The 71592-nt window shown below is 37.2% G+C and overlaps 5 protein-coding genes across 7 annotated transcripts; 3 read left to right on the top strand and 2 right to left on the bottom strand.

Moving 5' to 3' along the window:
• Positions 1-24109: 24109 nt before the first annotated feature.
• LOC145617196 (serine/threonine-protein kinase OXI1-like) lies at positions 24110-26484 on the bottom strand. The gene is made up of 2 exons (XM_081671886.1): positions 25524-26484; positions 24110-25322 (listed from the first exon to the last, which is right to left on the bottom strand). Exons 1-2 carry the CDS (start codon positions 25901-25903, stop codon positions 24353-24355), a joined length of 1350 nt encoding a protein of 449 aa, XP_081528012.1. The 5' UTR covers positions 25904-26484; the 3' UTR covers positions 24110-24352.
• A 6840-nt stretch (positions 26485-33324) lies between these two features.
• On the top strand, positions 33325-42187 carry LOC145624237 (adenylylsulfatase HINT3-like). 3 transcript variants are annotated; one of them, XM_081677242.1, is made up of 7 exons: positions 33325-33382; positions 36559-36616; positions 39298-39395; positions 39799-39865; positions 41442-41497; positions 41699-41752; positions 41832-42187. In XM_081677242.1, the coding sequence occupies exons 4-7, from the start codon at positions 39811-39813 to the stop codon at positions 41970-41972; spliced, it is 306 nt and encodes a 101-aa protein (XP_081533368.1). In that variant the 5' UTR covers positions 33325-33382; positions 36559-36616; positions 39298-39395; positions 39799-39810; the 3' UTR covers positions 41973-42187. The 3 variants fall into 3 exon arrangements, with proteins under 3 accessions (XP_081533368.1, XP_081533369.1, XP_081533370.1); XM_081677243.1 differs by lacking the exon at positions 39298-39395 and adding an exon at positions 37993-38032 and having other exon boundaries at positions 33351-33382; XM_081677244.1 differs by lacking the exons at positions 33325-33382; positions 36559-36616; positions 39298-39395 and adding an exon at positions 39417-39616.
• A 1419-nt stretch (positions 42188-43606) lies between these two features.
• LOC145624236 (E3 ubiquitin-protein ligase CHIP-like) lies at positions 43607-52033 on the top strand. The gene is made up of 8 exons (XM_081677241.1): positions 43607-43915; positions 44080-44147; positions 44247-44310; positions 48177-48248; positions 50800-50933; positions 51045-51198; positions 51384-51494; positions 51586-52033. The coding sequence occupies exons 1-8, from the start codon at positions 43799-43801 to the stop codon at positions 51709-51711; spliced, it is 846 nt and encodes a 281-aa protein (XP_081533367.1). The 5' UTR covers positions 43607-43798; the 3' UTR covers positions 51712-52033.
• Positions 52034-61100: 9067 nt separating this feature from the next.
• LOC145617187 (uncharacterized) lies at positions 61101-63245 on the top strand. The gene is made up of 3 exons (XM_081671874.1): positions 61101-61758; positions 61826-62182; positions 62261-63245. Exons 1-3 carry the CDS (start codon positions 61654-61656, stop codon positions 62927-62929), a joined length of 1131 nt encoding a protein of 376 aa, XP_081528000.1. The 5' UTR covers positions 61101-61653; the 3' UTR covers positions 62930-63245.
• A 165-nt stretch (positions 63246-63410) lies between these two features.
• LOC145625387 (uncharacterized) lies at positions 63411-69122 on the bottom strand. Its single transcript, XM_081678441.1, has one exon. The coding sequence runs from the start codon at positions 69120-69122 to the stop codon at positions 63411-63413; it is 5712 nt and encodes a 1903-aa protein (XP_081534567.1).
• Positions 69123-71592: the final 2470 nt, after the last annotated feature.

Genomic DNA, 71592 nt, shown 5'->3' with positions numbered 1-71592 from the left:
AAGCCAAAATGAAAAAGCTGCTTTGAGTAGCTTTTTTATTGGCTTTTGGCTTGTTGGCCCACAAACTATCTAATAAACAGCCAACTACCAACAATTAATTACCAAACACTTTTATAAATAGCCAACTTTAACAGCCAATTTCAAAAACCATTATAAACAGCCAAACATACCCGCTGGTCAAACAAACCAAGTGAACCAGCCAACTGCCAACAGCCACTTGCCAAATAAGGTCGTAATCATCATAATGAAATGGAGGTTGTATGAGTATAAGAATGAACTTTCTTAGTGTAATAATAGTGTTATAGGTACCCCCGCCCTTGTAGCTCTCTAAAAAAAAAAAAAAAAAAAAAAAAAAAAAAAAAAAAAAAAAACTACAATATACAATATGGGCTTGTTTGGCAATTGGCTTTTTTTTTTATGGTTTTTGGCTTTTGATTTGGTCAAACAGCAAAAAAATATGTTTAAGTTATTTGTTGTTGGCTAAAAAGCTAGCTAAACATTCCCCCAAAAGCTAGTAAGATTAGATTTTTTGTGTTGGTTGTTAGCCTTTATACTTACTCTTACATTTTTTTTTTTTTCCTAATTAACTACCAACTTTGACAAACATATTTAAGAGTCGACAATCAAACCAGAGGGGGACCTTCTACCGGAGCCATTCGGGGTCAGGCCCCCCGTAAATTATTGTAATTAATTAGTCAATAAACTTAAATAACCTATATTTACTTATAAAATATTAGGGTACAGAGATTAGTTTTGAGCAAGAGGTAAACTTTTTAAATTCCAGCTACTACTAGAAAACAGTCAAATAGCGACGGACTTATTGCGACGGGCGCATTATTCCGTCGGAAAAGTTGAAATTTCCGACGGATTTTCATTCCGTCGGATATTTCCGACGAATTTAACAATTCCGTCGAAAACCCGTCGGAATATATGTGCTTTCAGACGGAAAATTCCGTCGGAAAATGTAATTTCCGACGGATTTATAGTCCGTCGGAAATTTCCGTCGAAAATTTTTTTTTTTTTTTTTTTGAATCACACCCTCCTACAAAACCCTACACATTGTGCCGCCTCCTCTCCCTCATTCTGTCTTTCCCCTGCTTCTCTCTCCTGCGTTCTTCCTCCTCTCCTCCCTCTTCTATCTCCTCTCGTTCTCTCTCTCCTCTTCTCCCTCCTCGCGTTCTCCTTTCCTCTTCTATCTCTCTCCTCGCGTTCTCCTTCCTCTTCTCCCTTCTTCTCTTTCTGTCCTCTACTTTCCCCTATCTTTCACCAACACTAACCACCACCAACACCGGCAACATTAACCAGCACTAACACCGACATCAACAACAACACCATCATCGGCATCAACAACAATTTCCGACTGTTTTCGCCCTTTCTCTCTCTTCTCACGTTAAAAACAAAGGTTTTTAGGTCAAATTCGACCATAAAAACTCTAGATCTAGAGCTTTCATGGTCGAATTTGACCTAAAAAACCCAATTTCGAGGTTATGTGAGGTCGTATTAAGGTATGTATCCTTTTTTTTTTCAATTTCGATTTTATTTTGTTGTTATCGGATTTTTTTTTTAACAATTTTATTGATAATTTTTGGTGGTGACGGTGGTTATTGGTGGCCACAGTGGTGATTTTAGGTGGTTGGTGGGGGTGTTTTGCTTAGGTTGGGGGTTCGGACGAATTGGGCTTGGGTTAGGGTTGTAGATCTAGGTTTGGTTTGGGTGGGTTTGGTTTAGGTGGTCTGGTGTTGTGCGATGGTGGTTGGTGGTGGGGGTAGTGGGTGGTGGGTGGTGGTGCGGGTTAGGTGGGCTGGTGCTGTGCGGTGGTGGCTAGTGGTGGGGGTAGTGGGTGGTGGTATGGGTTAGGTTGGCTTGTGCTGGGGTTGGTGATGTGCGGTGGTGGCTGGTGGTGGGGTGGCTTTTTTTTGTTTTTTTTAAAGCATTTTCCGACGGATTTTCCATCGGAAGTTTCCGGCGGGAATAGAGTCCGTCGGAAATTTCCGACGGACTATCCCAGGCCCGAAAATCCCTTCAGACGGACTGATTTTCGTCGGAAAATCCGTCGGAAAAGTGGTTCCGACGGAATTTCCGTCGGAAAAGTGCGTTTTTCCGACTAACTGTATTCCGACAACCAGTTCCGACGGAATTCCGTCGAAAACGGGTTTTCCAACAGAAAACGGGGTTTTTCCGACGGAAAATTTTGATAGGTTGTCGTACACCTGTCAAAAATAAATTCCTAACAAATCCAACTAACAATGCAGTAGGGTAAGTAGGGTCGAATCCACAGAGAGATGGTATTCAATCTAACCTCTAAGAAATTGGAGAAACTAATCTATGTCACGAAATTGGGAAAGAGAAGTAGTCTAAATAAAAATAGGAATAAAACAAATAATAAAAAGACCTAGGGTTATGGTTCACCATGTTTATAGTTCTAAATCTATCAAATATCAATAAGAATTCAATCAATCAATTATCTAGAGCAATTGCTAAGCCTACGGTCGGGTCTTAACACTCTCAATTCAACACATGTAGTTCGGTCGCTAACATAATCAGAATTGCTAATTGTAGGTAAGCCTCTAAAAGTAAGATCTTTCGATTCAAACTCTTATTAACATGAATTAATCATACAATTGATCAGGTTGCAAGATTAACAATAAAACACTATCAATTAGAGAAATCAATAATCAAAATATTAGAATTATCAATCAAAATTCATAATATAAACATGGATTCCCAAACCCTAGAAATAAAACTACTCAAGCATGAAATAAATAAATAAAACTAGATCTAAGGAATAAAACATAATTAAAAGCAAGAAAATAGAAATAAAATACCTCAATGAATTAAAATCATAAACCCAAGAATCATCCATGGAAGAATCCATGGAGATGCCATGAGAAACTAGGGTTCTAGAGAGAAAACTAAAAAGAACGTAAAATAAAAAAGATGTAAAAAGGGCATAAAAAGGCATAAGGGAAAAATAATAATCCCTTGAGTATTTATATTATCCTAAAACTAATCTAAAAATAAATAAAGAAAAGAAATAAGAAAATAAAGATTACATAAGTTGAATTACTATTGGATTATAATTGATGACGTGGCACGATACTCGACTTGATTACATCAAACGACCAAGAAAAGATGGAGCAGCACCGAGCTATCGCTCTCTAACGAGCGAGCTATCGCTCCTCGTCGAATGTAGCTACTGCCTTGACGAGCTAGCTGGCGAGCTATAGCTCGCATAGGACTTTGCGTATGGCAGTGATGAGCTAATAGGCGAGCTAGCTTGCGAGCGATAGCTCGGAGCTTCCTTGACTTGCTGCCTCACTGAGCTAGTACTCGAGCTATAGCTCGAGCTTAGCTCGATGCAAGAATGCTTAGCAACTCAAATTGTAAATGCACCAAAGGCCTAAAACGATCTCATACTTGCAACAAGAGCTACGAAACAACTCCGATTTGCTTCAAAGAATCTACATACATATATAAGCACAAGGTCAATGAATCATCGGCCTCAAATCAACATCCCTCCATCCAACGACAAATGCTAAATTCTTCCGAGAGCGTCCAAATAGCTATGAGAACTACCTGGAACATTAAGAAAACACAAACGGAGCATAATAGAGCACAAAATGGACAACTTATGCAATTGCGACCTAAAAAGCAACAAAAGACTCAAAAATCAACTATAAAACTAGCATAAATGTGCCTATAAACTCTATATAAATGTGATTCATCAAATTCCCCCAAGCTAAACCGTTGCTTGTCCCCAAGCAACACTAAACTCAAGACGGAGAAACAAGATTAATAAGACTTCCAGGTAACCAGAATAAGACCGACCTAACTCTCGAGCAAACAATCAAACCAAAGTTATTAAGACCAAAATTTAGCTCGGATACAAATAGAACCACTCAACATCATGATCCACAATTGAAACCAAACTTGGCCACAAACGATTTCCCAATCAAGCTAGTCGTCACCGCACACCTTGTAGAATATAAATATTTGATGCAACAAAAGGTAACATGACGATAGCAAGAAATAACGTTCAGTCAATCACAAAACACACATGCCGATCAAAAGGACTTTTTAAAGCTTGTAATGGGGCAAAGGTGAAGGGGTAGGATAATATTTAGGAAAATGTGAGCGAAAAAGCCAACTTGGGGAGCAATAACATAAACACGAACAAATAATGATTTAAAATTCATTCTCCATTTGACATCACCAACTTTCTCTAAAACATTATATAGAACCAAGATTGAAATCTACTATACATCGTCATGGATAATCTTTTTCTTTTTTTTTTTCCTTTTTCTTTGCCTTTTTTTTTTCCTTTCAATTCTTCGGCTTTTTAAATGAGTACATATGAACAAGCTTTTTTATTTTATTTATTTTTTTTCTTTTTTTTTTTTTTATCTTCACATCTTCAAGTAACACTTCTCAACTGTAAATATAAACTTTTTTCAATCTTTATTCCACCATGTTTTGCATAAATTGAAGCTTGACACACAAACAACACCGCATCAATAAGCTCCCCAAGCTAGCTAGACTTGGGAATAGTAACCAATGGGGCTAAAGTGGCTTGTAATGTAGCTACATATCAATGAATGGGCAAGGCAACAACATGGGTGAGCAAAATGGGAACAAATGTATCTAAATATCATCTGAAGGCTACCTAAAGAACATGGCCTTTATCATATGCGGCATGCGTGAATCATAGTCAAATTACTAATAAATCTCAAGCCAAAGTCATTGAAATAACAAATTGCATCAATCACACAAACACAGAGTAAGGTGACCTAACAAGAGAATTGGCTAGCTATACTTGATATGGGACAACCAATCTTTCCACAAACCATTCAATTGGTTCACACAATGTCAAGCAGTTAGCAATGTATAGCGCAAACCGACTGAATTTTAGAATTATAACTAAGATCAAAAGAAGCTCAAGAGAGTCAAACCAAATCCGCACACGGTTCGAAGTCAAATATATGAAAAATGGACACAAGTATGCACTATCAAAACAACTAGAAAAAAAAAATAAAAAAATAAGAAAGCAATACATTGTTTTTCGTTGTATGTAAACTCCCACTCCTAATGAATGGTACAAACCATACAACACCTACTAAGCAAAAGAACTAAACTAAACACAACTAACATGCACAAAGTGATGATAACAATCTTTCTCCCCCAAGCTAAACATCACATTGTCCTCAATGTGAACAAAGAGGAACTAAAGCATAAATAAAGGAGAGACACAACTCACAAAGGGGTGGGTAAGCGAAGGGAGCGTCAAAGGTATAGACACCTCCACCACGATTGGTAGTTGTAATTGGGTAGCCGACGTAGCCAAGGAACTTAGCTATGTTTGTACCTAGCAAAAGACGTCATCACTAGAACACACATTAGCATTATTATTTAAATAACGAAAAAGATAGGAAGTAGCAAAAAAACAAAAAGAAAATTGGGTTGCCTCCCAATTAGCGCTGGTTTTTAAGGTCCCGCACGACCCTACTCAATTCGTCAATCGGAAGAATCCAATGCCTTGAGTAACTTATCGTACGCCCCTGCAAACATATCATTGAGCACCACATATGGCTTGACTGCAAGCACACAAATCTTGAAATACAAGGGGTTAGAAAAAATAAAAGAAAAATAATCGGAAAAAGAAAAGTTAAAATAAAAAGAAAAAGAATGTATACACCTTACCCCTGCTTGCCCCTTAGGCCATGTAGACCTTTTTGAGCAATCATCAAGGTCCACATGACCAAGTGTATCATGAAATGGAGATATTTTGAGAAAGTATGGAAGATTTGACATAGTGAATGAAGGAACTAGATCAAGCCTGTAGGAAAACGGGATATGAAGGGGAGATGGGTTAGGCTTAACACAAATGTTTTTACCTATGCTTTTACCTTCAACTTCACCCTCATGAATAAGCTTGTCAACAAGATCTTCAACTACCAAAAGATCCAAAACCAATGGTTTCTCAACCAAGGACTTCACGATAATTGGTTGTTCTTCCTTCTCCACTACTTCTATATCGTCATTCCAAAAATTTTCACCATCTGAATCATAAATAGATGGGAAATTATTTTCCTCTATTGTACTTTCATTTGACGGGGAGTAAATATCATGAGTCAAATTAGCGCTTTCCTCCACTGAAATACAATCCTCAAAACCAATATCATTATCATCATGTATCACCTGTTGGTTAGCATATTGTTGCACAGCAAGTAATTCAATAGATTTTGAAATACGTTGACAATCATGCATCAATTCATTAAGTTCTTCATGTTGATTAACAATAAACTCATTCATCATATTAAAAAGTTCCCTACACTCCGATGAATTGGGTTGAGTATAATTATCAACTAAGGGTTGGTAAGAGGAATTAAAATCATGCATATAAGACTCACTAGGGTAATAAAAATTTTCACAGGAATTCATGCATATATTTTGTGAATTTTGATAATCATATGATGCATCAAACACAGAAACATTAGCATTACAATGCCCGGAATTATAATCATATTGCCCCTGATCATTAAGAACATTCATCCCATACGAATTATAATCATACCACTCCATGAAAACACAATATGAGTAAAACAAAAAGTAAGTATATACACAATAAAAATAAGAAAAAATATATATATACAGATTAGTCTCACCAAATAAGAAGCTAAATAAAATTAAGCCGTCTCCCCGGCAACGGCGCCAAAATTTGATAGGTTGTCGTACACCTGTCAAAAATAAATTCCTAACAAATCCAACTAACAATGCAGTAGGGTAAGTAGGGTCGAATCCACAGAGAGATGGTATTCAATCTAACCTCTAAGAAATTGGAGAAACTAACCTATGTCACGAAATTGGGAAAGAGAAGTAGTCTAAATAAAAATAGGAATAAAACAAATAATAAAAAGACCTAGGGTTATGGTTCACCATGTTTATAGTTCTAAATCTATCAAATATCAATAAGAATTCAATCAATCAATTATCTAGAGCAATTGCTAAGCCTACGGTCGGGTCTTAACACTCTCAATTCAACACATGTAGTTCGGTCGCTAACATAATCAGAATTGCTAATTGTAGGTAAGCCTCTAAAAGTAAGATCTTTCGATTCAAACTCTTATTAACATGAATTAATCATACAATTGATCAGGTTGCAAGATTAACAATAAAACACTATCAATTAGAGAAATCAATAATCAAAATATTAGAATTATCAATCAAAATTCATAATATAAACATGGATTCCCAAACCCTAGAAATAAAACTACTCAAGCATGAAATAAATAAATAAAACTAGATCTAAGGAATAAAACATAATTAAAAGCAAGAAAATAGAAATAAAATACCTCAATGAATTAAAATCATAAACCCAAGAATCATCCATGGAAGAATCCATGGAGATGCCATGAGAAACTAGGGTTCTAGAGAGAAAACTAAAAAGAACGTAAAATAAAAAAGATGTAAAAAGGGCATAAAAAGGCATAAGGGAAAAATAATAATCCCTTGAGTATTTATATTATCCTAAAACTAATCTAAAAATAAATAAAGAAAAGAAATAATAAAATAAAGATTACATAAGTTGAATTACTATTGGATTATAATTGATGACGTGGCACGATACTCGACTTGATTACATCAAACGACCAAGAAAAGATGGAGCAGCACCGAGCTATCGCTCTCTAACGAGCGAGCTATCGCTCCTCGTCGAATGTAGCTACTGCCTTGACGAGCTAGCTGGCGAGCTATAGCTCGCATAGGACTTTGCGTATGGCAGTGATGAGCTAATAGGCGAGCTAGCTTGCGAGCGATAGCTCGGAGCTTCCTTGACTTGCTGCCTCACTGAGCTAGTACTCGAGCTATAGCTCGAGCTTAGCTCGATGCAAGAATGCTTAGCAACTCAAATTGTAAATGCACCAAAGGCCTAAAACGATCTCATACTTGCAACAAGAGCTACGAAACAACTCCGATTTGCTTCAAAGAATCTACATACATATATAAGCACAAGGTCAATGAATCATCGGCCTCAAATCAACATCCCTCCATCCAACGACAAATGCTAAATTCTTCCGAGAGCGTCCAAATAGCTATGAGAACTACCTGGAACATTAAGAAAACACAAACGGAGCATAATAGAGCACAAAATGGACAACTTATGCAATTGCGACCTAAAAAGCAACAAAAGACTCAAAAATCAACTATAAAACTAGCATAAATGTGCCTATAAACTCTATATAAATGTGATTCATCAAATTCCCCCAAGCTAAACCGTTGCTTGTCCCCAAGCAACACTAAACTCAAGACGGAGAAACAAGATTAATAAGACTTCCAGGTAACCAGAATAAGACCGACCTAACTCTCGAGCAAACAATCAAACCAAAGTTATTAAGACCAAAATTTAGCTCGGATACAAATAGAACCACTCAACATCATGATCCACAATTGAAACCAAACTTGGCCACAAACGATTTCCCAATCAAGCTAGTCGTCACCGCACACCTTGTAGAATATAAATATTTGATGCAACAAAAGGTAACATGACGATAGCAAGAAATAACGTTCAGTCAATCACAAAACACACATGCCGATCAAAAGGACTTTTTAAAGCTTGTAATGGGGCAAAGGTGAAGGGGTAGGATAATATTTAGGAAAATGTGAGCGAAAAAGCCAACTTGGGGAGCAATAACATAAACACGAACAAATAATGATTTAAAATTCATTCTCCATTTGACATCACCAACTTTCTCTAAAACATTATATAGAACCAAGATTGAAATCTACTATACATCGTCATGGATAATCTTTTTCTTTTTTTTTTTCCTTTTTCTTTGCCTTTTTTTTTTCCTTTCAATTCTTCGGCTTTTTAAATGAGTACATATGAACAAGCTTTTTTATTTTATTTATTTTTTTTCTTTTTTTTTTTTTTATCTTCACATCTTCAAGTAACACTTCTCAACTGTAAATATAAACTTTTTTCAATCTTTATTCCACCATGTTTTGCATAAATTGAAGCTTGACACACAAACAACACCGCATCAATAAGCTCCCCAAGCTAGCTAGACTTGGGAATAGTAACCAATGGGGCTAAAGTGGCTTGTAATGTAGCTACATATCAATGAATGGGCAAGGCAACAACATGGGTGAGCAAAATGGGAACAAATGTATCTAAATATCATCTGAAGGCTACCTAAAGAACATGGCCTTTATCATATGCGGCATGCGTGAATCATAGTCAAATTACTAATAAATCTCAAGCCAAAGTCATTGAAATAACAAATTGCATCAATCACACAAACACAGAGTAAGGTGACCTAACAAGAGAATTGGCTAGCTATACTTGATATGGGACAACCAATCTTTCCACAAACCATTCAATTGGTTCACACAATGTCAAGCAGTTAGCAATGTATAGCGCAAACCGACTGAATTTTAGAATTATAACTAAGATCAAAAGAAGCTCAAGAGAGTCAAACCAAATCCGCACACGGTTCGAAGTCAAATATATGAAAAATGGACACAAGTATGCACTATCAAAACAACTAGAAAAAAAAAATAAAAAAATAAGAAAGCAATACATTGTTTTTCGTTGTATGTAAACTCCCACTCCTAATGAATGGTACAAACCATACAACACCTACTAAGCAAAAGAACTAAACTAAACACAACTAACATGCACAAAGTGATGATAACAATCTTTCTCCCCCAAGCTAAACATCACATTGTCCTCAATGTGAACAAAGAGGAACTAAAGCATAAATAAAGGAGAGACACAACTCACAAAGGGGTGGGTAAGCGAAGGGAGCGTCAAAGGTATAGACACCTCCACCACGATTGGTAGTTGTAATTGGGTAGCCGACGTAGCCAAGGAACTTAGCTATGTTTGTACCTAGCAAAAGACGTCATCACTAGAACACACATTAGCATTATTATTTAAATAACGAAAAAGATAGGAAGTAGCAAAAAAACAAAAAGAAAATTGGGTTGCCTCCCAATTAGCGCTGGTTTTTAAGGTCCCGCACGACCCTACTCAATTCGTCAATCGGAAGAATCCAATGCCTTGAGTAACTTATCGTACGCCCCTGCAAACATATCATTGAGCACCACATATGGCTTGACTGCAAGCACACAAATCTTGAAATACAAGGGGTTAGAAAAAATAAAAGAAAAATAATCGGAAAAAGAAAAGTTAAAATAAAAAGAAAAAGAATGTATACACCTTACCCCTGCTTGCCCCTTAGGCCATGTAGACCTTTTTGAGCAATCATCAAGGTCCACATGACCAAGTGTATCATGAAATGGAGATATTTTGAGAAAGTATGGAAGATTTGACATAGTGAATGAAGGAACTAGATCAAGCCTGTAGGAAAACGGGATATGAAGGGGAGATGGGTTAGGCTTAACACAAATGTTTTTACCTATGCTTTTACCTTCAACTTCACCCTCATGAATAAGCTTGTCAACAAGATCTTCAACTACCAAAAGATCCAAAACCAATGGTTTCTCAACCAAGGACTTCACGATAATTGGTTGTTCTTCCTTCTCCACTACTTCTATATCGTCATTCCAAAAATTTTCACCATCTGAATCATAAATAGATGGGAAATTATTTTCCTCTATTGTACTTTCATTTGACGGGGAGTAAATATCATGAGTCAAATTAGCGCTTTCCTCCACTGAAATACAATCCTCAAAACCAATATCATTATCATCATGTATCACCTGTTGGTTAGCATATTGTTGCACAGCAAGTAATTCAATAGATTTTGAAATACGTTGACAATCATGCATCAATTCATTAAGTTCTTCATGTTGATTAACAATAAACTCATTCATCATATTAAAAAGTTCCCTACACTCCGATGAATTGGGTTGAGTATAATTATCAACTAAGGGTTGGTAAGAGGAATTAAAATCATGCATATAAGACTCACTAGGGTAATAAAAATTTTCACAGGAATTCATGCATATATTTTGTGAATTTTGATAATCATATGATGCATCAAACACAGAAACATTAGCATTACAATGCCCGGAATTATAATCATATTGCCCCTGATCATTAAGAACATTCATCCCATACGAATTATAATCATACCACTCCATGAAAACACAATATGAGTAAAACAAAAAGTAAGTATATACACAATAAAAATAAGAAAAAATATATATATACAGATTAGTCTCACCAAATAAGAAGCTAAATAAAATTAAGCCGTCTCCCCGGCAACGGCGCCAAAATTTGATAGGTTGTCGTACACCTGTCAAAAATAAATTCCTAACAAATCCAACTAACAATGCAGTAGGGTAAGTAGGGTCGAATCCACAGAGAGATGGTATTCAATCTAACCTCTAAGAAATTGGAGAAACTAACCTATGTCACGAAATTGGGAAAGAGAAGTAGTCTAAATAAAAATAGGAATAAAACAAATAATAAAAAGACCTAGGGTTATGGTTCACCATGTTTATAGTTCTAAATCTATCAAATATCAATAAGAATTCAATCAATCAATTATCTAGAGCAATTGCTAAGCCTACGGTCGGGTCTTAACACTCTCAATTCAACACATGTAGTTCGGTCGCTAACATAATCAGAATTGCTAATTGTAGGTAAGCCTCTAAAAGTAAGATCTTTCGATTCAAACTCTTATTAACATGAATTAATCATACAATTGATCAGGTTGCAAGATTAACAATAAAACACTATCAATTAGAGAAATCAATAATCAAAATATTAGAATTATCAATCAAAATTCATAATATAAACATGGATTCCCAAACCCTAGAAATAAAACTACTCAAGCATGAAATAAATAAATAAAACTAGATCTAAGGAATAAAACATAATTAAAAGCAAGAAAATAGAAATAAAATACCTCAATGAATTAAAATCATAAACCCAAGAATCATCCATGGAAGAATCCATGGAGATGCCATGAGAAACTAGGGTTCTAGAGAGAAAACTAAAAAGAACGTAAAATAAAAAAGATGTAAAAAGGGCATAAAAAGGCATAAGGGAAAAATAATAATCCCTTGAGTATTTATATTATCCTAAAACTAATCTAAAAATAAATAAAGAAAAGAAATAAGAAAATAAAGATTACATAAGTTGAATTACTATTGGATTATAATTGATGACGTGGCACGATACTCGACTTGATTACATCAAACGACCAAGAAAAGATGGAGCAGCACCGAGCTATCGCTCTCTAACGAGCGAGCTATCGCTCCTCGTCGAATGTAGCTACTGCCTTGACGAGCTAGCTGGCGAGCTATAGCTCGCATAGGACTTTGCGTATGGCAGTGATGAGCTAATAGGCGAGCTAGCTTGCGAGCGATAGCTCGGAGCTTCCTTGACTTGCTGCCTCACTGAGCTAGTACTCGAGCTATAGCTCGAGCTTAGCTCGATGCAAGAATGCTTAGCAACTCAAATTGTAAATGCACCAAAGGCCTAAAACGATCTCATACTTGCAACAAGAGCTACGAAACAACTCCGATTTGCTTCAAAGAATCTACATACATATATAAGCACAAGGTCAATGAATCATCGGCCTCAAATCAACATCCCTCCATCCAACGACAAATGCTAAATTCTTCCGAGAGCGTCCAAATAGCTATGAGAACTACCTGGAACATTAAGAAAACACAAACGGAGCATAATAGAGCACAAAATGGACAACTTATGCAATTGCGACCTAAAAAGCAACAAAAGACTCAAAAATCAACTATAAAACTAGCATAAATGTGCCTATAAACTCTATATAAATGTGATTCATCAAATTTCCGTCGTTATTTCACTGTTTTCTAGTAGTGAGTCCCTCTAATATTTTCGGCCAACATCCGCCACTGAATCAAACAACCAACATAAAAAGCCAACACTCACAAACATGTAGTCAGACCAGCTAATTAAGGGAAACAGCGTTGTCAGCCATCCAACAACCAACGTATTAGTCAATTGCTATAAAACAAGCGATATCTACTACTCCCTCCGTATTTTATTACTTGATCCACATTCCTTTTGCGGTCGTATTCTATTGCTTAGGGCCTGTGTTGATTTACTAAAGTGAATTGTTTATGAGAGAAGGAAATTAGGAACTGAGCTGAATTTAACTGATTGGAGCTGAATTGATCTGAAATTATGCTGAAGAGAACAGGCCCTTACTCCATTTCTTTTTTGAAAAGAAATTTTGCTAATTTTTACTAAATTTTGCTAAATTTTTTAGAGCCTTTCACGAAATTATGCTAATTTTTTTACTCCTAGTATACCCCCCCCCCCAAAAAAAAAAAACATACTTTAATATTTCTAATTATGCTGAAACCTTTCACGATATTTTGCTAATTTTTTTACTCTTAGTATACCCCCCAAAAAAAAAAACAAAAAAAAACATACTTTAATATTTCTAGATTTTCTCTCCTCACAACTAGCTATCATACCTTATTCTTCCACCAACCTCACTTTCTTCATAATTTATTACTTTTCCTAAAAATCCGTGCATAAAGAAATAGAGCATGTAATAAAATACGGAGGGAGTATTGATTTTTGTATTTTGTTTCTTAGATCTAATTTGTATTCTCAATATAATATGTTTGAGTAGTTTTCTAATATGATTTGCAAAAACCACTGTCAATTATATGTACTAGAGCAAAATGAGACAAGTATTATAGAGTAAGAGCATTAAATGGCAACCTCAACATTTAAATATAAATACTATGTAAAATTAGAGCTGTGAATTCGGATAAACGGGTTGGGTTTGAGTCGAGTTAGTGTGAGTCGGGTCATCTCGGGTCGGGTCAATACGGGTTAATGTCATAACATATGTGGGTCAGGTTCGGGTTGGGTCATGCTTGAGTCGGGTCACGTTGGGTCATACATCTTATCGGGTTTGGGTCGGGTTTAAGTCAGGTTAATAAAAGGTCGGGTTACATTCGGGTCGGGTGAAAAATAAGTTGGGTTAAATTCGGGTCTTTACAAGTTTTAACGAGTTAGGACCGTTCTCGGGTTCGAGTCGGGTTTGGTTCAAGTCAATTATTTACGGGTTATAATCAGGTCGGGTCATTCTCGGGTTCAAGTCGGGTTCGGGTCAAGTCAATAATTTACGGGTTATAATCAAGTTGGGTCATTCTCGGGTTCGAGTCGGGTTCGGTTCAAGTCAATATTTGCGGAAAACATTATGTTTCATCCTGAAATTCGTCCGGTCGTCCCTAAAAACAAGTTGTGAAACTAACCTCTTAAAATTCAAAGTGAAATATTGAAGGAATAGAGTTAGGATTCAATTTCCGTTCCAATACCAACATGAGATAACGACCTATACATATTGATTCGATAGCAAGTCGGGTTGAATTTGGGTCGGGTCAATAACAAGTCGGGTTGATTCGGGTCGGGTTTGTAACAGGTCAGGTTGAAATTCGAGTCGAGTTTGTAGCAGGTCGGGTTAAATTCGGGTCGGGTTAGGAACAAGTCGAGTTGAATTTGGGTCGGGTTAGGAACAGGTCGGGTGAATTCGGGTTTTGACGGGTTAAAACAGGTTTGGGTCGGGTTCGGTTCAGTTCAATAATTTACGGGTTACATTCGGGTTGGGTCGTCTGTAGGTCGGTTAATGTTCGGGTTCGGGTCTCAAATACTCGGGTCAACTCGGGTCTAGGGTTGGTTTTAGGTCGGGTTAGGTCGGGTTCGGGTCATAATTTTTTTCGGGTTCAGGCGGGTCGGTTAATAGGTCGGGTTAGGGTTGGTATTTCGGGTCGGATCAGCTTTTGACAGCTCTACATAAAATCATTAAGATGCATATAATTACTATGAATACTATCACAAAATGATACTTCCTCCGTTTCTATTTAGTTGACACGTTTAATTTAGACACACATATTAAGAAGATGAGAGAGAGTGAGAGAGAATGATAAAACAAGTTAAGTACACTTAAAAAGCACGGTAGGTAAGTAATATATATATGGAATTATAATAATCAAAATATCAAGAGATAGGGTCTGGGGTGCTTAGTGGCGGGGCTTCCTCTAAAGTTGTCGATTTCTTGAAGATGCATGAACTATATGATAGAGGTGATCACGGGCTGTGGGTTGGGCTTTACTCAAAAAAAAAAAAAAATCGGCCTGTTTTTTCTCTTTCAATATTGGAGTTGTTTCCACATCTAATCCTTGGCTTTTATCATTGTCTTTGTTTTTTAAACCTTTGTGTTACACAAATCTTATTTTTTGAGCATTAGGTTTGTTCTTTTTTGGGTGTTGAATTGCTGATACAAGAAATGAGGACGATCCTTTTTACGTAGTTTTTATGGACAAGGTTTTGCTATACTCCCGAGAAGCACTACTACTTTTGGACTTTTGTTGAGCTTTTAATCTGGTACAAATATTATTATACTGGCTTTAATGACCTAAGATTGGGTTTCAGGACCTTGCAAGAAAAAGCCCAAAGATAGAAGTACAAGCCTGACTACTCCCCATAAAATGTCCCGACTTTATTGATCTGTGAAATATTTGATAAAGAGATAACAGATGTAGAGGTGTAAATTCATATGTTTGGGACGGATTTGATAAATTCAGCTCAAGTTAGATCTATTTTAAAGTTAATTCATATTAAATTATTGTATTCATACGAGTTGAACTTATAATCGGATTTTTTTCGGATCGTTAGGCTTAGACGTCTCTAATGAGAGATACTCCCTCATTTTCTAAATAATTACATCGTTTTGATTTTTGCGGTGTATAAATACAAATTTTGACTTGATATATTTTACTAACCATTTTGGTGCGGAGTGACAAAAACTGAGCAAAAGTTAAACACAAACCTAATGTATGTATACTTTTGTTGGAGTATACACAATGCATATCATAATATCAATTCTTAAAAATTAAACTAATACTTGGTACAAAATTAAAGTTATTAATAGTCAAAATAGTGTAATGGTACATGCATCAGTCAAAGTAATGCATTTATTCTAATATACGAGGGGAGTTATGAGATTTCATCCGTAGTCTTGATATTCGTGCTCTAACTCCTTCTGTCTCAAAATAGTTCAAAAACTTATTAAGCATAAAGCTTTTGTAAAGGTATTATCAATAAGGAAGTATTATATATGATTGCTTGGAGATGGATACTATTTTATTGATTAGTGTAGATATAGAATGTCTATTTTGCTCACCATATTTTCACTTATTTCAAGTCATAAAAGTTCTGTTAAGTTTCATTTAGAAAAAATAAGTTTTGATAAGGATAATTTGAGTTCAAATCAAAGCTAAAATAACTTTTAATAAATAATTTCAGATAAATTCAATTAAGTGAAAATCACGTGAATATAAACACACCCTAATGTGATAAGATATTTTTTAATCGAAAGCTTCCTATGAGAAAATGTGAAGACTTAATTTTATGTAGTGAAAAGATTATACCAAGAATTAATAGTGTGGCGGGCCCTGACTATTATATCAAGTACGTTTTGTGCTTTACTTCTTTAGTCTTTACACGTTGTATATGTGTGAATAAGGCTTTTTTTTATTATCTATAATTAATGATCTGTATAAGTTGGACCAACGATAATAATAGCAAGATTAAGAGTTAGTTTGTCCATTTTGCCTTATCTTATATTCTAATAAAAGATAAGTTTAAGGGTGTGTTTGGTCTTGTATGAACCCGGTCTATATTGTAGACCCAAAATTTGACACTGTCAAATAATATAATCACATTCTGGATGATATAATCACTTTTTTAGATGATATAATTATTTTTTGTGAGTTATATTTTGAATTATATAATCTCATATTAAACCATTTAATGAGATTATATAATTATCTTTAGGATGATAAAATTTAAAAATCATGTTTTGAATGATGTAATTTACTATTTGATACTTTTTATAATGATAAATTCACTTTTTGAGTTATACATTTACATAACAATTTTAAAATGATATAATCACTTTTGTAGTAATATAATCACGACATCTCGTATGATATAATCACATTCATATGGTATACAAGAAGGTTAGGTCTACAATAAGTCATTGTAGACCGGGTCTATTCTAGTCTTTGTAGTGTTTTATTTACTGTTTTTCACTTATCTAAACTTATCTTATTTTATCTGAACTTATTTAAACTTATTACACAAATGTTAAAAAAAAAAAAAAAACAGATGTACAATAATGCTATTGTAAATCAATAGCACGAGCCTCTTCATTACCTTCTTTTATCAATTTCTTTCTCTCCTCACTTATTTTTCACTCGCTAAGAGAAGCCACCACCGCCGCAAGCTTGAGCCTCTCTATCTCCTCACTTATTTTTCACCCACTACGCGAAGCCACCATCGCCGCCACCACTGTCGTGAGCTTGAGCCTCATCAACAGTGATCTAAAGGTTGTTGAGTGTTTGGCCGTTCATTCCTTCGATCGCGGCATCAAGCTATTCTTTGCTTCCGAAGGTAATGATGGTGACGATGCTAAACCCTGCGTCGATGGTAACGATGCCAAATCCTCTGTTTTGTGAGTAACAATAGTTGCAATAGTAATAGATCAAAAGCACTAGCAGAAATTTTGGAATCAAAGTAAAATAATACTTCAATAGTAATAGATCAAAAGCAGTAGCAGAAATTTTGGAATCAAAGTAAAATAATACTTGTATGGTTTACTTTTGAAAACAAACAAAAAAACTGGTGAGATTTTGATACTCTGTTTTGCAATTTGCATATGTAGCTTAATTACTTTTGTGATAAAAAATGGGTCACTTTTGTGGAAAAAAAGGGTCACTTATGTGAAAAAAGGGTCACTTTTGTAATAAATTAAAAAAAGGGTCACTTTTGCAAAAATATGGGTCACTTTTGTAATAAAAAGGGTCACTTTTCGCTAAAATGTTCGATGTACAATAAAATTACTGTAAACCGGGGGCATGCAAAAGTTTTCCAACTTATTATACCTTAATAAAATTTATTTTAGTTGTTATTTGTACGTTGATAGCGCTTATCATAACTTATTTTTCCTTATCTGAATTTATCTAAACTTAACTAAACTTATATGAACTTATTACACCTGAAATGAGTGAAAATAAAGTGAACCGAACATGCCCTAAATAACTTTGATGCCTATTTTTCATAAATGGGTATGTTTACTTGTGACCGGTCAAACAGGTCATCAATTATCTTAAATATAATTAAATCACAATTAAATATAATTAACTTAATGTAGGGAATAGTTTCAAGCCTTTAAATCCCACTAGCTTGAACCCCACTTTGATCATACACTAAAGTACGGTGGCGTCCAAAAGGGAAGAAGATAGAGCAAAAGAGTCGCCAACAAGTTTTTAAGGAACTTGTAAACCGTTCACGAGGTGAAGGTTACACCCCTTAACGATCCAAGAGATCGTCAACTCCATAAGGTCATGAACCAAATAAGGGTTCGGGGATGATGGTACAAATCCAACCTAAAAGAGATTGAACCTGCCCTAATAATAGGCCTCTACTTTATTCTGCTCGTATTCATGTGCGCTTCCTGACTAACATACAATCAATAGGATTAACCCTAAACCTGTTTAATCTATGTTGGTTGAATTTAATGCACAAATAAACTATTATTGGCGATCACTTGAATTATAATCACAATTAACCCTAAACAAGATTATTAATATCTTATTAAGCGTGATTGCAAGTACAAATTCCCTTTAACATGCATAAAAGGTGATCAAGCAATAAATAATAAGCATCAAGCAACATAATAAATAATAATCATGAATAAAATAATCATCATTAAAATAATCACAATCACCATGATAATCATAAATTATAACAATTATGATCATAATCATGTTCATGTTAATATTAAAGCATAATAAAAATAGCAAGATCCTAGGCATGATACTAACAAGATTAATAACAAACCCTAGCATGTCACTAAGTAATAAAAATCAAATCTTTAGCCCTAACATGATACTAACATGAATAAATATTGGGAAGAGAATAAAAGGCATCATAGCAATCATATTTAATATTAAAAATACCCTAGACATGATACTAGGAATATCATAACAACAATATAAACATGATTTCTACATCATAATATCAATTAATCAATTAAAGTACTTACTTGGATGTCTCGTACCTTTTTCTAATAACAAAATACACACGTTAGTAACTTCAAGGAAAAATAATAATCAAACAATCAAATTAAATAATTGAAATCGAGATTTGGGACCAAACCCTCAGAAATTAAACCTTTCACGTCTAGGGCGAAGGCAACTTCGAATATGGCTAGGTGTTTCTAGATCTTGTGAATGCGGAATTTTGTATTAAAAAGCAAATAAAGAAAAGAAAGAATGAATGTTAATGAAAGTTTGATGAAAAGAGAATTGATGAAAAGGATTATTTGACTGTAGATGAATGCTAATTGATGAATAATTTGTGAATGAAGAGAGTTGATGATCGATGATGCTTGTTGATGAATGATGAAGATAGTTGGTTAAAACTTAAGAACAAAGAGAATTGGTGAATCAAAACGGAGTTTTTGATACGATATTTATAGAGAAAATCATCCAAAAAAGATAATTTATCAAAATAGAGTCTGAAGATCGCAAAACCATCTTGGCGCCAGCCTGGCTCATTGGTGCCAGGACCAGTGGCTAGCGCCAGGCGCCAATGCTGGCGTCTGGAGCCAATCCCGATTCCAGGCGCCAAGGCCTGGGGTTGGACGCCTAACTGACTTTTAACACGTTTTCGAAAATCTGATAAATTTCCGTACTGGAAGATAAAATAATATAATTCCCATCGAAAATGCTATTTGATCTTGATTAAACTTTGAAGAGTCCTAATTGAATTAGGAATGATAAGAACCTTTTAGAATGTTCTAGAAGACTAAAACCATTCCTAATTGCATTAAGAATGATAAATTATATTAGGCCCTCCCCTAGATCATAGGGCCGTACTTAAAGCTCAAACCGGGCCCAGTTTAGTAAATTGGCCATAATTTCTTCAATATTCATCGGAATTGGGCTTATAATATATCGTTGGAAAGGTCTTTGCAAGCCCCATCCAACTACACCACTATTGGACCCATATCATGGACTAACCAAACTGGATTGGCTGTTTTCTTAAAATAAAGTTTTCAAAAACAGAGAGAAGAGAAAAGAAATAAAACTTTCCGCAACACTAGACCTTTCCACACTTTCGTTTCATTCGACTATGATTCAACGTGAAAGGTACTCATCACTGGGTTTGGTTTTGGGGAGACACAAATGGGTGTCTACACTTAATTAATAACAAAATTAACAACTTTAATATTAAATTTAAATACAAAATTAATAAATAATGTTTTCAGAAATTGAGGTGTCGATCTAGGTGGTCCTAGGTTTGCGATGGGAGTCAGCAAGGGGTGGAGGTTTTACGAGTCTGATCGACCAAGGTAGGGCTGGGCGGGGGTTTTGCCAACGAGGGCAGGGGTTCGTAAACATGGGTTCGTTGGGTGGGGGGTCTGCAAGTCGAGATAGTATATTTGGATTCAGGAATGGCAAGGTGGAGTCGTTGACTGGGGTTGGGGGCTGAGAGGGTTTCACGGGCAGAGGTGGGGGCTAGATAGTGTTTTGCCTGCAGGGATAGGGGTTGGAGCTTGGTGGTGGCTGGTTGGGGTGGGGGGTAGTCTGGCAGACAGTAGGTTGATTTTATTTTATTTTTCGTTTTTCATATTTTTTTAATATTGGTTAATTATATCATTAGCTTTTAATTAGGATTTAATTTAATCACACTTTTAAAAAATATTAATTAAAACAAATCTCACCAATAACGTTTTGACACATAGAACATTAATAAGTTGTTAACTCATATAACTGGTCATGACTTAATATTGGAAGAGTGACCATAAAGTTTGGCTTATTTTTTAATTAATTAAAGTTGAATTTAATATTGAAAGACCACTCAAAGTTCAGCTTATTATTGTTAATTTTTCCTTAATATTTTAAGCCACATTTCCCATGACATATAATTAAAACTCATCTTAATTAAGTTTCACATGGTAATTGCCTTTGCGAGCTACTCATACTAAACTTTTTAGCAACACGCTTTTAAACTCGTCAATTTAAACAGCTATAGTTTATTGTAGGGCTACGACCTCACCTAACAAAACTGATTACTCATGTAAACAATTACTAATGATTAAGCATCTTAAAAAGTGACTTGATGTTATAAAATAGAGATTTATTCCTAGGAAACGTTAACGAAATCATGCCCAAAAAGTAATTACCAAACTATAGGACTGTACGAAAAGTATAAAGTTATATAAAATTCAAAACTACTGTTTATAATATAGTATAGCTCAGTATCTTGCACTATTATTGTAGTTCCACTTATATATAAAAAAAAAAAAATATTGGCAATTTATTTTATGTTAATTAATTGATGTTAGGACTTAGGAATTATTCCCAATAACTTGATTAATCAATTATACCAAGAATATATATGCCAGCAACGGTCCAAATCCATATAGTATATTTCTTTTACATGATATCATGTCATATCATAATTTTTTGCTGAAATATTCTCATATCTCTTTTTTCAGATTCGGGATATCAAATTATGAGCGAGTGATCATACAATGGAATCCACTAATGTATGTTTTGAGGTTGTTAGTTACATTTGATATAGTAATCCATAGCTAGTACAAGTTTATATTTTTGGTGATAATAGTACAAGTTATTAGTCATGTTTAGAGTAATGGTTGTAAGGTGTACATTGTCTTTTCCTCCTTTTATTAATTTGGCGTACTTTAACAAAATTTTAGTAGGAATAGGATATTATATATAAGATTACAAGAAACAAAGTTAGTTAATAGTTATTAAGATCACGTGCTATATCTTACCTTAGCTTGTTGTATAGTATCGTGGTCATGGTACACCAAGGTTTCATTCAGTAGTTATTTGAATCATTTTTCAGTAGTTTATCACGATCCTCTTGCATTGAAATGATAGGCGATGCATTAATTGAAGCAACTACAAAAAATCTTGCTCTAGAGGCAAATCTTGATAAATCATTAACATAACTATAAGCTTACCTCCTTTTAGGGTATGTTCACATTTACTTAATTTTAGTTCAGTTCAGCTTCAATCAGTTTAGTTCAGCTCCTAATTTCTCTCTTTCTCATAAAATATTCAGTTCAGTTCAGTTCACCTCCAATCAGTTCATTCAAGTTTAAATAAGCTCAGTTCAGTAAATGTGAACAGACCCTTACTCAATTCTTTAAGTTTTAACATGAGAAAATTAACAAGAAACAAAATTTTCAACAAACTTTAAAGATATGGATAAAGAACTATATTAATTTTGCTTTATCATCAAGGCAAGAGAACTAGTTTGATGTTGCATTGTCCTTTTCGATCTATTATAGCATATTGTCAACAATTTTGACGAATTAAAAGCTTCTTTGATTATGTATGGTTTGAATGAAGAGTATGTATAAATATTAAATTGACAACTTAAAAAAGTAGCTATTGTGGCAATTTTAGCAACGAACCTTTATGTAGGTAATGAAGACGACTATTATATATTCTGTGATGCTTAATAGGAATTGATTTGCAACATAAATTGACTAGAGTTTAGAGCACAAAGTGTATGGTGAATTGTAGTGCAACTTGGTGACATTAATTATCTACAGATATTTTAACAAAATTTGGCGATTATTTTCAAAAATCGCAATTATGTTCTCATGCACACGATAGAAAATGACACTACTGTCGACATCATATGAGCATGATTGATGATTCCACACGGTATATATATGCTTTATTTTTATAGCATAATTATTCTTTACTTTAATTTGTTTGTTCGAAAATACATATCGCATCTCCTTTTGGATGTTAAGATTTATAAACTTTGATTGAGATTTCATGTGAGTTTTTTTGTTAAATTTGTCTTATTATTTGGTTTTATTGTATAATCATGCATGTGAGCTAAGGAAAATATATAATTGCTGTATGCTATTGGAAATCAGCTTGATTTAATTTATAGATCATGCAAAACCAAATGTTGCATAATTTTGTGGAGGAAGTTTGTGTTGTTAGTAAAAATTACAAAATAATTGGTTATTCGAAGAAAACATAAGAAATACAGTAGTAATATCTATAAATGGTTTACATGACCTTTATAGCAGGGTTTTATAAGCCCACACATTCATATTATTACATGGTTTTTGGTGTTGAAAAAGCACTACAAAGACACAAAAGGAAGTGAGAATTGACTCTTTATTTCCATTTTTATTTTGAAACAAACCAATTCATATCCCTTCTCAAAATTCCGACAATCAAGGATATGATTACATGCATGTCATTGAGGCATTCTACATGAAAATTTTCTGTCAACAACTACACCTAGTATTTAATGTTGTTCGTGATACCCTTGTTGATATTTGTTTTCAGTCTGGGATTTCTGCTCGAAAAGAGGTTAACGTTGGGTTAACTGGAGGGAACGACGGGGCTCTTCGACCAGCAGATATGTTGCTTTATTCCTGGGATAGAGGCCTTGATGTATGTGTTGACTTGACGGGATCTTCACCTTTGACACAATCGGGGTTGTCTGAGTTCGTTCCTGGTCGTGTTGTGTCTACGGCGGCTCAACGGAAGCGGGACAAGTATGGGGCGCGTTGCAGGGCTATTGGCTATGGTTTTCTTCCTTTCACCTTTTCTTCGTTGGGGGGATTAGATAAGGATGTTATTGCTTTGCTGAAGCGGGTTCAGGCGTTTGCTAAGACTCGGGATATTGATGCTCGTGCGGCAGCTCACATCTTCAGCAGGATCGGGTTCGCTATAGCTAGAGGGGTGGGGGCCCAGATTGTATCTCAGCTCCCCACTAATTTCTTGTAAATTGATTGACTTTGTAGGTTTTTTTTCTGATATAATAATAATAATAATAATAATAAATAAATAAATAATATATATAAAAAAAAAAAAAAAAAACACCATGTAAACGATTGGTACTAGAAGATTATAATTTTAACAAATTGTATTATTTTAAAACAAAGGATAATATTATAAAGAACACAACATTATAAAAACTAAAATTAAAAAAAAAAAAAATGGAATAGATAACTTGGTTTCTGATAGAAAAGTGTACAACACATTAAAATATCTATCAATTCTCATCAAAGTTCAAAGTACTACGTATATAATACACTTCATTTACAATTAATACAAACTAAAAAGCTAGAGTGCAACAAAATCCACCAAATAAACTACAAAGAATCAGCTTTCTTTTTTTATACTTTTTTTGTTGCATTCCTCTTCTTTAATAAATTGAATTTTCTACTCCAAAAAAAAAAAAAAAAAAAAAAAAAAAAGCTTCATATATAAAAAGGTAAAATAACTAACAAGCCAAGAATATGTAAATCTAAAAGACCAAAAAATTGCTTGAAATAGAAGGTTGCTCTAACCCTTCAACCCAAGCACCTCTAGTTTTACTTTCTTCATCTAATTTACCACAACTATTTGTACTACTATTATTTACCTCACAATTTTTATTATTTTTACCCTCACTTACATTTTTAATCACCTCTTCTTTTCTAAATATTCCATAAACAATACTCTCAACATCAATTGCTTTATTTCCATCTATACCCTCATCATCAACCTCTTCTTGATCAGGAATAAAGGGAGGCCTTTCTAGCCGTACGATCATCTCCCAATCAACCCCTTTAAAGAAATCATGACCCTTGATTTCCTCCAATGATATTCTTTGTTTTGGATCTTTCTCAAGTAATTTCCTGATCAAGTCTCTCAACGGCGTCGTTTCACCAACCAAATCAGGTGACTTTGATATGATTCTATAAAACGTTTCTTTCCTATTTACACCTCTAAACGGCGTCGTTCCATATAACATTTCATGTAAAACGACACCAAAACTCCACCAATCTACCGCGAAATCGTGACCGTTCCCTTTGATGATCTCCGGTGCCACGTATTCCTCTGTTCCAACGAACGAGTTGGATTTACCCACTGAGTCTGACTCGAACGAGTTTTCTAACTCGTCCTCTGTTTTACCCGAAATAGTTTCTTCTAGTGAAAATCTAGATTTACCGCAGTTATAAAACGCGGTAAATCTTGATAGTTGCGACTTTTTCTTTCCTAAATCGGATGTTTTTACCGATTCTGCACTCGAACTCGAATCCGAACTCAAACTCGAACCCGAACTTGACCGAGTTTTAGGCGATCTAGGAATGAGTTTGGTTGAAAGATCGAAATCTACCAACATTAGATGACCATTTTCTTGAATTAATATATTCTCCGGCTTTAAATCTCGGTAAACTATCCCTTTCTTGTGCAAATATTCCAATGCCAAAACAATTTCAGCCCCATAAAATCTGCCAAAAGAAAGAAAACGAACAAACATTAATTACAGCAATCGACACGTAATTTTAATTGAATGTATTCAATGCTTATCGGAAAAAATAACAAACAGATTTTGTAATGAATTCCGTAATTAGAAAAACTGGGACAAATTATATTTAATGCTTATAGTTAATCATTACGGATACGTAAAGCGAAACCCTAATCAAACTTACCTAATTATATCATCGGAAAACATCTTCTCAACTTGAAGCTTTCTTAGAGAACTAAGACTACCACCAGTGCAATAATCAATCGCATACCCAAAAATATTATCAGTTTCAAGAACCCCTTTAAGTTTCGGCAAAAGGGTGTGATTGAATTCCTTCAAAACTTGTTGTTCGAAAAATACTCTGCTTTGAACTTCAACAACCCCATTACTCTGTTTCTCTGTTTTGGATTTAATGGCGGATTTCAGCACTACTTTTAACGCCAAATCTTCACCCAAATCATTGATTTTGACATGAAAAACAACCCCTTTTGCTCCTCTTCCAACTGGGCCAAAAACTTTGAGTTGATTTAATTCTAATTTTGGCACAATTGATTGTTCTTTCATCTCTGTTTTTCCCCTGAAATTTTGGGTATTTTTGTCAAAAAGAAAAGGGTGTTTTAAGTGTTAGATTTGTGACTTGGGGAGAAAGAAATATGGTTTGAAAATGAAGGTGCCAAGAAATGAGGGAAATTGTTGAAGAATGAGGAAGGTAATGATGTTATGGAGTACGTAATGTTATGCCCTGTTTCTACTTTCTAGAAGAAGGTGTGACCTTTTGATATGAAAAAACGATAAAGAAAGTATAAAATAATGATATAAATTCAAATCAAAAGGAGAGAAAAATGGGGTTGGTCAATAAATATAGGAGAGAGAATATGAGAATTTGTTTGGGAAGCTAGGTGTGTTCATTGTCCCCAAAGAACAAGGTTATGGGCCTTGTCATGGGTTTTATGTTTTTTTTTTTTTTGGTATTTTATAATGAGAGGTTGAAGACTAATTTGGAAAGGAAGTTAGGTGGTTCAAGGTTACAACATGTTATACTAGTATAAGGAATATTCATATTATGTCATTAAAGAAAATATTTACATTTCTATATTAATATATTATGGTCAACCAAATTGTTAGAAACATGGGTGCTTAAAAAATGGTCTGATCTAAGGCGGGTCAAAGAAAACCGATCTGATCTTGTAATTCAGAAATTTAATTTTTTAATTTTCATTTGACTCAAACAAAAATCTTTTAAAAATCGTTTTTTAATGGAGGACACTTGTTTCATTTTTCAATTTTCATTTTGACTTAAGCCAAAATCTTTTAGAAATCGCTTTTTAATGGAGGACACATGCGTTATTGATTACAACACATCTAGAAAATGCTCTAAATTCTCCTTTAATAAGTTGGACTTTTTCTTTTATGTTATTGTTTTGTATTAAGAAATTTAAAGGAAGTAGTAAATTATTAGTTTTCTTTGATTTATTTCTCATTGTACTGTATTATTATATATATTAAGGAAAGATTCTAAAAGCAAATTAGGATATGTTCACTTTAGCTTAATTTCAGTTCAATTCAGCTCCAATTAGTTCAGTTTAACTCCAATCAGTTTAGTTCAGTCCAGTTTAGTTCCTAATTTATTTCTCTCATAAAATATTCATTTCAGTTCAGTTCAGTTCAGCTCCAATCAGTTCAGTTCAGCAAATGTGAACAAGCCCTTTATCTAATTTTGGACAAATAAACTGGTCTAATTCAATTTTAGTCTCATCTTAACTAGAAATTTAATTTCCAGTAAGATTCACATCTAAGATTATAAAGTATTGGACCCATTCAATACATATAATTTTAAGAAACTAATATGTCTAATAACAAATTAATTCATATGGAATTTTCAAAACCTTTTATGAAATGTTAAAAAACTTATACAAAGTATATAAACTTTTAAAAGCCAAGGTGTTCAAAAACTTATTGCGAATTTCAATAACTTATATTCGTCTCATCATAAGTCTGGATTGACATAATATTATTCCCACTAACGCTTGATCTTGAAAAATATGCATTTTAGTATCAAAATGAGATAGTTTTACCATTAAATACCCTGACACTAATTTCTGAAGACCTAACGCAGAAAACCTTGGAGATCAACATACTTAAACAATTGAATTACACTCATAATTAGTGATATTTAAACACCGCCAAAATGAGTTTTATTTCAACATAGTGACTTTTTTTTTTATTAATAAAACAACCATAGTTTCTCTAATATTATTGGTCCACAATAGATTAGTGTGAACCAGATTCATTTAAAAATTTGTGCCCAACTCATCATTCTTCACATCCAATGATATAATTATTGAAATTCCAAATGAATTATCATAAGATAAAATATGATATGTATACACTAGGTGAAAAAAGGCATTTGGCAGCGGTTCAAACCCGGTCTAAGGCACCGGTTTGAACCGCATGTTTTTGGCACCGGTTCAAAACCGGTGCCATAGGGTGTAATAGGCACCGGTTAACCGGTGCCAAAAAGGCCCACTAAATTTTTTTTTCAAAGTTTTTGGCACCGGTTAACCGGTGCCAAAAAACCCCCAAATATATATATATATATATATATATATATATATTTTTTTTGCTTAAAACTTAAATAAACTAATTTAAATAAAAACACAAAATATAAATCAAACATCACAATCAATATAAACGTCTAAACGATTCTGTTTAATATATAATCAACAAAATTTTACAACATAGATCAATAAAAAAAATTACTTATAAATCAAAAAAAATTACAACATATAAATAAATAAAAAAAACTACAATATAAATCAAAAAAAAAATATTACAACATCACAATCTAAAAATCCCCATATTCTTGATTCTTGGATTATGTATACCTGCGCCAATTAAAACATCAAAAAAAAAAAAAAACCCAGAAAAAAAAAATCGAATTAAAATCGATTAAATTAAAAATAAAATCGAAAAAAACCCAGAAATCAAAACATAAAAACAAAATCGAAATAATAAAAACAAAATCCCAGAAAAAAAAAATGAATAAACCCAGAAATCATAAAAATAAAAACAAAATCGAACAATTAAAAAACCCAGAAATCAATTAAAATAAAAACAAAAACAAAAAAAAATTGAAATCGGAAAAACCCAGAAAAAATTGAAAATCAAAATCGAAAAACAAAAATCAAAATCAAAATAAGACAACGAAAGTAAAATCGAATCATAAAAATCAAAATCGAAAAAAAAAGAAAAACAAAAATCAAGATCGAAAAACAAAAATCAAAAATCAAAATCAGACAACAAAAGTAAAAATCGAAACACAAAAATCAAAATCGATAAAAAAGAAAATCAAAAATAAAAAATCAAAAATCAAAATTGAAAAACAAAAATAAAAATTGAAAAACCCGTAAATCGAAAAAATAAACACAAAAACGAACAAATAAAAAAACCCAGAAATCAATTAAAATAAAACAAAAACGAAAAAAAATTGAAATCGAAAAAACCCAGAAAAAATCGAAAATCAAAATCGAAAAACAAAATTCAAAAATCAAAAATCAAAAATCAAAATCACAACACAAAAACCCAGAAATTGAGGGAGGAGGAGTGGTCTCCATGGTGTTGTTGCATGTGCTTGCGGTGGTGTTCGTGGTGGTCTCCGTGGTGGTGTTCGTAGTGGTCTCCGTGGTGGTCTTCGTGGTGAGCTTGAAGGAGGAGATGAGAACGAAGAAAGGGAAGGAGGAGATGAGAACGAAGAAAGGGAAGGAGGAGATGAGAAGGAGGAGATCGATGAGAAAGGGAAGGAGGTTAAGTGGAGTGAAAGAGGAGGAGAGGAGAAGAGGAGAGAGAAATAGTAGGAAAGAAGAGGAGAGGAGAATGAAGCGGCGAGGAGAAATAGTAGTGAAGCAAAATAGGGTTTCATATTTATATGGCCGTTTTTTTTTTTTTTTTTTTTTTTAAGTTTAACCGGTTTTTTTTAAAGTAAGGAACGGTTCAATTGGCACCGGTTCAGGCCAAACCGGTGCCTTTTCTCTTTTGGTAAAATCCCGGCCATTTCCAGACTGGTTTTGGGCACCGGTTTAGCCTGAACCGGTGCCATATGGGGGGTGCCTAATGCTTTTTTTTCTACTAGTGATATCATTATTGCAATACAAAACAATTTAAAAGATTAACATTTTTTTAAAAAGATTATTTCATCCGTTTTTTAGATCTATCACTTTTGAAATCATGGATTTTAGACACTTTTTAGAGTTGTGAGATAGAGATTGATAGGGAAAAAAAATATAGAGGGTCTTATGTGATATGAGAGAGATGGAGAGATTTTTTATGAGTAGCTAAAAAAAGTGATGAATTTACATTAAAAATTCATTTATAAAAAGTGATGCATTTAAACAAATAGAGGAAGTATGTACTTTTGGACACCAAGCCAACACGACTTGGTTCATCATCCAATGTCTAACCACTTAATGAGCAACTAACTCAGAGAGTGAGGGGTAGCTCAAGTGGTTAGAGCTTTCCTCCCGGTTTCAGGAGATCTTGTGATTGATTCTCACACCCGTCCTTTGTTGCTCTTTTAACAAAAAAAAAAAAAAAAAAGTTTAATTTTACTACAAATATAGTTAAAGTTACTCTCAAACTCTCGGTCTTATGGTAAAGATTGACGTACACCCGTTTTACACAAGACTTGTTTAGAGTATTTTTATTTATTGAAATTTACTAATCTAAATTTATTTTTCAAGAAACTTATTTTTATCTAAATTAGAATTTCTAAAAACTCATTTATAATATTATTAAAACACACAGGACAACATGGTAACGCCATGTATCACTTGCATAGTTGCATCAATATGATTTGACGTCACATCCTCGCTTTGTGTCACCCTTATGTGTCACCCTATGTGTCTTCACTCTAAAGCTTTTCACATGTGTAATCTCCGTATTTAATTTTCTCTAGAATGTAAATTCTAATTAATTGCACAATAAATTACAATTTAATTCGTAAGAAATAAATTACATACTAATGGTTCTTGATTCTATGGATGGTACAAGTAAGTTTCTAGATTAGAAGCTAGTTAACCAATTACACGGATTAATATTTACAAGTATATTACTCCATCTCTCTTTCAATTCTCAGATTATTTTCTCATTCTTAAAATTTATTTCAAACTTTATATTATACTAGATTAAACCCCATGCAATGCACGGTTGTTAAATAATTCTAATGACAATAAATTTTACAAAAAACAGATATAAATATTATAAATAGACTTAGTAGTAAAAAGTATGAAATATTGTGAAAGAAATTAATTAAACATATAATAGTTATAATGGACAATTTGATATTTAAGGACATTTATTTTAGATTTTATACAAACTAAAAGTCATAATTTAATTACAATAAGTTTTTTTTTTTAGTAAGTGGGTTTGGAGGGAAAGCATTTTACAATATTTTGCCAAGTGTTTTCTAAGTTTCGCCTTTAGTATAATGTAATTGATTTTCAATATATTACCGTATATAAATTTAGGCAATATTTTCATTTTATACTCGTATATAAATAAAATTCGAGTAATCGCCCGAGCCACAAAACAGTGAAAACTTATTTTCCCAAAAAGTAGAAATTAACCCTAAATTAGGCAACAATTACTGAAACTTGTATTTTGCTGTCAATGTCAAACTATCTCATAATGTTTATACTTTATAGGATAGAGGACAGAGTTTGACAAAAACCAGAGGATTAATCCCATCGATTCTCATTGAATTCAAGTGGATAAGCAGCCAAAAGCAATCAATCCCACAAATTCCTCTCTTTTGCTCCCTCCTCTTTTACCTCTCTCTTCTTCCTCCCCACAAAATCTGTGACCATCAAATTTCAAACTTTCCAAAAACCCAGAAAAAAAACCATGAATTCTGAAACTCGAAGACGAATTGCTGTACTATGCTCTCATATCTGCCCTTCCCACATCAATTCACGAAATACCCTTATCGTATCTACTTCGAATTGTTCATCTGAGTCAACTACAGCTCAAGTTCAAACTAGGGATTTGGTGAAAAACCCCAATTCTCAAGATACTTGCATTTTTTGTCAGATTATTCAGGGTAATTCCCCAGCTTTTAAGGTACAATTACAACAATATTTACGAAATTTTGAATGTTGGGTGGGTGGAATTTATTATTGTGTGTTGTATTCTGATTGAAATTTGGGGTTTTGTTGTTCAGCATTTATGTTTTTGTGGCAGTAATTGAGTTGAAGTTATTTATTACTTCGTATTAGCATGCCTGTATTTTACTGGAGTTTGTTGTCTAATTGAATATTGCAACAGAAGTCAGAATTCTCAGAAATGGTTCTGAACAGTTTATGATATGTCGCCGTAACTTATGGTTCCTGTGAATGAGTAAAGAGAGTATGTTAAATATAAATTCATTTCCATTACGTCCATTTACTACTGCTAGTCGAAAGGGCTGGTAAGTTTGTTAATAAGGAATGATGTATTGATTGTGTGTGTTGTGTTTAGTGGGAGTGGGGTTGGAAGAGAAAAGTAAAGGGGACAGGAAAATTGAAACTTACTAAAAAAGGACTTTGATTTCGTAAAGTAGTCAGGATGATCCTCAATATGCACATGTAATCTATTACTCCGTATCATGAAAGGGTTCTTGCTCGATTTGATTTCGCTTATATGATTAGTGTAAAATAAAAGTAGACCAATCAAGGGTTTATCATTACTAATAGTCTTATACAATGGCAGAGGGGTTTTGGGAGATCATCCGATGTTTGGATGCACGAGGTTGGGGAGGGGGAGGAGATTGTATTTGTAATCATCCTAGGGTGTGTTTCATCACTTAACTTTTGACTTGTATCATATTGGAACTTATTAGATTTTCATTTTTTGGGAAATTCTACATGTTGACCTCGTGTTTTTGCAAATTCCACTTGGTGCTTTTTTTTTTTTTTTTTTTTTTTTGTTGCCATTTTTTCAAGTCACTCTCTACTTTTGCATAATTCTACCTAGTGGCCATATAGTCATTAAGACAGCTAACCTAAGATTAAAAATTTAATTTACCAATTTACCTCTAAACATATTGCTTCCTTAAACTCTCCAACCATCAACCAGCACCATCCACACAATCGCTACTCTACCCACCATTGGAGGTTTTCATAGGTTAAGTTACGGATTTTGGTGGGTGAGTGGTGGTTTTTGGTGGATGGGTGGTGATGTTGAGTGTTGGGCAATGATTTTTGTATGTTTTTTTGTTGGTGGGTTGCTAATTAGATTTAGAGGTTGAGTTGTGGTTTTTAGTTGGCAGGTGGTTGTCTAAGAGTTTATTCGTTGGTTTTAGATTAATGGTTTCTATGGATGGCCAGTGGTTTTTGAAGGTTGAGTGGTGGTTCTTGATGGGTGGGTGGTTGTTTTAGAAGTTTGGTGGTTGATTTCAATGTTTGGTTGGTAGTTGTTGTTTCAATAGGTAGCAAGTGATTTATGTTAGGTTGGGTGATGGTGTTGGACTGTTGGACTGGTAGGTGGCTATGGGTGGTTGAGTTGGGTTGGACAAGGGCTGTGGGTGGTTAGGTTGGTGTATCTTCATGGGGAGAGGAGGTTGGTTGAATTAGAAGGGTACACTAGTAAGTTTGATTATCAAAGCTAAGGGGGTTAGCCATAAAACACCAAGGGTTAGCCATAAGCCCATAAAGCATAAGTAAGGGCACACTAATTAATTATGCAAAAGTAGGTGGTCACTTGAGGAATCCACAAAAAATTTACCACCAAATGAAATTTGCAAAAACAAGTGGCCACCATGTAGAATTACCGTTTATTTGTTTTAAGAACTTACTATTACGAGTAGAACTTAATTCTCCTTAACTTTGTTAGTTTTATGGTGAATAGAATAGTGTTTTAATGTTGACCTTATACAACCTGTTTTTTGGTGAAATTTCCAATTTTCTTGTATGGCCACTTAGCCAGCTCACAGCTGTTTTAATGTTTTCTCCTATAGCTTTACGAAGATGATACATGCATTTGCATTTTGGATACAAGTCCACTCAGTCGTGGGTAAGGTACCATCCATTTATAGTACTTTTAAGTCTGGTAAAGTTGTCCTTAAAGTACTTTTGTCATCATGCTGTCATACTTACTCTTTTTTCATGCTTTTACTTACAGGCACTTAGCCAGCAATTGTCGTCGCCCAGAAGCGACGCGCCATATTGCCCAATTGTGGTGTCAAATAATCAAGGGCTTGGAGTTGGGATCAGGAGGGAGCGTGGGAGAAAAGAATTTAGTTTGCGGATTGGTTCTTGGAATGTGGGGTCTCTTACGGGAAAATCAGCAGAATTGGTAGAAGTAATGAAAAGACGACGCGTGAACATCATGTGCCTCCAAGAGACAAGATGGACAGGAGAAGGAGCTCGAGGCTTGGTTTTGGGGTATAAGGTATGGTATGTTGGGCAAGAAACGAGCCACAGAACAAGGAATGGTGGAGCTAGGAACGGAGTTGGTGTGGTTCTCGATGAGAGGTTGGCAAAAGAGGTGATCGAGGTCTATCGGAAGAACGATAGGTTGATAAGGCTGAAGTTGCTATGTGGCAAGGAGATTGTGAATGTTATCAGTGCTTATGCTCCCCAAGTGGGTTTAGATGCAGAAGAGAAACGACAATTTTGGGAGGACCTAGACGAGGTGGTGCAGGGTGTCCACCACTCAGAGAAGTTATATATTGGAGGGGATCTAAATGGGCACGTTGGGGCGAGCCGAGATGGCTATGAGAGTGTCCATGGAGGCTTTGGGTATGGGCAGAGGGACGCCGGTGGTGAAGCTATTATGGATTTTGCCCAATCATATGATTTAATTTTGGCTAATACTTGGTTTAAGAAGAGGGATTCACACTTGATAACTTTTCGGAATGGAGCAAATGCAACTCAAATAGACTTCCTGCTCACAAGGAGCATAGATAGACAAAGTTGCATAAACTGTAAGGTTATCCCAGGGGAGAGTGTGGTCACCCAACACCGGCTATTGGTAATGACTATTCGTCTGAAAGAGAAGGCGAAGAAAAAAGTTAGACAAGAAGAACCAAGGATAAGATGGTGGACCCTAAGGGATGCAAAAGCTAAGGTTTTTACAGAAAAGGTAATTGAAGAAGCGGATTGGGATGGAGAGGTGGATCCGGACATGACTTGGTTACGAATGAAGAACTGTTTCCTAAGAGTGGCCAAAGAGGTCTTAGGGGAAGTAAGGGGAAGAACTTCGGTACAGAGAGATACTTCGTGGTGGAATGAAGAGGTGAAAGCAGTAATTAAGCAAAAAAGGGAATGCTATCAAGCCTTAGGAAAATGTAGGAGTGATGAAACCTTTGCAGCGTATAAGGAGGCTAAGAGTAAGGCAAAGGCAGCTGTTCGCCAAGCAAAAGAAAAGGCATATCAGGAGGTTTATGAAAAGCTTGATTCCAAGGAGGGAGAAAGGATCATTTATAAGATGGCAAAGAGAAGACAAGAGGCAAGGAAGGATATTGGCATGGTGAAGTGTGTCAAAGATAAGAACCAAATGGTCCTAGTGCAAGAGGAGGGCATCAAGGACAGGTGGAAGGGGTACTTCGATGAATTATTTAATGGAAGTAATGGAGTTGTGATAGGAGATACCTCTATGAGTGATGAAGAAATCAACATGGAGTATGTGCGAAGGATTAGGAGAGTAGAGGTGGAGATTGCACTGAGGAAGATGAAACCTAAGAAGGCGGTTGGCCCTGATGGGGTACCGATAGAGGTGTGGAGGTGTTTGGGTAAGATTGGTATTGATTGGTTAACAAACCTTTTCAACAAGATATGGACGGCTACAAGGATCCCACAAGATTGGAGGAAGAGCACCTTGGTCCCGGTTTATAAAAACAAAGGAGACGCTCAAGATTGTTCTAACTATCGAGGAATTAAGCTTATGAGCCATACTATGAAGTTGTGGGAAAGGGTGATTGAACAAAGGTTGAGGGCATGCACAAGCATTTCAGATAACCAATTTGGTTTTATGCCTGGGAGATCTACTATGGAGGCAATCCATTTGATAAGACAAATGATGGAGTTTTATAGGGTAAAGAAGAAAGATCTTCATATGGTCTTTATTGATTTAGAAAAGGCATATGACAAGGTGCCAAGAGAGATACTTTGGTGGGCAATGTTGAAGAAAGGTATCCCACGAAGGTATGTAGACCTAGTTAAGGATATGTATCGGGATGTGTCAACAAATGTGAGGACATGCGGAGGGTTGACAAAAGATTTCCCTATTACAATCGGATTGCATCAAGGGTCTGCATTAAGCCCTTTTCTTTTTGCAACGGTTCTAGATGAAGTAACTAGACCAATTCAAGATGAGGTTCCATGGTGTATGTTGTTCGCAGATGATATCGTTTTGGTGGATGAGACTAAGGATGGGGTTAATGTCAAGTTGGAGCAATGGAGGCAAAGGTTGGAATCTAGAGGGTTTAAGCTAAGTCGGAGTAAGACTGAATATTTGGTATGTCGTTTTGGCACTCAGAGGGGTACAAGCAATGAAGTGGTGAGTTTGGATGGAAAGGATTTGACCATGAGTGAATGTTTTAAGTACCTAGGGTCGATCATCCAGAAGAATGGTGACATTGATCAAGACGTGACCCACAGGATTAAGTCAGGGTGGCTTAAATGGAGAGCGGCCACGGGAGTGTTATGCGACCGCAGCATTCCCTTAAAGTTGAAGGGAAAATTCTACAGGACTGCCATAAGACCAGTGTTGCTCTATGGTACAGAATGTTGGGCTTCTAAGAAAGAGCATATTAAAAAGATGGAGGTTACGGAAATGCGCATGTTAAGGTGGATGTGTGGAAACACTTTAAGAGATAGAATCAGAAATGAGGTTATTCGCAAGAAAGTAGGTGTGGCGGGCATTGTAGATAAATTAAGGGAAAATCGTCTGCGTTGGTTTGGACATGTAAGACGGAGACCCGAGGGTGCACCGGTGCGAAGAGTGGAAGAGTGGGACCATGGAGGGATTAAACGAGGAAGAGGGAGACCAAAGATGACTTGGTTGGAAGGAGTGAGGAAGGATATGAAGTGCATGGATTTACGTGAGGATGAAGTTTTGGATCGTAAGGGATGGAGGAGAAAGATTTATGTTGATGACTACACGGAATAATCAAATTTGGTTCATGTTAGCCGACCCCACTTTTGGGATTAAGGCTTTGATTGATTGATTGATTGATTGACTTACAGGCACTCTCTTCTCATTCCAAAACGTCATTTTTGTTCCTTGGATACAACTCATCCTTCAGTAAGTAACCTTCACAAATATTTTAACTCAATTCAGTTTCTATGGCCATATATTGTTGCCTTGGTGCTCAAATCTGGACAAAATTCTGCTGCGTGATATTGGGTGTGCCTATTGTATATACTATGATCCTATTTCGTCCGTGCTCTTTTAATTGCAACGTGGAGGGGATACACAGTATTTTAGGAGAGGACAGAGATTAAACGAAAGACCCATGTGATGAGGAGAGAGATTAAAAAACATCATTGATTCATTGGCTAAATAGAGTAATGTTGCAATCAATTTGCAACCTCCTGAAAAGGAATATGTTGTGATTAAAAGAGAACGATGGAAGTATTTATATGAAGGGCATCCTTTATACTTCCTCCGTTTCTTTTTAGTTGATACGTTTCTTTAGTCACGTTTGCTAACGCACAACTTTAACCATTCTATCTTTAATTACCGATAAGCAAAAATTATAAAAGTTGATATTTTGAAAATATTCATCGTGAAGAATCTAACAAGATCCCACGTGACTATATTTTTCATTACGTATAAAGCACAAAACATGGTCAAAGGGGAGTGTGTGAATAGTGCTAAAGTCAAAACGTGTCAACTAAAAAAAACGGAGGTAGTATTATTTAATTCTGTGAATGTGCACCATCTAAATGTCCTGAATTTTATTTATTTATTTGTTATATTACTCGGACCTTTTTTTCCATGCCACCGCCTGCATAGAGGGATGTGGTGAAGATCTTTCTGCTAGCATCTGTTTAAGAATTACACAGCCATAGAGCCTATTGGATCCAGTAGCTAGTCTAAATCCATTAGGTTGATGTTATTTGAGAATAGGTAAATTTTTTGTTGAAATGATCAGTTGGTTTTGTGATGCTAGTTTGTTGGTGCCTTGCTGGACGAACTTTATATGTTTGTAATTTTTGTAATACCATTGTTTTCAGAATTGTCATGGCTAATTCATTGTAATCCAACAGTAATAAGTGGTTGTTTCAATCATTTTAAAATTTGGATTTGTGTGGTCTTTTTCCTATTCTGCTCAAGTTGTGTTCCTTCAAATAAATTTTGGCTGGTTCTTATTAATATGATTGAAAGCTAGTGCTATCTTACATTACATGCATTCCTTGAACTATAGTTTTTGATAGAAGCTTGTGATTTTCCATTTTTTTTTTATAGGACCGAGGCTGCATTTGGTTATTCACATAATTCACACAATCTATTTAATGTCTTTCTAATGTGTGAGCTGTTATAGCTAAGGATTTAGTAAGATCCTTGATTGCAATGTCATATAGCTGCAAACTAAAATGTTATGTGCTAACTGCTACCCTCCTCCCTTGAACCTTTATCAAGTCAATATATAATTAATAGAATATGTGTCTGGTCAGGAACTGCTTCAATGAGCTACTGCGCACTGTGATCTTTTGAGTAAGTGATTTCGTGTATTGATACAATAAGTGAAGTAACCCATGTAACTGAATTATTATCTTAAAACATTTATGCGCAAAGATATATTTGGTAAAACTGATACTCTTGAGACTTGTTTTTTCTTGTTCTAGTGAAGTTCCTACCTGATATAAGTTATAATGTCAATATTGCTTCCCCGTTCACATCTTATGCTTGGAATATTGATGAACTAAGGTGCCAAGCATTTCTCCTTGGATTTATTTTCGTGATTGTTCTTTTTTTTTTTTCCACCTTAGACTTGTGGATTATGATTGATTGAGGATTGAAGCTTTGACTTTTTTGTAAAATTTGTCAAATAGTATCTTTTTAATGGGTTGAGCAATACCTTTTACAATTTTTTGGGGTTGAGAACTACTGTACCTTTTATGAAAGTTATGGTTGTATGATAATATCTTTTTGGCTGTTTTGTGGTGAGAAAAGTCAGCAAACCTAAGTTCCCTGTCATATGATTTGTCCTTGCCTTATCTTGCCCATCCTTCCCCTTTATAAACTCGCATTACTTCATTTATATCCCAAAGATGATCTGCTGTTATTGACTTCTTTGTTCTCTATCCGTGATTCCTTACAAATTCTTTCCTCCATTATTCTTCTCTCTCTCTCTCTCTATCTACCTCTCTTTTACTGCTTGGAAGTTGGAACATGTAAGTGGAATATATATATAAAAAGCAACCAAGAATAAGGTGCTGCATAGTGCATACAGTATCAGACAAAATACAAAATGAGATAAATATTTCCGCATCACAATATCTGCAAGCCCCATTAGGTTATCATTTTCCAAGCATCAAAAATTGCTGCAATTGGCCCACAGTGACATTCGATGTGAAGCAAAGGGGCTGGTGATGAACTTAATTCTATTGTTACACCTTTCACCTGCATAAGGATGGATGGATTTGTATTTTAATTAATTTAAGGGCTAGGAGGCTCTCAAATTATTAAAAACTAGATCATGCTATCAGATAACCTCTAATTTGGTTTTAATGCAATTAAAATATCCCTACAAACCGAAAAACTAATCCTTCGATGCCCTGCATTCTTTTATCCCTAATATCAATGCAAGCCCTAATTTTAAGTGTAACTAATTAGCTATGCTGGAATATGGACACCCTTTTGTTGCATATTTATTCCAATCGAAACCCTAATTATCAATGAGATGTTCTGAAGAAAAAAGATACTTTTGTATTTACAGGATTGCATTGCCTTGTTGAGAGTGCCTCAAATTGTTGCAGGTTGTAGAATATAATAGGGTGAGGATGGATGAGAAGAGTTGGAAACGAAATATGAGACACGGGAGAGGAAGTAGTTCAGTGTTACGGTCCATTGTAAGGTATGGGACTTGAGTCCCACATTGGCATATGGGGGGCTGATGTGGGGTTTATATAGGAAAATGGGCTCTCCTCTTAAGTTAGCTTTTGGGGATGGCTCTCCTATTGGCATGTATCATTCAGTACTTGTTTGTCGACTTATTACTGGAATATGGCTAAAGGTGTAATTATGCAACCGAAACTATTATAGAAGATTGTTCTTCACAAACAATAAATTTAAAAGGTAGTTCCTCACAAGGATCCTTTTAAAAGGTGCTATGTATCAAATTTTCATTCTATTTTCTGTGTTTTATAACTTTTATTAGCTGAAATTTTTTAGAGTTTGTCACTGATGGAGAATATGATCTGAAACCCATTCTACAAATTGCTTTCTCTTTCTCAACATCTGAATTGATTGTGCTGCAGGTGATAGCTGCCATGTGTTCGAAAATACCGTTCATTAGCAATGCGATTAAGAAAGCTACAGGCTGCGGTAAGTCCTCAGGGCTCTTTCCTGATCTTTTATAGCCATTGTGCCAGCTTTGATAATTCATTTTGACCTCCCTCACCGTCCCTCTTATTTTTTTTTTGTCTGCTTGTTAGCTCAATATGTTCTTTGGCTAGAGAGTTATATTAAGTTTTGACATCAATTTGTGATCATAAGACTCAAATTAAGGCTCTTTAAAAAGTTAAATTTATCTTAATGTAGAATGGTTTATTTTTATCTAAATAAAAAATTAAAGAACACTCGTATTTGTTTAAATAGATGAAGCCCACTTGTTTCATGTTTGACCATATTCGAGCTCATACTCACTACCTCTAGCTTCACTGAGTCGATTTTTCTCAAAGTGCAAGAGCAATAATGGCCTTGTATTCAATAATGGGAGTCCCTGCTTCCAATAAAGGATCTCGCTACAGGATCTGGATACAGGGCGCATCATTCTTCTTCTCCATTGAGCATTTGCTTATAGGGGAAGTCTTGTGCAATTAAACAATATGTTGGATATCATTGATTGGCTTAACGTCTAATTCTGGATGAAATGCAAGATTTATTGTCATAAATGCTAAGGTTGTTTTATGCATAAACACCCTTTAGGTAAGAAAAAGGCCGTAACCTAGGATGTGAAGGATTCCTTGAAAAGATTGGCTTAACGTCTTTGTCACTTAGTTCCTTCGCACATGTAACTCTATCATGGACATGACTAATTCTTTGCACGTGTAGTCTTACTGCTGATTGAATCGAGCTTATTGGCCTGGCCAATGTCAACACTATAAACCTCCTCCCTTCTCTTTGGGTAGTTTGCGAGAACCATTTCATCCTTTTCTATTCTGTTCCAGGAAGTTTTGAGGCTGTATGTCCCTAAAAATATTGAATTCATTACTCACAACAGATTGATTTTGGGATTGTTGGACCTTCCCCACTTAGGTGACATTACTTGAAGCCTTGGTTGGCCTTGGGATTTATGCTTCCTAGATGAGGAGCTCATTGTTCATTCTATTCTCGCAATTCACAAGTATTACATGCTGGCTGCAAGAGGAGTTTACTTTAATCTAGCGATACCAACATCATCTTTTAATATGCTACGGCGTAATTTTTTTTTTTGCTGCAACGCTACGGGCGTAATTTTTTTTTTGCTGCAACGAATGGGCGTAATTAAATGCTTTGTAGATGCTCATAATGATCAAGATGGGCGTAATTGAATGCTTTGTAGATGCTCATAATGATCAAGTTCATCTTGTGCAGTGACAATGATATTAATAACGTTGTATATTCTCATACATGCTGATCGGACTTGCTTTACCACTCTTCTTTGTAAACATCCCTTGATCCTTAGACGGTTTGTCTTTTATGGTATCTGGAGAGTTGGATTCTTGGGAAGCTCACATGTCTGTATGCCTGTATGGTATACATTCATCTTGATGTTAAGTATATGTCCATTTCAAAAAGCAGAGTTCACACTTCCAAAAATGAAATGCTTGCATGTTGTCCTGATAAATTCATGTGTGCCCTTCTCAAAGGAAAGCTAACGTCAAGTTATCATTCATACAATCGAATCTGAATTTTGCAGATTCCTTCAATTTAGTAGTCAACAACGGTGCTGCTGCTGGCCAAGTCATATTCCATGTAAGTAAATTACTGTTATCCTCCATCTTATTAGTCCGCCGAAGTTATAAACCTCTGCCTTTCAAATTTGATTGTTTTATTCCATGGAATGTTTTTCTATGTTTTTTTTAAGGATGTTGTAGTTGCTCTACTTAGCTTTTACTTATTAGTATTACTGATCATATACCTTAAATTCCCTGCAATTCTTTGTGGCATCTTTAGACACACATCCATATAATTCCACGAAAGGCACATGATCGCTTGTGGGATTCAGAGGTATTCCTTCTCCTCATGTAATAGCTTCATACTTCCAACCATTTAGGAATAGAAACTGATAAGTGTGTAATTATTGTAGAGTCTGAGGCGACTATCTGTGAAATTGGATGAGGAAGCACCTCATCTTGTAGAAAGCATACGGGAACATCTTTTGCTTGCAAAAAACGAGGAGGAATGCAAGGATCAAGGATCAGCTTTGGCTGGGAATTGTAGAGGATGACTCTGTTAAACGTAATCTTTGTACACTAATGAATGCTTATTCTTTTAGTTTGGTTTTCACGAAAGCGTGCACAAATATCCAACAATGTATAAAAGAAAAAAAAAAAAGTATTTTTTGTGATCAATCAATTTGATGGATATAACACACATTGAATATATAAATACTACTTGTATCATTTTATACCCATGTAATTTTTGGACTATTTATTTGATTGACTTTTTCAAAATTCTACACTAATAAGTCTATCAGTTTGAGCTCTCGATTGACAGATTCATATCACACAGTTTCAGCTCACTTTGAAGCAATTTCAGAAGGATTGGACCATCCCCTTTCTGGGAAACAATAACTCGAAATTGAGATGTTGGATCATGAATTTATGTTAGTATGGACTAGTTTTGATAGCCCAATTTGGATAATTATGGAGGTCAAACAGAAGATTATACAAGCAATCTTTTTGGGAAGTAGGAACTTGGAAATGCTAAGTAATAAATCTTCTAAGCACTTATTCCAAAACTTTGGATCCAACTCTTTACTGATATACTGTACTACCATTGAGATCTTAGCCTGCTAATCAAAATCAGGCATTTATTGATCCAACTCTTTACCTTAATAGTTTATCTCCTAAGTCTTACCATTGACTCAACTTTGGATCCAACTCTTTACCGTAATACTATCCGTGAGATTAAATTTTTTTTATAAAAATATAATCTGCATTCATTACCATTACCACGTTTATTATCACCTACCAAATGAGTCATAAGAGTTATATAGTCAATTTTTTTTAGCACTTATCGTTGTACATGCATTTAGGAACTATGATAAGGGGATAACAAAACATACTGTGTAGTTTCCATAAGGATTGTGGCATGACTATCTATGGTGGTGGACTAATGGGTAGGGAATTAGGGATTAAGAGTCAAAAGGGGATTTGTAATTAGTCAACCAACTAAACCATTCAATATAAAGCTAATCCACTTTTTTGTCTTTTACTTTTTGCTTTTGCCTTGGATATGGTGAAATACTAAGGTAGACTTAAATGAAAACAAAGAGAATACTTTGTTGGTCAATGCCTAGTTTTTTTTTTTTTATTATTTATTTATTTATATTTATTATTATTATTTTTATTTTAGAGAAATTACAAGGGCAGGTGAGATGAGAATTGATTTTAGGATTTCCCAAAATCGGGAGAGATTTTTAACCACTTGAGCTATCCCTTGCTCTCAATTAAGTAATGTAATGTCAACATGCATATACTACATCCGGTTCGGTCTCGAGTAAGATTCATCATTATAAATACTCGAGTATTCCCCTTAACTCTCAAGAACCGACATAAATTACTAAGAGAAACTACAACCTTACGTCACTGATGATACGAAGTGCTACCTATCTAGTTCAGTAATTATATTATTTTGTATTTATCAAATGCGTTATATCCATCAGTAATTCTATCATTCCGTATTTATCACATGCTTTATTTTACGATCACACATACAATTATTTACGTTATTCAATCACTCCAAATGTGGTAATGTCGTATTTTCCTCTACTCACTAGAATTGGAGAGTGAAGAAGACGAAGATTTTATTTACAATTGTACACCATCCTCCTAAAAACTAAAAACCGAAAGAACAACACACGTACGTAACACTCTAAAACTTCCCCCTTTATATTCATTTCTTCAACTTAAGACATTGTCTTCTTCAAACTGTTTTATTATTCATTCCCCAAATAACCATTTTTCTGGGTCAAAACATTCTCAAAACTTCCATCTTCAAATTCTCCAGAATCTTCCGATAACTTAACACTAGGAGAGAGAGAAGCAAGAAATGTCTCCAATGGCGGCCATCTCTTCAGTGGCGAAACAAGCGGAGCAACTTCGACAAGACGGAAATAACTGCTTCAAGAAATCAAGGTTTGGAGCTGCCATTGATGCTTATACTGAGGTATTTTTCATTTCTATAAAAAAAACCCTAATTTTGTTTCTAATCGTTGAAATTTATTTGATAATTTATGATTAACGTTACAATTTATCATCCAATTGAGAAATAGAAAGCGATTTTATGTCGTAGGCACATTTTGATTGGTGAATTTCGTGCGATTTTTATAGGCAATTACGTTGTGCCCTAATATTCCGGTTTATTGGACGAATCGTGCTCTTTGTCATATGAAGAAGAAGTATGTATCTTTATATTTGATCGTCAATTTTCCATTTTAATTTGTTTTGATTGAATATTTTATTTTATTTATTTTAATTTTTTTCTGTTTACTGTGTAGTAATTGGGATAGAGTTATGGAAGATTGTCGAAGAGCAGTACAACTTGACAATAGTTCGGTCAAGGTGTGTGGTTACTCTTTGAATCTGTTGCTGTCATATATCATGGTTGTTTGGCAATTTTTGGTAATTTGTCTCGGCTTTTCGTGTTGCGCAACTTCGGAGTTTTTCATATAATTCGGACTTTATGTGCCCTTAATTTGCTGTCTTACATTGGTATTGGTTGACATTGTACTAGGAAATAAGTTAGCGAAGATGTCTCATTTGGGAATGTTAGATTGAGTTCCTTGTAGGATTTTTGAGTACGAATAGTTAGTTAGCTTTGTTGTTCTGAGGCGTTGCAAAGGAAATCAGCTGAACTCTCCCAGGAGATGGAGATGGAAGTTTACTATACTAGAGAAGTTTAGGAATGTATAAGGACATAATATGCATTCTTGTGTATTTTATATTGTTTATTGTCGAATGTTTTCTTGTTAAGTGTGTGACCATTTCAAAGAGTTCCCCTTTGGCTGTCCCTGTGATAAGCTTGTGGCCAACTAGCCATTTTGAAGACTTTTGTTATTTTAGGAATTAGGTGACAATACCCTTTTTGTGTTACAAACAAAGCAACAAGAGATGGGATTTATACATAGTTACAAATCGATCCCTAGATTCCTATCATACCTTTGAGATGGACCGTTTGGTTTAGAAAGCATTGCCCTAAAGGTTTGAGCTAATACTCACAACTTGAGAGAAGTGACATTTTTTTTTGACTTCCCACCTAGCAAGTAGCTATGCCTATGTGGTCTTTAAAATGAACAATGTTAGCAATCTTTGTAGGAAAGCCAGGGGTTAATATGACACCTACAATGTCACGCTCGAGATAACCAACCAACAATACAATCCAATGAACCCAAACAACCACCACAACAACTAATCATCAACTAAAAAAAGCAACAAATGCAGTATAAAGACAACAATTACAGGAAGATTCAATTGCAAAGAACACACATAAATTATATGTGAAAAACCCCTTTGATGTGAACCACGGGACAATTTGAGGAGTATACCGTGTAGGCGTGTACATCTCTTATTGATATTTGAGTGTAAAATTAATTCAATTCAGTCTACAAAAGGTTTACAAACCCACCTAAAAACACCAACTATTAGGAATGAGCAAAGTAGTAGAACTGTAGAAGAGCAAAAGTGAAGAAATCACCAAAACGTAGGCTTCCGTCCAACAACAATTCCATACAGACCAGAGCTTCAAACAACGATTCCAGTAGCAAGTTTGCGACTTTACACTAGACAAGACACTACCTTATGAATGGGCATGTGTGGAGGGAATTTAATAGTTGAATGCTTTTGAATGTCCTTTTTTTTAGGGGGTTGGGGGGAGGGGGGGGGGGGGGGGGGGAGGAATGAGCTCAAGTGCAGCTTTCTACTTCTCCATTCATTGTCTGAAATAGTCTTGTTTGAGTTATGGTCTTACCTATATGTAGAAAGGATTATCGTCCTAAATGGATTTCACACTTGGTGGACTTAGTTTTTTGAATAGAGGTTAGAGTGAGAAAATGTAGAATGTATTGCAGAGATGGAGAGAGTAAAAATTCACTTGACAAGGTAAGTGTTACTTCGTATATTTTATGGGACATCCTAAGTGTAAATTTCTTTCTTAGGGACGAGTAATTTCAATTATCAGCAAATGAAAGGTGTTACTAACAATAGCTCTTTAGTGATGGTGAGTGCTTGATTGGATATGTTACAGTCTTTAGATTTCATTGTTTTCTCTGCCTAGAGTTTTGGAGTTTGTTCTGCTAGATCTTTCAAAATCACTTAAAGTATTAACTGAAGATGGAGAGTTGGTTAGAGGCTTCACTCTTTTGGAAGGGACACAGTCCACAATGCTGGAGAGTGTGATTTGCTGAATTCATGTCATGGGTTACTCTGCCATACAGCTTATTGGCTTCAGCATTTTTGCACTCGGGATGAGTGCAACAAGCTTGGGTTAAGTATGTACTAGCTTGCCTGCCTGCCTTGTGGTTCAAGCCAACCAATCTTGGGTGCCCCCAAAGAGTCCTGTCATGATCAGCTCTCTATCTCCCGAGGTAAAGTAATTAAGGTGTTTCTTCCACATACCAAAACTAGGGTTTAGGTTGGAAAAACCAAGATACATCAATTGAAAAAGAATAGATAAGACGATTATTTCTCATGTTGAAATGACAATTAGAAGTGGACAGGTGGTCTGCTGTCCATGAAGGATAGGTGGCTAACTTTTCCAGACATCGTTGTTGGTGGAATTACAATCTGTATGCATGAAGCCTCGTCTTCAATCCTATCCTATGACTCACTAAGGGATGGTGCTCATCTCTCTCGCCTTTTTTTTTTTGGAATCCATTTGCTATGCACTGCTATCAATGGTGTTGTGTATTTTTAATTATAACAGTTTATTTGTAATATTCCAATGCCTTTATCTTTTGGGAAGGTTTTTTTTGGTTGTTTTATGGCTTATAATATATACCATTTATAACTGACAAGAATCTTCAAGTTTAAAAATCATTAATTAAAGTATCAGGAATGTTAATTGTACTTGGTTCTTTGTGGGTAGGTTCTCATGTACCATGCCAGTGTTACATATCTATTCAAATTGTGATATGTAATATTGATTTAGGTATTAAAATTGATTCCTTAAAAGGTCAACTATACCATTAATAAGTAGAACTATTCTGTCTATTTATAATTTGAATGCTTAGTGCTTACCAACAGAAGGAAAAAAAATTACTCCTTATATTAAAAAAAAAAAGCATAACTTTGTCGATTAAGTGATTTAAAACAAATGGTTTAAACCTTCCCCCCCCCCCCCCCCCCCCTCCCCCCCAATTTCTCACATCTGGAAAAGGGTTACATTCAAACAAAATATTTAGTACTTTGGCCTGTCAAGATAGCGGAATTAGGCGACATAGTCACTGAGCAAATCGATCAATTCACAACTTTGAGGATACATTTTAATGGAAACCATAACATTTTTTTTTTCTTTCACTTATCACATTCTTCGATAGAAATTAGTCAATTTTGAATTGTAGGCTTGTAACACCTTTCATGTTGCGTTCAAACCCGCAAAAATTAGTAGACCCCTGTAATGCCTCATGAATCGATCCTTAAGCATGGCAAGATGGCAACATTGTCCAAACTCAAGACATTAACTTGATAATTGAGAAATTAGATCATGTTAGGTTCGTACGTGATAACAATGCCTATGAAGTATGGCTTCTCTTTGGGATTTGGGAGTTTGGTGATGAGTAGGTTACATTTACTGAACAATAGAAATCTAACTTTCGTACTTCCATAGTTTTAAGACACATTATACTTGTAAGTGGAGAAATTGTTGAGTGTTGAGCCTTTTTTTGAATCGTTCTAGAATGTGCAAAGTTGCAAACCATCATTTACACTGACTTGCCATCTGAGCGAGTTGATGTATAATCTACGCCTTAGCCTTTTTCCTTAGTTGAGTGGGTGGGTGGGGATAACTTTCTTGCATTGAGTTAATGGTATTTTTTATAGACAACTTGCTTGAATCTAGCTAATTTTAGTTTTACAAATCAATTTTTTGAAATTCTGTTTCATTTTTTTTTCCTCTCCTCTTGGTTGCTTAGAGGTATAGTTTTTTCAGATTACTGTGTTTTAGTTTGAAGAATACATCAGTTCATCCTAGCTCTTTTATTGTAATGCAATTCTATTACAAGGTTTTTTGTGATATACTATGTATGCTCTCATGTTTTGATGGCATAGAGCTGTCCTTATTTTCTAGTTTTGTTAGATGTTTAGCAGTGTACATCATAGTATTCTGCGGAAAATCACTGATTGACATTTTGGTATTTATATTAAGAGAGAATTTAATTTTTTGTCTTTTTAACTGCTCATTAAAAAATAATTAGTATTGTTTCCAATAACAGGCACATTATATGTTGGGTCTTGCATTGATACGGAAACAAGACTATAGTGACGGAGTTAAAGAACTGGAAAAGGTATGTTATGGATTTTTGATAAATGATAATTATTGTTTGATTTTATGATTTGTACTAGTAGAGTTGTAGGTAAAGTATTATTCCATTCTACTCCTATAATCTTATCGCTTGCTCTTTTGAGCTCTTTAAAAATTTTCAACTCTGTACCTGAATTTGATTATCTGCTGCTTTACATTTTTGATTTGCTCTCTTTCTATTAGCAGTAGATGAATATATTGGAAATAAGGAAAGGATATGATAAATAATGTTCTTGACCTTGTAGTGCTTTATTTGACAATTGGGAAGAAGTTTTCTTTTTTTATTTGGCAGCTTTGGAACTAATTAGTTCTTATTTGCCAAAGCTTCCTCAAAATTAACTACTCCAGCTTTACCCTCTTGATCCTCTCTGCATGACTACTTTGCTCAGAGTGCTCTTGACACTGACTAAAGTTGAATTACTATTATATTGTATAACTATTTGAGAAATTGTCCTCTATGTTTTTTCTCCTTTTCATCACAATTACTTTTTGTTTAGGTTTTGATGTTGGTATTTTCATTCCCCTTTCCTTTTACTTCCCTTCACCTCTCCATGAGTTTTTGTTAAGATTTGTTGTATTTTATTAATTTTCTCTACTTTGTTTACTTCTGTAATATTTTTTTGGAGGGTCTTTTGGTACTTGTATTTCTTTTGAGGCTTTTTATTCGTACCTGTAAACGATGAACTTATTGGCCCTTCTTTGAACTTATTTTAAGTTGTGAACAGGACTATTGAGCCTTAATTTCATTTTATTTGCACTTAATTGAACTTATTAGGATTTTTCAGACTTGAAACGTATGTTAGTAAGGTCAAAATAACAGGTCTTTCGGGCTACTCTACAGTAATATGTTAGACCTTCTTGACCTTCTCACAACTTGTGTGAGGGCAAAGTAAGATTATGCTGATGGTGCATGTTAAAGTAGAGGGCTCATCTGTGCACTGCAAAAGCAATTTGAAAGCTTGGGTTTAGCGCTTTAGAAAGACCTATATGGCATGCGTTGAAGTAGAGTGCTCATCTATGCACTGCTTAATTACTTTGGAAATACATCTAATGGCTTAAGCCACTATTCCTATTTCCTAGCTGACCCATCATGCGAAAGGTGCACTTTTAGAATGGAAGCTTCGGTTGAAGTGCTAAAGGCTCTAATTACCTGTGCAGAACAAGCAGTGAGTTATATAAAGTTCTAGGGTTTAAATTAGCACCAATGTTTCACGACTTTGGTGTTTTTAGTACCTTGTGTGTGTGTGTGTGTGCGTGTGTGTTTTTTGATGCCATGATTCTTCTCAGTTATGAACCTATGGTCAATCAGTTAGTCTTCAGTTGGGATCTGAAGAGTTGAGAATATTTTGGTACTATTTACATTTCTGGAAGGATTATCTTCATGTTTTGCTAAAGCTGTCTACATATTAAGCATTTGGACTCCATATCGTTGGGAATGACATTAAGATTAACATTTGTCCAGATTGGGAATAATTATTATGATATTAGAAGATTTTGTAGCCGATCAAAGATCTAGGATATGTTTGAGGCTCTTTTATGGAGATAGGGTCAATGAGCATGATAAGGTATTAAGATGGACAAGATCTGGTGCTTTTGTTCCTTCCTTTTCCGTTTCTACCTCCTTGTCCTTGTGTTCTGTGACACCTTATAAGGTAGCAAATATCATAGTAGTCTCAAGGCAAAGTAATAAAAGGTAATTGTAGAGGGTGCCTGATGATTTAGATATTGCTGATCTTGGGTTCTGTTTAATTATCAAAACAGGTATTGACTTTATAGTTGTTGATACTGTATGATTTAGGACAACAGCTGGTCTTTCTTTTGTTGCATGGCTACCGGTTATGAAGTTTCTGTGGTTCTGGTTGCTGGTGGTTGTTTTTATAATATTGATATCATCTACTTTGTATATAAATATGAATACAATTATTAAGCTTTATGTTCTATTGATTTAAGGCCTTGATCTGTTCTCTTGATATAGGGTGTTCTGGTATGCATTTATTAAGGTCTGGTCTCTGACTGAACATTAATTGTACAATATCATGTGAGATCTAGAACTTTAACTGTATGATCCATCTCAATCATTATTCTCCAAATTACAAATCTTATAATTTTTATTACATAACAATATTAAAGATATTTCGTACCTATCAATAACTAACGGTGTGTTTGGATTGAAGGAAATGGAGGGAAAGGAAGGGTAGGAAAAGGAAAGGGAAATTGAGAGATGGGGTATTGATCCCTCCAACTATGAGGAAGGAAGGAAGGAAAGTAGGAAATTGATCCCTCCAACTATGGAGAGAATGAGAGATTCAGAAGGAAAACTCACCATTCTTCCCTCCCTTACCTTTCACTTCCTTCCTCCCCCTTCTTCCCCCCCCCCCCCCCCCCACCCTCTTCTTTTCCCTCCCCTTTCTTTATCCAAACACACTGTAAATGAAAATAAGAAAATTTGGTGGTGTTTGATCTGATTTTTACTAGAGTAAACGATAAGTTATTATGGTGAATTACTGAATGTACTGGGTATTTTGGACCTCCAGGCATTAGATCTAGGAAGAGGTGCAAATCCAAAAGGTTATATGGTAGAGGAGATCTGGCAAGAGCTTGCCAAAGCAAGATATCTATTGTGGGAACAGGAATCTAGCCAGCGTTCGTGGGAATTGCAGACCTTAAAGTATGCAATGTTTTACGTTAGCTTTTTCCTTCTTCTTTCTGACCACTTCTTATAGTATCATATTCTACATTGAAGTTTACTTCTTTCGCTTCCATTTTGTTTATCACTCAGAGAAGCATGTCAAGAGGCTCTTAAGGAGCAGCATATAATGGATTCTTCCAAGACTGAAGGATTTATTAATGAAGCAGATGCTGGCCTTATGAAGCAGTTAGATGCATTGGATAATGTTTTTAGGAAAGCTGGAGAACATGACATACCTTCTGAGGTATTCAACTCTCTTTAAATTGTTTTCTGTTACCCCCATCCGTCAACACACACGCACTTACACAAAATAGAACAGAGGAAAAGCAAGGGGGGGGGGGGGCACTTGTATTGCAGTTTTTTATCAGATGTGCTTCAAAGATACTTCTGTGGCAGTTACTGATGCAGAAAACACAAATTATCTTTCAGGTGCCTGACTATTTATGCTGCAGAATCACACTTGACATATTCCGCGATCCTGTCATTACACCAAGTGGGGTCACATATGAGAGAGCCATTATCCTTGAGCATCTTGAGAAGGTTAAATTTGAGTCTTTTTGACAATATTTCTTCTTAATTGCATGTATATTTTATCACTATGTTGAGAACTTATTTTTCTTTTGGAACTTAGATGGGTAAGTTTGACCCAATCACTCGTGAACCACTTGATCAATCCCAATTGATTTCAAATTTGGCCATAAAAGAAGCAGTTCAGGCATATCTGGAGGATCACGGGTGGGCTTATAAGACAGACTAGCAGTGGTATGCTAAACTTCTTGGTTTCAATGGTGCGTGGATTTGGTCGTAACTCAAAGTAAAGCTCAAGTACATCCTTCCTGTGGAACCTGTGATCTTCCCATCTGGTCCTATTACTAATCACATCTTGTGCAATTCTTTACATTATAGAGTATTACTGTCATTCAACCGTTTGAGAGGTAATATTTATCTTTTAAATTGTACAGTTACTATGAGACATAGTTGAGGACTAGGGGTTGTAAAGCTTGTAGTCTTGTACAGTTAGTGAAACTTTGTGGTCCGAGGCAGAAAAAATGAAAAAATTTCCCTTGGGTTGATTTGTCCTTGATTGATTTTGCTGTTGTTTTCATGTCCTGTGGTTTCAGCTTATAATCATGGTTGTCAATTTTTTATTTTTAAAACAAAATTACCGGGAAGAGATGTTTCTGTTATTACCGCGTTCTTCTCAATGTCTTTGCTGATAATCTGTTGTATCCTACTAGAATTGATGCGGTAATATGCTAAGGGCATCATACTTTTGAGCTAAATATCATGTGCACTGAAATTCATTTCTGGTTTTGACAAGAAAATGCGATAAATAAATCCCGACCAACAATTTATTATTTTGGCACAAATTATATGACTTATTATTGCCTCAATTTAGCAAGGTGTTGATTATATCCCTTTTCTTTCATAATGTACTTGTTAACAAATTGCAATGATTTTCTTCCTATATCTGATTGAAAGTTGCTAAAATTATCGCGCTTACCATACAAAGACGCGTTAGTATTCGGTTCCAACCTGAAAATCTTTCTGATATCTTGAGTTAGATCAGCTTGGCCTATTATCTGTGAAAACTTGACTGGTGGGACAATGTGGCTTAGTGGTTGGGATTGTGATTGTGTACAAATGCAGTTTGTTATGAGGATCTAACATGAGTAAAATTATACGGAGTAATAGTGATTTGATGACCATTTTGGTTCACGTGTATAGCTTGGCATATTTGCTGGTTCTGAGACCTGTCATCATCTGTAACTGGAAGTTTACTGAGATCCATCTTCTTTGGTTTCTTCTGATGTTTAAATATCTGCAGACTGCAGGTATTATCTTCAGTTCTCACTCAACATGCCTTATCTTTTGCAGACTAAGAAAAAGACAGTTTATGGAATAGTGCAAAGGTTGGATATCTGACATGCAATAATATTGAAGCAATTATTGTGGATATTAGCTGCCGATGACAACTAACTTAGTTGGTATTGTGAAACGTAGATAATATATTGCCGAACCATTTTATATCTAGACCTAGCAAGACTAAATTTGATTTTGATGAACCAAAATAAAACCTGGTTGGCTTGAAGATATTTTAATGGTTGATTTAATGAATAGATTCTAATGACTCAATCTGAAGTTGACTCGACCTGAATTCAATTCAAATGGCTCGGGTCGTAAATGTAACTAGATCTAATGACCAGTCTGCCCCATCCATATGTAAGAAACTCTGAATCTGTCTGGAAAAGAATGACAGAAAACCAGCAATAATACAGGATCATCCTGGCCTGTAGGAACCTGTGAAATTGAATATGGAGGGATCCAATGTAGAACTGAGGTGTTTGTGTGTTTGACCAATTGTGAACCTGACCTACTGCTTGTCTTTGTGCAAAGAACACAAATTTTAATTTAATTATGTATGGGCTGCTAACTGCTGTCTTCCCATGAGTATATTATCCAAATTATCACATGATTTTTTATACTAATGTCCAAGCAACTTAAGCTGGAACTCCCATTAATTCATGATTGATAGGGTATTATGCCTTAACGATTCGGAGATCGTACGCCTATCTCATTAAACTAACTAGTTACGCTTATAAGTGAGGCTAGATTTATTAAACAATACGAAGTAATACAATTCGGAAAATTCTTATTTCATCCCTTTGGTTAGTCTGTATGATTAGTAATAGATATGCAGCAGTTTGCAATGAAACATCTATCCATGTCAAATGTTCTTTGCATGAAGATAGAATGATATATCGCTGGTGCTTAAGCATTATAATGGTAACAGACGAGAAGATTAGTATCATCGACGGGTATGGAGTCCAAGCCAATGAAGCAAGTAATGATCCTTTTTGAGCTAAGAATTTGATCGGTAACTTTTACAGAAAACTTACATTGGAAAGAATAACTTAGAGATAAAATATGTAGATATCAACTAGTTTAATTAAAGAATTAGCAACGTAGTATTGGTAGTAACATATACAATTCGAATCACTTGCGAAATGTGATAGTAAGACTTGTTTACTTATATAAGAGACACGGTAGCATTCAATATTCTAATTATTCCTCAAACCTTTAGGCAACTCTAACTCATTTATTAATAGGATACGTTCATCAACAACAAAAAAGTTTATTTTCTTTGAGGAATCTATCCTTTTTTCAACGTCAATTTCATGAAGGTCTTTATCATAACATTATTGGATTCTTGTTCTTGTGTTACTTTTCAGTTATCCCCAACGAATGAGGAAATAGTCTTTTGGTACTCGGGATATATATGTGCTGGCTTTGATTTTTCAGTTGATTTACCCTTAGACAAGATTCTTAATTCCCCATCATCACTCATTACTCGACATCGCCCATTCAACCATGATTGAGGTTTCCTAGCGAATCCGTTTTAAATTGTATGATCACTTACGTAACATTTATTTCATATTATTCGACCTCTTAATTAACTTTTATTTGTTTATGTACTAGATTAATTCCATGCGTTGCACGGTTTAAATAAATTTTATTTGTTTAAAATAGTTGTCAATATTCTTTATAAGAAAAAGTGTAATCATACTCTTATTTATTAATTTTGAAAGAAAAATGGTAATTGTTTAGTTTTAGAACTTTGGAGAAAAAAATAGAGAAAAAAAATGATAATGTCAAAAATAGTTATGGTGGGAAAAATTTTCATAAGAAATTGACAAGTGTACTTTAATGATGTCAGCATGTTTTGTTTTAGTTTTAGTTAACAGATGTCAACTATCGACTATTTTTTTTTTTTTTTTTTTTTTTTTTTTTTTTTTTTTTTGCCATGATTGAAGAGTTTTTTTTGGCTTTTAAATTGACTATTGAACAAATAAGAAGTGTTAAGATAAACTCAACTATTAGCCTCTAGTTGAAGGTATATAAGACTATAAGGTTGTAACTATGCTAATTTACACCCAGTGATACCAAAATAGACGTATCTTTTTCCATTTTGAATTAAAAATCCGCTTATCAACCAGTTGAAAAAGTAATTTATCACATCCTTTTTTTACTATTTGATCATGTTAGACAAAAGATAATAATTACATAAACACCCCTAATATTTTTAAAAAAAAAAATAATAATAAAATAAATAAAATAAATAAAAAATAAATAAAAAAAAAAACCCTACACTCATTACTCAAGGACAAATCATCCCACAAGAAAATAGAATGAAGGAATAAATAATTTAGTTATCAATCATTCAATGATCCATAATATATAATTAAGTTTTATAGTATTGTTTAACACATTGTTAATATTAAGCATGCAATTGCTCCAATGGGCCATCTCCCCAATAATTCATGCATCCACAACACAAGATGCTCCATTATTTTTGCTAACTTTATGAAATTTAATTTGTACAATTGTACTAATGTCCTATCTTCATTGGTTCATATCATTAGGAACTTTTTGGATAAGTAGTGTAGTAGTTTCTTGAAGAGGAGTTTGGAGTTAGGCAGATATGATATATTGCCCACCCTGTCTAATATAATGTCTTTAGATGAATGATATAACGAAGAGACTAGGCTCTAACATCCGCAATTAATATGTTGGGTGTTTATATAAGCACTTGTGCCTTGTACCACATGGTAGACCTTTTGTCTACTTACTACTTCTAAGTGTTTTTGTTCCCTTTATTTCTTTTCTTTCTTTTCTTTTGTCCTTGGGTGTTTACGAGATGCGTGATGTGGATCATTGATAAAACATCTATAGAGTTCAGACCTTTTCGCTCATTTTTCATGCAACAATAATAAATTTGGAGTTTCTTATAGATTAGGAGTGTTTCTGCAAAAGAATTTCGGATCTGAGTTGTAGGGGAGCTCGTTCGTCTGGTCCAACCGAGTCCTGCAAAACAATGGAAGTCAACTGCCTCGGGGGGTGTTCCCGAGAAAGCCCCTCCGACGGTCAAGTCAGTAAAACTGTGTTTAGAGAGAGAGAATTCTCAGAGAGAGAGTATCTGTGGAAGAAATTAATTACCCGGTTAATCTGTCAAGATTAGTATTTATAAGAGAGGATTGGCTAATTTGATTAGGGTTAGGATTAGGGTTTCTGGCCGTTCTGGGCCGTGTCAGGCCCTGTTGGGCTGTATTAGGGTTTCTCGGGATGCGTGCTGTGCATAATGATTGAATTTTCCTGTTTAGGGTTCGACTAAGGGTAATTTGGTAATTTATGTATTAAATGACCGTGGGCCCACAGGGGGTCCAAACATTAGCCCCGCGACAAAGTCGTAAAGAGCACCCTGCGGTTTGGGAATTTGTCGGAAAAAATCGACGAAATTAACTGTGTTCGAGGCACGTCTTCGTAAAAGTATAATAATAATAATTTTTTTTTTTTTTCGACAATCGAGCCACCTGTTGGGCGCTGATGCTGCCTGGCAGGCATCGAGCACACCTGCTGGGCGCTGATGCTGCCTGGCAGGCAGCTAGCTGCTGCTGGGCGCTGATGCTGCCTGGCAGGCAGCTTGCTGCTGCTGGGCGCTGATGCTGCCTGGCACGCAGCTAGCTGCTGCTGGGCGCTGATGCTGCCTGGCACGCAGCTTGCTGCTGCTGGGCGGTGATGCTGCCTAGCACGCAGCTTGCTGCTGCTGGGCGGTGATGCTGCCTGGCAGGCAGCTTGCTGCTGCTGGGCGCTGATGCTGCCTGGCAGGCAGCTTGCTGCTGCTGGGCGCTGCTGCTGCCTGGCACGCAGCTAGCTGCTGCTGGGCGGTGATGCTGCCTGGCACGCAGCTTGCTGCTGCTGGGCGGTGATGCTGCCTGGCACGCAGCTTGCTGCTGCTGGGCGGTGATGCTGCCTGGCACGCAGCTTGCTGCTGCTGGGCGGTGATGCTGCCTGGCACGCAGCTTGCTGCTGCTGGGCGCTGATGCTGCCTGGCAGGCAGCTTGCTGCTGCTGGGCGCTGATGCTGCCTGGCACGCAGCTAGCTGCTGCTGGGCGGTGATGCTGCCTGGCACGCATCGAGCACACCTGCTGGTTAATATGAGTTGTAGGGGAGCTCGTTCGTCTGGTCCAACCGAGTCCTGCAAAACAATGGAAGTCAACTGCCTCGGGGGGTGTTCCCGAGAAAGCCCCTCCGACGGTCAAGTCAGTAAAACTGTGTTTAGAGAGAGAGAATTCTCAGAGAGAGAGTATATGTGGAAGAAATTAATTACCCGGTTAATCTGTCAAGATTAGTATTTATAAGAGAGGATTGGCTAATTTGATTAGGGTTAGGATTAGGGTTTCTGGCCGTTCTGGGCCGTGTCAGGCCCTGTTGGGCTGTATTAGGGTTTCTCGGGATGCGTGTTGTGCATAATGATTGAATTTTCCTGTTTAGGGTTCGACTAAGGGTAATTTGGTAATTTCTGTATTAAATGACCGTGGGCCCACAGGGGGTCCAAACATTAGCCCCGCGACAAAGTCGTAAAGAGCACCCTGCGGTTTGGGAATTTGTCGGAAAAAATCGACGAAATTAACTGTGTTCGAGGCACGTCTTCGTAAAAGTATAATAATAATAATTTTTTTTTTTTTTTTCGACAATCGAGCCACCTGTTGGGCGCTGATAGGGCTGGCAAAAGCTGACCCGACCCGACAACCCGACCCGAACCCAACCCGAAATAAATGGGTTTAGAAAGAGATTTTCAACCCGTTTATATAATTGGGTCGACCCGAACCCGACCTGAAGTTAAATGGGTCGGGTACAGGTTGGAAATCCCAACCCGAAACCAACCCGCCTAAACCCATTTAATTAATTGGGTTGGTTTCAGGTCGGGTCAACCCGAACCCAACCCACCTAAACCTGTTTACCAGCCCTAATTTTAGTTATTTACACCCTAACTTTTAAATATGGGCTAAGCCCAAATATCTAACCACAAAAATGAAAAACCCTAAGCTTTGTTCTTTATTCACGCCGCTTCCCCAATTCACCTCTTTCACTCATTCTCTCTCCTCTCTCTCTCTCTCTCTTTCATCTCTCTTCTCTCTTGTTTTCATATTTTTTCCATGAAAATTGTTTATTAAAGCTTGTGAATCTTCATCTCAACATTGTCAAAGGTAATTTGCTTGCTAATTAATTCTCTTTACTTAATTGTTCTGTTTTTTATGCATTTTAGTTCTTCAATTTCATCTCAACATTATTGTTTTTATGTGTTTACTTGTTTGCGATTTAATTTCTTCGATTTACTTTTTTAATCTGATTTAAGCTCGTGTGTTATGAGTGCGTTTTGTGCATGCGGTTTTTTTCACCATCTGATTATGAGTGAGATTACTTGTTTTTACAACAGTTTTTTTATGAGTTTATGAGTGAGATTAATTGATTTTGTTTGATCTTTTCATCTGATTATACGATGCTAAGTCTGCATTTGGCATTTAGAATTTTGATAAAGTTAGCCTAATTATTTATCTAATTAACTAATTTATTCTTAATTAACAGATGGTTGATACTTGATTGTCCTCTTCCTCCTTAACCGTTGAACTTGCTGATTATGAAGAATCAGATGATGAAGTTACTAATTGGCAAATATTAAATTTCTGTTATATGTATTTTGGAACTTTTTAGTGTTGTATAATTGTACTATAAACTATGCAGCAAGTGGCTTTGAATTTGCAATTTACATTTTTTTTATGTTGTTCAATATTTCAGGTAATTTTAGAAAAAGAATTATATTTTTATATTTTAAAAATTACAAGATTAGTTAAAAAGATTACAGGTTAAAAAAAATAACAAGGTTAATCAATTTTTTTTTTTTTAAATAAAAAAACAGGTTAAGACGGGTCGGGTTCAGGTCAACCCGCTTAAAACCAGGTCGGGTTCGGGTTAAATTTTCTGACCTGTTTAAGTAAACAGGTCGGGTTCAGGTTGGGGGGTCCTGACCTGTTTATGTAAACAGGTCGACCTGAACCCGACCCGACCCGACCTGTTTGCCAGCCCTAGGCGCTGATGCTGCCTGGCAGGCATCGAGCACACCTGCTGGGCGCTGATGCTGCCTGGCAGGCAGCTTGCTGCTGCTGGGCGCTGATGCTGCCTGGCACGCAGCTAGCTGCTGCTGGGCGCTGATGCTGCCTGGCACGCAGCTTGCTGCTGCTGGGCGGTGATGCTGCCTGGCACGCAGCTTGCTGCTGCTGGGCGGTGATGCTGCCTGGCACGCAGCTTGCTGCTGCTGGGCGCTGATGCTGCCTGGCACGCAGCTAGCTGCTGCTGGGCGGTGATGCTGCCTGGCACGCAGCTTGCTGCTGCTGGGCGGTGATGCAGCCTGGCACGCAGCTTGCTGCTGCTGGGCGGTGATGCTGCCTGGCACGCAGCTTGCTGCTGCTGGGCGCTGATGCTGCCTGGCAGGCAGCTTGCTGCTGCTGGGCGCTGATGCTGCCTGGCACGCAGCCAGCTGCTGCTGGGCGGTGATGCTGCCTGGCACGCAGCTTGCTGCTGCTGGGCGGTGATGCTGCCTGGCAGGCCTACGCTTGCTGGGCTATGATGCCTAGCATGCTTGCTGGGCTATGATGCCTAGCATGCTTGCTGGGCGCTGTTGCCTAGCATGCTTGCTGGGTACCAGCACGCTCCAACACACGAGGGTCGATGATTTAACCTAGGATAAACCATGGTGGGCGATAATTTTCCCGTGCATTGTAGCCCGGTATCTTTGTGGGCGATGATCCAACCCTCGGTTTATGGCTTCGGAATTTTTTGATTGCGTTTACACATCTTTCCGACTTATAAATAGAGGTCATTTTCGCGCTCGGATGCCATGTGAGTGATGGAGTGACTTGGGAGCCATATATTACTTTTAAGAATGCTTAAAAATGGCCCATCTCATCACCCGCGGAAAGCAATGATGTCCGTTACTTAGTAAATTTTGATGAATACTTCGGGAGGCCATAACTTGGTCCCCGGGTGTCCGAATCGAAATTTTTTTTTTTCAACTTGCGTATTTTTTCGAGCTCTACGTGGTGCCGAAGTTCCATAGGAGCTTCGGCCCACCGGAATTGCGAAAAAAGGCCTCTAGCATGGTGAAAATGCCATTTTTCTGATTACGGTCTCATTTTTATGCCTACTTTGGAACGGTATGGACTTGGACCATCTTACGAGCCCCTATGGTGGGCGATGATATAACTGATGCTTATCGAGAGCCCCTTGAGTGGGCGCTGATAAGTATACATACTCTTCTACATGGGCAACAAGTGTGTGTGGCACAATTCCCTTGCATGCGTAACAAGTGTCTGTGACACCATTCTCTTGCATGAATAGCAAGTGTCCTTTGGCTCATTTTTCGAGGCAAGAATTTCAAGTTATATAGCCATATAAACACCATATTTCTCACTCACAATTTCATTCACAATTTCATTCTCAAAAGGAATTCTAGTGAGAGAAAGTAGTGAGAGAAAGTAGTAAGCAAAGTAGTGAGAGAAAGTTAGTGAGAGAAAGCGTTTGCAACGCTGTTTGGTGGAAGGAAAGCTTGTGTGCTCTCGTTCGGAGGTAGTCGAGGCGGTGATCGTGATTTAGCATCAACCGGAGCTTCATTTAATTGCAAGACACTACACTTTAAGGTACGCCCTTGTTCTTTTACGCTTTCTTTCTTTAATGGCATCATCGTCAAGTTCTTCTAGCATTAGACAACCATGGTGGGTTGAACAAGGTGAACCCGCCGTGGAAGTAGCACAAGATTGTTCTGCTACCTCTAGTATCCCCTATGCCGATGTTTTGCCAGATTTCCCTGGCGGGTCTCCGTACTCGTCTTATGAGGAGGACTATGGTCCGGGTGAGGTGACTGTGGCCTTCTCAGAGGGGGATGGTTTATTTAGGAGGCACCTTGAGAATGGTGTAGTTAGAGTGACGGAGGCTGCTGAAGACCAGGGCAACGAAGAGCACAATTACCAGGGCAACATGCAACCACTTGGGAAGGGTTTAGAGGCCTATGGGTTGAGGGCGGTGTTTCAAGAAAGAATCCGCCTAGGCCAAATCTCACGGTCAATGATTGAGCAGTATGGTGTGACCGGCCAATACGTGGGATATGCTCCTGAAGATGGGGACACTCCCGCGACTCCACCTCCGATGTGTACCGCCGTATATTGGTGTTTACTGAGGCAAGGAATGCGCTTTCCCCTTCACCCTTTTGTCAGGCTTTTGTTACGGGAGTACAACTTAGCCATTTGCAATTTGACGCCTAACTCTTGGCTAAAAGTGTACTCTTTTTTGGTGGTTTGTGCCATGATAAAGCATACTCCAACTTTAACGCTTTGGAGAAACTTGTTCAGATTGACTCCCTCCAAAGATTCAAATTTTGGTCCCGGCTGGTGGGCCTTTCGCATCCGCACAGGCTACAAAGTGGTGCTCGACCAACAGTCAAATGTTAAAAATTGGCGGGGCCAGTTTATGTTTGTTTATTGTCGTACTTGGGACATCCCATTGGTCCCGAATTTAGGGGAACCCAACTTGAGTTTAAATTTTGACGTTCCACCCATGAACCGGAAGGAAGCTGTAGTTGCCCTTTTGTTGGAAACTAAGGGTCTCGTGGTCAATGGCGATGCTGTTCAATTACCCATGAATTGGATACCCAACCGAGCCTTTCTAGAAGATGAAAGGAAACTTTGTACAATTGGCCTTGGCTTCCGCTCAGAGGGTATGCTAGAGGGGGGTCTTCCGCACATGTTTTAATTATATACACCTCTGTGTTGTTGTTTTAACTTTTTCCTACTCTTGTGCAGGACTCATGGATTCAGAAGCATTGAAGACCCAGAAAGCCCTTGCCCTGCAAGCTGCCGCGGTGAGGAAGCTACTAAAGAAAGGAACCAGGAATATACCTCCCCCACCCTTGGTAAGCTATCTTTGTCGACTTTGATGCATTTGATGGTTTGAATCTCATTGACCTGTCATTTTTGTAGAGAGAAAGGGGGAAAGTTGCTTCAGCTCCGGTGGTGATACCAGGGCACAGCTCTAGTACGGCCCCTGAAGATTACCAAGCACAGCCTTCAGTAATGCTTGAAGGCAATGACCAGATGGTGCCATCCCCTCAGCAGATGGCGCCCTCCCCTCAGCGTCCGCCAAGCCCTAAAAGGAAAAGGCGCAATGACGGGAGTGGCTCATCTAGTAGGGCCCTGTTTTGGGACCTCGACAGCTCCGGAAGAGAGGCTCGCGCTGAATCGGCACTAGGTCACCTTTACTCGACTGTTGATGCCGACCACTTCAAAGGCTTGGATCACGAGGAAGAGTTCAAGATTATGCAGCAATCATGGGCTGAGGTTTGTGCCCGTCCTTTTCCTTACTGTTAGTTTTACTGTTTTGTCGTGATTAACATGCCTTTATTTCATCATTTTCAGTATTCGGTACGGGCCGCCGCGTTTGCACAGCGAGGGCTTATGGTCACAGGCCTAGCTAAGGAAAACCATGCACTCATGCAGGAGGTTGATTCGCTTAAGGAGCAAGTTGCCAGCCTACGGTTGCAGCTTGAAGAGGTGACGAGCCTTAAGGCCAAGGCTATCACGAAGAAGCTCCAGCTCAGAAAAGAAAAGAATCAGCTCAAAGAACAGCTGAAGACGGCTCTAGGGGAGTTGGAATCTGCCAAGGAAAAGTTGGCCAATGTTGAAGAGCAGTTGAGGGCGACTGGTGCCACCCAAGAAGAGATAGCAAAGGCTTGGCTCCAAACAACTGACGGTCGGGCCCACCTTGAAGAAGAGTGCGTCGAAGCTAACGAGTTAGGGCAAGAGACAGGAGTCCGTCGTCTTCAGGCTGCCTTTGAACTCGTTCACCCCAACCTTCAATTTGAGCCTCTCTACGGCAAATACCAAGAAATCCTCCAAAGCGAGCTTGATGAGATGATGAAGAACTTCTCGTTTTGTGATGAGGGCCAAGGTAGTCAAGCCCAAGAGCTTCAACCAACTGCTGATCAACCTCCCGTGGGCGGCAATCGATATCATGTGCTGAAACAGGGTGGTTCTAAGGATGATTCCGAGGATGATGCTTCTAGCCCTCATTCTCATCATGACTAGTTTCCTTTTTATTGCTTTTTCTTTCTCCTGTATCCATTTATTTATTTCTAAGTAGTTTTGTATTTAAAGAAACATCAATGAAGAAACAGATTGTTCTGGCTCACTTATGTTTACTTGTATTTATTATGCTTGATGCCCTTTGGGGCGGCCGAGCCCCTTGAGTGGGCGATGATGTGTTTGGTGCCCCCTTGGATGGGAGATATATGTTCGGTGCCCCTTGGGGCTAATGAGCCCCTTGGATGGCCGATGATGGTAAACTTGTAGTTTAGTGGTAAAATGGAAGTGAAAATTCTGAATGGAAAATACGAAGTTTGCTATTAATGGAAATTGATTACTATCGTGGCAACAAATGCACTTATTCTATGACCAAACGCCTTACGATGATGAAATGTTCACATAGCCTCTATATGTAGTACCCATGCCCCCATTACATCGTGTAAGTGTTGAAAATAAACCGAATTGAATACCGAAAAATATGAATTCAAACATAAAACCTTCTAAGGTTCTCCGCGTTCCATGGCCTTTCTAAGGCTTTGCCTTCGGGAGACTCCAGGCGGAAGGTCCCTTTTGCAACTTGTTCTGTGACTTTATATGGCCCTTCCCAGTTGGGGGATAACTTTCCTAGCTCGGGTTTGCGGCCTGTAGCTTCTATATTGCGTAGCACCCAATCTCCTACTCCAATCTGCTTCTCCTTGACCCTCCTATTGAAGTGACGGGTCATTTTCTGTTTTTGTGCAATTGATCTGAGTAGGGCGTTGCCCCTTATTTCAGGCAATAGGTCTAAATCCATGCTTTTGTTTGCTTCATTCATCTTATAATCGTAGAATGTGATCCTGGGCGATGGAATCCCTATTTCGACTGGTAGCACAGCCTCGCTGCCATAAACAAGAGTGAACGGGGTTTGGCCCGTTGCATCTTTCGGAGTTGTTCTAGCTGACCATAGAACACCTGGTAGGTCATCGACCCATGACCCTTTGGCCCCTTCTAACATCGTTTGTAGGCCGTGGAGTACGATTTTGTTTGCGGCCTCAGCTAGGCCATTCGCTTGAGGGTGAGATACAGCACTAAAGTTTGTGTGTATTCCAAACCTCTCGCAATACTCAACAGTCGGTCGACTATAGAATTGTCTTCCATTGTCTGATACGAGACTTCTGGGAACGCCAAACCTTGTGATGATGTTGCGCCATATGAACTTTTGAATTTGCTTATCAGTGATTGAGGCTAGGGGTTCGGCCTCGATCCACTTAGTGAAATAGTCTATGGCGACCATGAGGAATCTTCTCTGCCCCGAAGCTGCTGGGAATGGTCCGAGCAAATCCATGCCCCACTTATCAAACGGTAGGGTGGCGATGATAGTTTGTAATGGGCTCGAGGGGAGCCTTTGCACATTGGCGAACTTCTGACACTTGTCACACTTTTGCACTAATTTGGTCGCATCCTCCCTTAGGGTAGGCCAATAAAATCCCGTTCTTAGTGCTTTGCCTGCTATGCACCGAGCCCCTTGATGACTTCCACAAGCTCCTTGGTGTATTTCTCGTAGCACATAGTCTCCATCTTTAGGGGTGATGCACTTCAGTAGGGGATGAGTATACGACTTCTTGTATAGATTTCCTTCGTGCCAAACGAACCATTCTGCTCGTTTCTTAATTGTGTCGGCCTCTTTAGGATCTTCTGGGAGTTTGTTGTCTCGCATGTAGTGCACTATTTGATCCATCCAAGTATTGGACCGGTCCAAGTAGTGAACTGCAGGTGCATTGATGCTTGGTTGTTTGAGAACTTCCCAGATTATAGAGCGAGGGCCGAGCCCCTGGGCGGAACTAGCCATTCGTGCAAGGGCATCAGCCTGTTGATTATCTGCCCTTGGAAGATGCTTGATCTGAAATTCCGATAACGGTGAAGCAGTTTCTTTGACCTTGTTGAGATACATGCGCATGCTATCTTCCTTGGCCTCGAATTCCCCTAGGACTTGGCTCACGATCAATTGGGAGTCAGAGAAGGCATGAACTGCCATGGCTCCTGCCACCTGGCACAGCTCTAGGCCCAAGATGAGGGCCTCATATTCAGCCTCATTGTTTGAGGCGTTGAAGTCGAACTTGACTGCATACTCAAACTTTTCGTTGCTCGGCGACATGATCAGAATGCCGGCTCCGCTTCCTGTCTTGGAAGAGGAGCCATCTACATATATTTGCCATGGTTTGGATCCATCATCAGCAGGGCGATGAGTGCATTCGGCGATGAAATCTGCTAGGGCTTGTGCTTTAATTGCCCTTCTAGGCTCATACTCAAGACCGAAATCTGCGAGCTGGTCTGCCCAATCTGTCATTCTATTTGAGTGGTTTCTCCCTTCGATTGCCTTCTTTATAGGATGGCTAGTCAAAACTTTAATGGGATGAGACTGAAAGTATGGCTTCAGCTTTCGACTTGCCATGACTAGGGCGAACACCAACTTCTCAATTTGGGAATACTTTGATTCTGCTCCTCTGTAAGCATGGCTGACAAAATATACCGGGTGTTGTGATCTATCCCTCTCAGCAACTAATACTGCGCTAGAAGAGTATTCAGATATAGCCAAATATAAGAACAATGTCTCCCCAGGCAAAGGGGAAACCAACTTGGGAAGAGAGGCCAAGTGTTCTTTTAGCTGTTGGAAGGCGATCTCAGCTGCTGCATCCCATTGGAACACTTTTCTCTTGAGGGTGTTGAAAAAAGATAAGCTCTTGTCTGCCGATTTGGAAAGAAACCTGCCCAAGGCGGCTATGCATCCGGTCAGCCTCTGTACCTCCTTTACACTTCTAGGGGTTTGCATATCCAAGATGGCTCTGATTTTGTCGGGGTTAGCTTCAATGCCCCTTTCATCAACAAGGAAGCCAAGGCATTTGCCGCCCTTGACTCCAAACACACACTTTCTGGGGTTTAACTTCATCCCATATTTTCTCAATGTCGCAAGCGTTTCGACCAAGTCTGTGACATGGTCTTTCTCGTAGCGACTCTTTACTATCATGTCATCAACGTAGGCTTCGACGTTTCTCCCTAATTGCCCTTCGAAGATTTTGTTGATGAACCTCTGGTATGTGGCTCCAGCATTTTTGAGGCCGAAAGGCATGGCCTTGTAACAATATACTCCTTGGTTAGTGATGAATGCGGTATGTGGCTGGTCATCATCTGCCATGGGGATTTGATGATATCCCGCATTTGCATCCATGAAGCTGAATAGAGCATGTCCAGCCGTTGAATCCACAAGCTTGTCTATTTTAGGGAGAGGATGGTCATCTTTGGGGCACGCCTTGTTTAAGTCAGTGAAATCGACGCACATCCTCCATGCCCCAGAGGGTTTCTTCACCAATACAACATTCGCAAGCCAATCCGTATACTGACATTCTTTAATGAACCCTGCTTCGAGTAGCTTCTTTACCTCCGCTGCAGCTGCTGCAGTGCGCTCGGGGCCTTGATGCCTCAACTTTTGTTTAACAGGCTTGTAGCCTAGCTTGATGTTCAAGCGATGAGTCATAATGGCAGGGTCTATGCCGGGCATCTCGTCTACTGAGTAGGCAAAGACATCGCGATGTGCCTTAAGCACATTGATTATTTGAGTGCGCAATGCAGCGTCAATATTTGTTCCGACCCGCACCGTTTCTTCTGCGGTGCCGATGACTTCTTCCTTATCTTCTTCTATGGGTTGGGGTTTGTCTACTCCTCTCGATTCTTCAGTGAAAAGGACGGAAGGGTCGGTCATTTTGTTCTTCTTTGATGGTTCCGCGGGTGCTTCTGATGCTCGCTTCAAGCTATTGACGTAGCATTCTCTAGCGGATCCTTGGTCTCCATATACTTTCCCAACTGTTCCATCTTCAAGTTCGAATTGCATGAGCAGCTGATAGACTGATATAGCCGCATTTACCTTGTTCAATAATGGTCGTCCGAGTATGACATTGTAGGGCAAGGGTGTGTCCACCACCAAAAAGTGGGTGATCACCGATCTACCTTTCCCTTTGGGACCAAGTCGAACTGGTAAACGAATTGTTCCTTTGGGAAAGACGGACTGTCCCCCGAAGCCGATTAAGGGTCTGTCTACGGGCGCTAAATCTTCTTCGTTGTATTTCAAACGCCTCAAGCAATCAAGGGTGATGAGGTCTGCTGATGACCCGCTGTCGACGAGCACTCGACTAACTCTGAAGTTGGCAATTTTCATCTCAATGACCAAGGGGTCGTCGTGGGGGACTTGCAAAGGGCGTTCTGGCTTTCCCCCGAACGTCATGATAGGCGAAGAGGGCGTTGAAGTGGGTGCGACCTTGAGCACTTGATGTTGCAAGGTTCGTAGGTTGTCTTTTGCTTTGTTCATTGAACCTCCGAGTGCCAGGCCACCGGCAATGACCGCGACATGTCCACCGGTGTCATCGCTACGAGTCTCTTTTGCCCTTTCTTTCTCCTTGTTGGAGCGGTCAGATTCTTTAAGGTATCTGTTAAGTTTTCCTTCGTCAGCAAGTTGATCAAGAGCTTTCTTTAACTCCCTACAATTCCTTGTGGTATGCCCGCATTCGCGATGATACTCGCACCAGAGTCTCTTGTCCCTCTTCTCTTCAGGGGTTCGAACTACAGGGGGCCTTGGCAACATGTTTTTCTCTTTGATATCCAGGTAGATCTCTCGACGATTACGGTTGTACCGAGGGTCGTTACCATGATCTGTGATCAGGTTGGATCGTTTGGATGGTTGGTTCCGTGAAGGTTCATCCTCATGTTTCCTTTTTTTCTCTGGTGGATTAATTTCACGGCTTGTGCCACAAACTTCCGAGGCTTGTATGTTCTTGTGTGCCCGTTCCATGGCTTCAGTGAGGGTTGAAACCCCCGACTCGATCAGCTTAAATTTGAAATCCGTGGAACTCAGCCCGGCCAAAAAGGCTGTTAGGGCTGTCTCATCTGGTAAGTTTTGAATTTTCAAAGATTCTTGATTGAACCTTCGTATATAGTTCTGCAAGGTCTCCGTCTTCCCTTGTGTTACGGCCATCAGATTGACACTTGTTTTCTTCTGTCTTGCTGCGTGCTTGAAACGACTAACAAACACACGTTCCAAGTCTTGGTAGCTATGGATGCTACCTTTAGGCACACACTTTTGGAACCACAACAAGGCTTGTCCCTTTAGAGTGGTGGGGAAGTACTTACACCATGTGGCCTCGCAACTTGTTTGTACACTCATTTGCGCGGCATATGCGGCTAAGTGCTCATCAGGATCAGTATTTCCAGCGAAAGGCTCAATGGTAGGCATCTTGACCTTGTCCACTTTTGGTGCATTCATTAGTTCCTGGCTCAATGGGGTTAGCGGCATGGACAAATGTGACGGCCACCGTGGTGGCTGCTCATCTTGGTCTCGAGTTCTTCCTTCTTCCAGAGGTCTATGGCTTGTATGACGAGATATGGGATCCCGCTCAGATCTGTCCTGCCTTGGAGGATCTTCTGATTCTCCTACATCTTCTCGACGAGAAGGTGACCGTTGATCAGGCGATCTCGGACTCCGGCTTCGTCTACGACTCCGTGCCCTATTCTCCTCGTTTTCGCGTGCTTGGCGTTGCTCAATTATTCTACGCCTATTAATGAGTTCTCGGGCATCCATCTCGCGCCGTTGTAAGCGCATCTCATTAATGAGTTGTCTTGCATCTGGGTCTCTAACCCGGTTTGCCGCTTCACCCTCCCTCCGGCGTCGGCTTGCGGTAGAGTGCCGGCTGGATTCTACGCGAACAGGTGATATAACAGGCCGATCATGAGGAGGTCGACAACGGTTTCCAGATCTACTGAGGGCGGACCTAGTAGTACCGAGGGGCTGTGCCCTACGGCTGTGTCCTCCACTCCGTCGGGAAACATTGTGGGGCTGTGCCCTTTGATTGTTCCGCGACGCTTGACGTCCTGGATCTTGTGGTGGCCGGTGAGAGGGTCCAGCTTGGTTGTTTTTCACAGCTTCGGTTAGTTGTCTAAGGGTATCCTGGAGAGTTGTGTTGAACTGCTCGGTCAGCTTTTCTAGATCTTGCCTAGTCACAGGTTGCTGATTTCCTTGATCAACGGGTTGTTCAACCTCCATGTTGTCACCTTCATCTTCACGGTTAGATTGTGGGTTGTTCCGCGGCTGACGAGGTGGGCGTGCCTGAACTTGGGTTTGATTCTTCCCACCAGCGTTTTGGGAAGGATCGGTTCGACGAGTGGTAACCATGACTTTTTGTTTGACGAATCCCCACAGACGGCGCCAATTGTTTCTGCAAAAGAATTTCGGATCTGAGTTGTAGGGGAGCTCGTTCGTCTGGTCCAACCGAGTCCTGCAAAACAATGGAAGTCAACTGCCTCGGGGGGTGTTCCCGAGAAAGCCCCTCCGACGGTCAAGTCAGTAAAACTGTGTTTAGAGAGAGAGAATTCTCAGAGAGAGAGTATATGTGGAAGAAATTAATTACCCGGTTAATCTGTCAAGATTAGTATTTATAAGAGAGGATTGGCTAATTTGATTAGGGTTAGGATTAGGGTTTCTGGCCGTTCTGGGCCGTGTCAGGCCCTGTTGGGCTGTATTAGGGTTTCTCGGGATGCGTGTTGTGCATAATGATTGAATTTTCCTGTTTAGGGTTCGACTAAGGGTAATTTGGTAATTTCTGTATTAAATGACCGTGGGCCCACAGGGGGTCCAAACAAGGAGGAAGGGTTTAAAATATAAACATTTTCGACTAGTTTTTCACTCTAATTAATGAAAAAAGATATATGCAGCCATGAGAGCTACATATAAGAAGCTAAAAGTGGAAAGAATTGACAATAAATAAACATTTATTACACCGATTTACTCGTGAATTGTTGATAAATTCACAACTTAATACTAAAGCATGAAGTATATTAAATGCTTATATGCAACCCTTAGGGTTGCAGAAGCATTACCCCTAATTAATATCATGAATCTACAAGAAACTCCTCTTATATTAAGGGTAAGTAACTAAAAGATCCTATATGGTACCACAAAACAAACCCTTGTAAGGTCTATAATGGTTGTTTTGAATTAATTGCATAAAATCATTATTGTGGTTGTTTAAAAGCACTTGGTGTTATGGTTTTGACTTTTGTTCATCAAGCCTTGGTAATCTAATATGGTTACCATCAATTTTATTTGTATAATTTCATATTCAATGTCATTTATGATTTTCATAGCTAATAACTTGACTCTTGAAAACTCTTATAGGCAAATTAAAATTGGGGGAATTTGTCATAATACAATATTTTAATAACATTGATATCAGATTGAAATAAGGTGTCATTTCAATTTTCAATTATGAAAAAGACTTCTACTTACAATTCTACATGAGAAAATTTAGATGTTTCTCCACCCATTGCATATTTGCATGCGTAAGTATTATTTAAGTGTTTTTTTTAAAAAATAAATAAATAAATAGATAAAAAAAAATTATATCTAGGACATCTAATATGATGAGTATAAAACTTCTACTCAAAAGACCCTGTCTTTTTTAATTTTTTTTGTTGAACAAGGTAATATAACTAGGTTGCAAAAGGCGTTGCAGAATGTAAATTCCAAATTATAAATGTACATGCAATAAATAGGTAGATGATGAATTACGGTGTACAAAACAATCTATAGTTACATTCCTTTTAACTTTCCCTTTAAAAAATCTTTATATTTTTGCATTTTTTGTTAGGTAACTATCCATATAGAAAAAACTATTAGAGACGTGTAATTATACGTATAGGCTTTTACCATTCTTGGTCATTACATAGCTAGCTTGTTGAATTTCCCGACTAAGATTTGAGAGCTTCACCTCCATAAATCCTTGTTGACAACGAATTGATTGACATGCATGCCCTAAAATTCTCGTCTTCAAAGCTATAAGCTTTAATTTATTCCTCATTTAATTTATGATTTCAGAGTGAAAGATAATTGGTGAATTTTGTCAATTACAATTTTGCAATCTAAAATTGTTGCCAAATAACTTCCTATAAGCCCCTATCTACGTAAAGCAATAAGTAAAGTAGCAATGATATTCCATAAGAAAAATACACCTATAATAATTTTGAGTTATGATGTAGATATTCGTCTGTATGTTAGTATTATTGTTTTATGATCAACTTCTACATGCATCTATTATTTTAACATTATCTAATACAGTAGTAATCATTTAATATAAATTATGGACCAAGTAGTATCAACTAATATCAAGGGGTATAAAATGTCATTATGTTGTGGTGTTCTACCTATAAACTTTACAACGGAATACATTTGTCACTAGCGAAGTACCCCTAGATTGGAGGAATGCCATTTAAAAGTGGGGCAACATCTTCAATTTCTATCTTCTTTGAGCTACTCAAATAAGGCAACAATTGACAAATCTTTATAGGGCTAAATCAGGCCAAATTAGGAGGAGAATACTAAGTGCTAATGAGCGAAGTGATGGTATACCAAAATTACTTCTCGTTTTATATATGTTAGTCATGCGCTAGATAATTAATCTCAACTCACATGTAAGTTATTCTTGTGTTATGACACGTACTTATTCTTACATTGCTCCAAATATATCTTCAAATCATTTTCATCCTACAATCTTCAAATCGATAGGTCCTCACTGATTATAGGCCTGATAATAGATTATTACTATAATACCATGTATTTTTTTTTTCATTGAATTAAACCAAACACA

This window comes from Chenopodium album, chromosome 3 (assembly GCF_948465745.1).
Source record: "Chenopodium album chromosome 3, dcCheAlbu1.1, whole genome shotgun sequence".
NCBI lineage: Eukaryota > Viridiplantae > Streptophyta > Magnoliopsida > Caryophyllales > Amaranthaceae > Chenopodium > Chenopodium album.
The sequence above is the reverse complement of the archived record's forward strand: the minus strand, read 5'-3'. Positions and strand labels throughout refer to the sequence as shown.

Coding starts and splice junctions, on each gene's coding strand:
- LOC145617196 (XM_081671886.1), bottom strand. CDS start 25,903: ATGAAAGAACAATCAATTGTGCCAAAATTAGAATTAAATCAACTCAAA. Junction 25,323..25,523: donor TTTTCCGATGATATAATTAG/GTAAGTTTGATT, acceptor TTCTTTTGGCAG/ATTTTATGGGGCTGAAATTG.
- LOC145624237 (XM_081677242.1), top strand. CDS start 39,811: ATGTGTTCGAAAATACCGTTCATTAGCAATGCGATTAAGAAAGCTACA. Junction 39,866..41,441: donor TAAGAAAGCTACAGGCTGCG/GTAAGTCCTCAG, acceptor TGAATTTTGCAG/ATTCCTTCAATTTAGTAGTC. Junction 41,498..41,698: donor CTGGCCAAGTCATATTCCAT/GTAAGTAAATTA, acceptor TGGCATCTTTAG/ACACACATCCATATAATTCC.
- LOC145624236 (XM_081677241.1), top strand. CDS start 43,799: ATGTCTCCAATGGCGGCCATCTCTTCAGTGGCGAAACAAGCGGAGCAA. Junction 50,934..51,044: donor TGGGAATTGCAGACCTTAAA/GTATGCAATGTT, acceptor TTTATCACTCAG/AGAAGCATGTCAAGAGGCTC. Junction 51,495..51,585: donor TCCTTGAGCATCTTGAGAAG/GTTAAATTTGAG, acceptor TTTGGAACTTAG/ATGGGTAAGTTTGACCCAAT.
- LOC145617187 (XM_081671874.1), top strand. CDS start 61,654: ATGGATTCAGAAGCATTGAAGACCCAGAAAGCCCTTGCCCTGCAAGCT. Junction 61,759..61,825: donor ATATACCTCCCCCACCCTTG/GTAAGCTATCTT, acceptor TCATTTTTGTAG/AGAGAAAGGGGGAAAGTTGC. Junction 62,183..62,260: donor TGCAGCAATCATGGGCTGAG/GTTTGTGCCCGT, acceptor CATCATTTTCAG/TATTCGGTACGGGCCGCCGC.
- LOC145625387 (XM_081678441.1), bottom strand. CDS start 69,122: ATGGTTACCACTCGTCGAACCGATCCTTCCCAAAACGCTGGTGGGAAG.